This window comes from Chaetodon auriga, chromosome 12 (genome assembly GCF_051107435.1).
Source record: "Chaetodon auriga isolate fChaAug3 chromosome 12, fChaAug3.hap1, whole genome shotgun sequence".
NCBI lineage: Eukaryota > Metazoa > Chordata > Actinopteri > Chaetodontiformes > Chaetodontidae > Chaetodon > Chaetodon auriga.
Genome location: NC_135085.1, coordinates 17,361,694 through 17,422,641, shown reverse-complemented (window position 1 = coordinate 17,422,641; position 60,948 = coordinate 17,361,694). Strand labels below are relative to the sequence as shown.

Below are 60,948 nucleotides of genomic sequence, written 5' to 3'. Positions count from 1 at the left end.
GAATAAAACAGAATAGAATATTTGATTTTGGTCCAGACCCACATCCACATGACTATTATTCTTACTCAACAGAAAGGTATAGGGGATTTAATTATGATCCAGACACAAGAGCATCTCTAGCCCATATGAACAATTTATTAATTACAGTATAGAATAGAATAGAATAGAATAGAATAGGTTATTTGAATATATTCTAGAACCAGTGTATGTAACCATACCAATGTTACATCACAGAATAGAATAGAATAGAATAGAATAGAATAGAATAGCACATTTGATGTTGGTCCAGAGCCAAGAGCATAAGAACTCCACATGACTAATTCCCATTACTCACCAGAAGGGTAAAAAGGATTTAGTTATGATCCAGAAATAAGAGTATTTCCAGCACATTTGACAGTTTATTAATTACAGAATAGAACAGGCCAAAAATGTTCTAGAACCAATATGTCACATCACATAGCTACAACAGTTAGAATCGAATCGAAAAGAATAGAACATTGAAACTTTGGGAAACCTTAAGAATGAATATTGATGATTCTTTTTTAATGTTTTCCTCCCCCTCTGACTGAAGCTTTTCAAACTGAAAAACTTGTTCAGCAGCAACATGTTGCCGTCGCTGTGCGTGAACTCTTTGAATGCGTCTCGGCAAGGCGCATGCGCAGTACTTGACATTTTGAAGTTGCTTCTCCGGGGTGTTTGAACAGGAAGGCGGACATGTTGGTCAGGCTGTGGGAGAAAATCGGGCATCGTCTGCTGTTTTTTTTCCGAAAACGAACACACAGTAAAACCCCGTTTATATGTCTTCGAAGTGAGAGTTGAGGGCGTTTGGACGGGAAACGGTCGTCAGTCAGTGACAGTGCACGGGAAGCAGCGGAAGGACTGCCGTTAAACGTTGTATCGACTCGGCGTTTAAAGTGATCGAAATTTGGAAGAAGCAGAAGTTTTTTTTCCCACCACTTCTACTTTTGAGCTGTCATATTCTATTGTCGTTTTCTGCAAGGGCCTGGCACAGCGATGGGAACGGGCCTGGACTAACCTTCCCACAAAGTGCGCTTTTCAAATAGACATTACTTTCAAGTTTTAATTGCCTTTTGTTTGGATGCACCAACATTTTAAGCCCTTATCCTCAGTGGCATCCTGCGGAGGCTGACTAATCTGTCGCCGCATTTATCTTTTGCCACTGAAGTTGTTGGCCACTCGTACTGGGAAACATCTTACGACTCTGAAAATGTGGCTTTTGTACATTCAACGCAACCTTAAACGTTTCATTGTTTGTGAAGACTCGAGGAGAACGATGTATTTTCTTTGAAGTGCGGCGTAAAGTTCACACGAAGAAAGGAACATTTGGCTAGCTAGCTACAGCTGGCTGCTAAAGCTAGCTAGCCAGCACTCTGCCTCGCCAGTGAGCTGTTTTTGTTCATAACCCAACATCGGGACTGAGTTTAACAGCAAAAATGACTGCTCGGGAAAGTATGGAGGCTCGATTTGAAAAAATCGATGCCATGTTGAAGGACCCAAAGTCAGAAATAAACACGGATTGTCTTCTGGTAAGTTTGTAGCTTGCTAGCTGGCTAGGCAGCTAACGAGTCAACCGTTTGGGGTCAGGCTACTCCTTGGAGCAGAAATTCTTTCCGAGACCAACAAGTCGTCTTAATTGTCACTGAAGGAATGTGCTGATTTTGACGCCGACAGGCCTCTTTGTCTCATACACTTGATCAAGTTCAAACACCTGTGTGCCTGATAGTATATGTATTAACGATTTGCGAATAGCAAACAATAAGCTGTCTGAAAGTCTTGTATTCTGTAGTCAAACACTGTGTAAACCCGCAGCCAAAAACAACGAAACTGTCATTTCGAGCAGTTGCATTGATGTTTATCGGTAATGGTGCTGTCAGTGCTCGATAACCAAGCTTCAATAGAGGAGTTTAACTAATTAGAAAGCAGTGGTAACTGAAATAGGCTGACAGATGGCAAGCGTGATTCTGCTCTCCACAATGCAGACGCACGTTTTGAGATAATGTTTAATTAGGCCAGTGCAACCAGTACGTGCTGTTAAATCTGGATTGATTTCTGTCCACCCACCTCAAACTGATACTGGTCGTGATGTCACTAGTGTCCTCTTTTAGATCATTAGGAAGTGGGTGGTTAGGTGTGCTGTTCTGTTTAGATTTACTTATCTAGGCTTCATTTTGAAGTGATAGGCTGCCTGCAAGCCTGTTGAAACCTGCAGGCCTCCAGCTGCATCGGTACACCTGTTGGCTGCCTGCTTCCTGTCTATGGGGGGACAAGTCATGAAGTGACTCTCATATCTGAGGAAAGGAGGCGGCTGCTGCCACGTGCAAAACCCTAAAGCAACACCTTCACGGGTTTTTATTACATGCGGCAATCCCAGGAACTGACTCACCGTGGAGTGGATGCCAAGGGGATGTTGTGTCAAATGTTTGTTGATATCAGAAGCCTTTTCGGTTTGGGTGACAGTGGCACTCAGTGTTTTCACAAGGATTTGGCTGTTTTGTGACTCAGATGTATCGTACGATGAAACCTAAATTCATGTGGGTAATTGGATGGAACGTTTTGACCTGAATTTCCAGGGACTGACCTTGGAACCTACATTTGTGTCTGCTGGCTGGTACGCCTGAGCTTTCGCCTAGGGTTCGCTGCTTTAATTAGCAAGGAAGGACTGGTGGTTCTGGATTCTTATATGAAGTAGTTTCATTGTTAATCAGTTGGGTAGTAGTTTCAGTGTAACCCAACTGTGTGTTATGCACATACAAACATAGTCTTTGATTAATGATTATATGATATGGGATGTATTAGCAGGCAGACAGACTTGCCAAGCAAAAGAACATCAGGGTAGCTGTTTTGGGAAGGGGCCCTGTCCTTAAACCCTACCCACACACCCAGCGCGGAGTGTTTGTGCATAGCTGTCTTTTGAAAAGAAAACTTGCTTAGTCTCTATCACCTCCCATCCTGTTACAGAAAGAGGCAATTAAACTCACCTAAAAGTGCACACACTCTGCATTTTTAATGGCAAAAAGCTGTGGGGACTGTTCCTGCTGGCAGCCACACACACAGGGGTGTTGTTCCTTCTCTTTCCCCTTTCTGCAATCTCGCCTGATCAATGAATGGAGGCCTTTTGCTGAGGCTCTCTGCCACCATGCAACTCCACCCACAGCTTAATAAAATTCCATGCTAATCAAATAACCTCTTGTCTTTGACTGGCCTGGAGTTCCCTGTGTGTCCCAAAGCCATTCTGCACGTCTGGAGAGAGTTGAGAGCAGGCAGGCAGCTCTGAGGTAGCTGGGTGTGGGCTCTGCTCTCTACCCATAAACCAAAATTATGTGGACTGAAGACTCATGTTTCTGAATGCCGTGAATCAGGACATTTAACTCATAAAGCAGCCAACATGCTTGGCTATGAGTAATAGCTTCCATCAGAATGCACAATGCAGGCCTTTTACTGGCCATGTTTCTGTACCTGAGTCTTCAGCTGGCATTGCTTCCTGCCTGAGGCCATAGCCCTGTTGGGGTTATTCATTTTCTCCCATAGAAACCTGGTCTTGGTCTTTGTTGTGTGATGGTGACATTTGGCCTGCACCTTACCACTTAGCCCTGGGCTGGCCTATTGAGCACAGTATTCCAACCCTGTTACCCTTATCTTCACCCCCTAAATAAATCCTGCTAGGAGAGAAGAGCGCCTTATCTGGATGGGCCGCCCCCTCCCCAATCATTGTGCTCTAGACATGCCTCTAAGAGCCAATCTGAACAGACAGAATTCCTGACATTGACATGTGAAAGCTCACTGACACTAAGGGTGTGAACATTGCCCATATATGCTTTTTTGTCTGCAACAGTCAACATCTTGCATCAAATCCTTATATTGAATCATGTGTCTGGATTGAACATGCTCACCTTGGTTGAAGTCTGTGCGAGTTAGCATGGAGGAAATGGTGTGCTCGTCAGTTTACGAAAATACTGAATAGAAATTCCGAGTAGCTTTTTCACTTCAGTGGTAGTCTGTTCATCGTTTTTTGCTAAATTTGAACGACTGAGTAAGTTGATATGTTGGAACTTGTTTTGCAGGGACGTTGCCTCTGTTTGAGATATATAAAGGCCTCCTTGCACAGCCTTTGTTCTTACTTTAACACTTGGTGTGCATTAGCGTCTGTGTTTTGATCCCTCTTTCATCTGTTATTTGGACTCTAAATCTGTAATAAGAGTAATTACAGGAAACGGCAAGGCTAGTAAACCCTATTTGTAGACAGCGATTGACTGTGTGAATGCTGCATGTACATGTCAGGTTGGATGCTGTTATATCTACGTGAGTTAGGCTATTATTAAGACTTATTAGGTAGGTTGTAGCTATGAGCTAATTTACAGCTGAAGAAACAATTGCTTTATAAATGAATGGGTTAAAATCACATTTGCAGCTTAACACCTCTCAGTATTTGCCACTCAAATTAGATTTAGCCCTACAACAATATCTATATTGGCTAATTGAAAATTATGTCATCATAAGTAGTCAAGGATGCTGTGTCGGAAAGAAGCTATGGAATAACAATTGCTAGTCTAAAACTTTTTTACTTTTGTGAACATTGTTTTGCAAGCTAAATTCAGCCCAGTTCTCAGAGTTTAGGTATTTAAAGGAAGCTTATCATACAGCAACACCAGGGTCTACTGAAAGCTGGCTGTGAAGGACTTTTTTACAGGCAGAGAGACAGCTCTAACTTTCTAAATGAGAGTTATGAGAATTGTATTTTTTATTTTGCTGGGATGCTTCCTGTTTGCCTTGCATTGTCATTCTGCTAAGGCCCAGCTTCAGTAACAGCCAGCGTAAAGTCAGTGCAGAGTTCCTGCCCTTGTTCTAACAACCGTTGCCTTTAATGACTTGCAGTGTTTTGACCTGATAATGCAGCTGTAGTCTGTGTTTGGTTCAAAACGCAGAGACAGAAGGAAAGGATTGTCAGTCAAGAATACTGTATTTACACTACATGACATTTTTACTGGGTGACCCTGAAAGTTTTTTCTTGACTTATAACCCAAAGATTTAATAGAATCAAATCATATGACTTTTGAATCAAATCATTTGACCTCATGTTTGTAATTTTGTAATGGCCTGTTATCATTATTTGAAGGACCATTCTGAGGGTTTTCTTTGTTTGTTTCTGTGAAATTGCGTACTGCATATCATTTGATTAAATGTAACAATAGCTGTGAGCATTTATTAACGCATGCTTTAAGATTCCAGGCAGCCATTGTATTCAGGTTATGCCAGTGCAGTTCAGTCATGTGCCTCTGCCTTGTTTTGTCATTGACATATTAATTCAAAAGAGTGTGCAGAACATACCGTACCATACTTCATCACATCTGATTATTTTCTTCTTTTATTTGGAACTTTCATACAGACAAAAACAACTGCTTCACATGAGACTAGGACAAGGTCATGCCCGCCCTGAATATACCGCAGAGACACTAAAGCAATTTGCTCAGGAACCCCCGACAGTGTCCACAGAATCAGGACTGGACATTGTCCAGAGTTGCCCTTTCACACTTGTAGAACATTTGTCCATGTCAGATGCCTTCTCACTTGTCAGAAGTACTCTGTTTGGTTTAGGTGAGTGATGGCGCCTGGGGTAGAGCGTGCGGGAGAAGAACTCATCTGTAATGATGCCTGTTTTTGTGTTGATATCAATTCTACATGTATTTGGACATATCCACAATGTCAGTGAAAGAGTGGAAAGCAATAGACGTGTAGAAAAGAGTTCAAAGCAGCTGCAGTCCATGCAGTGGCATCAGCACTGAGCCAGATATGTAATATTAGTGTGACATGATTTTTCTTCTTTATGTTTTTCTAAAGTCTCGATGTGGTGGGTTACCTACTTCATTCGCTTATCAACAAAAGCACTTCAATAACCTTTTGTATGCTGTGGAAAATAGACAGCAGCTACATACTCTGCATGCAATTTGTAGTTAATAAGCTAGAATAAAACTACTAGTTTGGTCCTTTAATGATAAATCTGTATTTGTTGCGACGGTTATAGTCAGCATTTGATCCATCCCTATTGTCAGAAAGGTTTGGGGCTGTCAGTTGTAAACTGCTCTCCTCAGCTATTCAGCTATGGGAACAACAATTGGCTGAGCTATTTGTAGCGCTGCATTCCCTCAACTGACTGATGCAGGAATGCATACTCAAATGATCTAGTCTTTTAATAATGGAACGCTTTGGCGTTTGATTCACCCACTGAACTTAACATCCTCCTGCTTTTCTATCATGTTGTTTCTTCAGGGCTGCAGGCTCAGTTAGTTTGTCACACTTGCAAAGGAGACTGCGACCCCTGGCCAGTAAAGATGGTCAAAGTGAACTCAGTTGAGGCGTAACTGTAAGCAAGCGACTGCATATGTCTGGATATGTTTCCAAAACTATTAGAATTTCACGTTTGGATGTGAGTAAGAGTTTAAGTAGTTGCATGATATGTGTGTATTTACATTTCCATAGTCACACCTTAGTCTGAGAAAAACACGTTACAATTGTACCGGTTCTCCCATGAAACCACTGTCCCCGAGCGCTCCATAACAACTGCTTTCTGTATGAAGTTTGAGCAGCAACACGTGTAGGTTAATTCAGAGGATTACTGCTACCTCTGAATGTGGATTGTAATGTGGAGTCATTGTATTTCGGCAACTGGCCATGTTTTGTTGCTGTTGAACTCTCATCTGCTGGATTTTAAGGTGTATGGGATTTGTTCTGCTATGGCCAAATGTTGTGTCTCGCAATGTTAAGGAAAGTTAAAAATAGTTCATGTATTCACCTTGTGATTTGGATCCTCTCCAAAGTTTAATGTGTTCATCCTTGGCCCGTGCTACACCCTTCCTCTAAGTTTCATGAAAATTGGGTCAGTGTTTTTTCTGTAATCCATCTGACAATCAGACAAACGAACCAAAGAGAAAAGATAACCTCCTCTGCTGAGGTAATAAGGTAGTTATTTTTTGTGGGTGAGGTCACAAATCCTGGCCAGAGCAGGCAGGACAGCAGAGTTTTTCTTGAGAATCCAAAGCTCGGTCAGTGGAAACTCGTGAGTGCTCTCCACTGTTGGAATAACTCAATTATATTTTGACATGAAAGCATTTGTGACAGTGATTCTCGCTCACTGGGACCTCATAAGGAAATGGAATGCCCCTGTTTTGCCACCCCTGGGTTCACTGTCACTGCCATTTATCCAGTAGAGTTGTTAAGATATGCAGTCTTTCTAGGTAAGTGGGATTTCCTGTCAGTAGATATTATGTACAGTAGGAGTGTGCAGAAGGAGTTTGAACCAAGTGTTTCAAATGGGAAATCTCTCAGTGGTGGATTTCAAAGTATACCAAAAGCAGATGGATTAGATTTCCATTTCTATCTGACTGCCTGTACCTGAAAGGTAGCCCTGGGGAAGCAGTGTGGTATTTTGTGCTTTGAACAGCTCCTTTTGTTTTGTATGATCACATTTGTGTTTACTCTGCCACAGCTTGCAATGGAACTGCCTTTATTTGCATGGCAAACTGAATGGCTGCACAAACTCTCACATGTGGAAAGCATATTGTCTTGAAGAGGTGGCAGAAAAGGAAGTGAGAAGTAGGGCTCGACTCAGGCCAGTCCACATGCCTTGTGCTGGCATGCAGAAAGGGATGATGTGGCTGAGTCTCCCATGGAAATTTTAACTCAGACTTTAATGTCTGGAAAAGAGCTTGTGTGTGCGTGTGTGTGTGTGTGGATTTCACTCCCCTGAAGCTTAAAGAAATAATTGCCATATGTAATGTCAACCACCAGCTTGTACGTTTTGTAGAACTATACATTTTTTAACATAATTACCACGTTTCATTAATAGGGCGATGAGATGTTTTTTCACGTTATTATTTAGTAGTCCCGGGGATGTGTTGCCCTCTGACTGAAGCAGCATCAGCAGAAATAGGATAACATGGAGTCCTGCAAGCTCTTGGTTTGTTTTCCCAGCAATTTTTTTTTCTCTCTCTCTCTCTTTTTTTTTCCTCCCCCAAGAGTGCCACATAATGAAACATAGCCTGTTGACTGCTACCGCCCAGTGCTTGTAGTGAATAAAGGTATCTCAGAGGCTCAAGGGTAAATCCATATCCACTTAGAATTTGTTGTTGTATTACTATTTATCTGCATGACTGCAGAATTTCTTTTATTGTGAGCTATTTTTTGATCGATGACGTCTTTATCCTGCGGCAGACAGAAAGTACTGAGCCATTGGAAATTTCAGTGCTGTAAGAAGTGTGGTAGAAGTGCTTACCCAGGAACAGTTTCACCTCTTGAAATTAGTCTGAATTACTAGCTAAAAAAGAGCTTTGTCAGTGATCCCGGGCCATCAGCCTCATATTTGTTCGCGTCATCTGGAGCTGATTTTGGGCTGTGCCATGTTGATGCTACTGGCTGCTCCATCTGGCTCGGCGGCAGAGTGGTCTGATAGCTGAAGCCAGATAGTGACAAATGATGTTTGGTTGCTAACCCTCACCCTTGATGATTACAAGCTAGTTAGCAGAGGAGAGGTTATTTATTTTTCATATTTATATATTGAACCTGATGACCCTGCCTCTGTGTGTGTGTGTGTGTGTGTGTGTGTGTGTGTGTGTGTGTGTGTGTGTGTGTGCGTGTGTGTGTGTGTGTGCGCGCATGCGCATGCTCATGCACGCAGTGTTTTTACAAAATGCAGATATTATAGATGAAAATACCGATACACTGATGTGTGAGGCATTCAGGTACACCTCTGGGAGTTGGCCAGTATGACTATATACATCATATACTATGAGACTACACGTTTGTCTACAGGCACCATTTGTGTTGTGGTGATATCACTGAGGCAAATCACTGAGCGGGACTACACTGTGGCAGTAATGGATTTTTGTATGATTTTTCCATCAGCGGTATTAAATATGCTGGAATTGCCAAAAACAGACACTGTATTCATAAGTAGTTTCTCAGTTGGTTTTCCAGAAAATCTACAATAACAGTAGAGACGTCATTACAGACAGGATGGAGATAGAGGACGTAATCAGTATTACTCACTCCTAACATCTCTGTATCTCTGAATACAATTCTATGAAGACAGCTGACACCACTGCAGAGATGCAAATGCTGATATTCAAACCTTGAACAGTTGCGGCTCACACACCGGAGCAGAGCTACACACTCTTAGTGCTTCACCTTGCTACTTTAACATTAGACAGTTCCTTGCTTCTTTTTTTTTACCCTACAGTGTGATTTTTGTTTTTCCCTCCCCCTACTAAACCGGGTCCTTTTGTCACACTGGCGTTTCAGTAGAGCGCTCTTAGCATGGCTTGTGATGTCTTCCGATTTTTCTTTGTTTTTTCCTTCATTTGTTCTTCTGTTGGACTTGCCAGCCCCACATGCACCAGGCCGCCGCTCCCTCCTCCTTTCCGTCATACTGCAGTGTTAGGCAGTAGTGCTGATTGAAAATGAGGCTCACTCTGTGTCTATGTACTTGGGATGGAGTTTTTTTCCTCCCTTCCTTCACTTTTTGTTGAGAACTTGTTTGGCCACATACCTAAAATAGCTCTCTGACGTGTACAGTCCTGTTAAGGAATGTTACTGTGGCTGTCCAGAGTTCTCTGCGGCAGGAAGTTATGCAAACGTGCATTGCTGAGCACAGAGCCTTGTGATTAGGGTCCTGAAGGACTCGGTTCTTTAGCTCCCCCCCCCCCCAGTGCAAGCTGGCTGGATACTGTATGGCCAACAAGGCCCCTTTTCTCTCCCAGCCTATGGTCTGTCTTGTGTAAATTCTTCTTCCTGAAAGTTGACTGTAAGCTTTTTTTAAAAGCCGAGGAGATGATGGCTCTCAGCTCAGCCATGTGTGTTGATCACAACCTACCCTCTCATTAATTTCCCACATTCTGTCCCTGTGAATGTCTACGCTGCTTTTGTTCTTCCCACAGCCATTCTTCACCTCCCATTTTTCCTTCTCTCCTCCCATCTGCCTTTTTCCCTGCATCCACCCATCCCGTAGGGCGCTTGCTTTTATATGTCTCATGGGGGGGGGGCACGTCTCTGACCTCCACTGCGGAGTTACTTAAGAGGATTCCTCGCTTCGTCTGAGCTGCTGATTCACCATGTGTCATCATTGTTTTGCTCGGAGATGCGAAAAGAAATCTGTCACTATTTAACAGATCATTCATGATACAGGAAAGACAAGATTCTTGTGATGACAACGAGTTCAGAGATGATGTAGCTTATGTCAACAAGTGAAATAAAGTTGTTTACTTTAGATTAGATGAAATATTTATCTCTGACCTTTTGAAGAAAGAAAATGCAGGCTAGCTGACCTGTGGCAGAGTGTCTGAAGATGCTCAGTTTCAACATCTGGCTTGCACCCGCTAGAGGGAACGCATAACAGTATGTTGTGTTCAAGTGCTTGTGTGCCTGTCTTCTTTCAGCCATTGTGGATTATGGAAGATTAGATTAAATCCCGCCTGTAGTGCTTATGCTCCTGCCTATCCAGAGCCAATCTAGCCTGCACTGTATGTTTGCAGCGCTTGGAATTCCAATACTGTAGCTGTCACAGCATAATTAGAAATGGTTATTTATAATGGGTGTTTTATTTATTTTCACCGTCATTCCTAACCCCATTTACATAGCTAACAGTTGTCTTAAAAGAGATTCTCTCAAGGGTCAGGAACTGGTGTGGTGGGAGTAACTTCTGTCAGTTCAGTGGGTGTCGCAGACACAGTTTACCTCACTGTATTTTTACTGTTAGGCACCACCCTGTAGCCTCAGTCATCAAAAGGTGCTTTGTTTCCTCATTTGCTTTTATTAGAAACTTCGTGACCAGGGTTGGAAATTTTGGTCATCCAGCCAAACTCTACCCTGCCCTTGCGTTTTACATCATCCGTTTCTCATGTAAAGACATTGTAGCAAAGCATACTCCCTTTCACAACGTCCGTGTTTGCCTGCTGACCTCGAGGTTTTCCGGCAGAATGGCTCATAAACGTGTCTCTGGCCAGCAGCTGACTCGAGCCTCCAGATGTAACAACCTGTGTCAGAATGCGTATGCTCACATGAGCAGATGTGCGCTTTCATCTGTATGGCTATCACTAACATAACCTTGACAACAGTAAAACCAGACATGTAAAGCATGTGCATTTAAAGATGCACTGCATGAATTTTAAAGATTATTCTGCCAGCATTTAAAGGGGTTTACAATAATGATTTAGAACTGTCCATGGCGGGCAACATGCAAGACATGTTTTGAGGCTCCATTTAATACACAACTGCCCTTTGAGATCTTTCAGTGAATCTGTTCCTAATCGCTTTAAGAAACTGTGAATGTTTACAGTAGCACTGAAATCCGGATATTTGTAATAAGATAAAACCCTCGCAGACATTACTGTAATCCAGGCTGGAAGCTCATTTCTAGCTTTACTCAGAAGTCTGTTCAAAGGCGTTCTACAGACCAACAGCCTGACAGGACACTGTTTGCTTTTACATGTTGTCTGTAATGTGGTGGCAGTAGTAGACACTGCAGCTTTGTTTGCCTCCATGTTAACCCCTTGTCCTCTCCCCTCAGGATGGCTTGGACGCACTGGTGTATGACCTTGACTTTCCTGCCCTGAGGAAAAACAAGAGCATTGACAACTTCTTGAATAGATGTAAGTACGCTCACATCATGCTTTTTCCCCTCCTGTCCGCCTTTAACGTTGATCTGTCCATGTCTTTCACTTGGACCATTCGTGTTCGCAGACCCTGTTACATATGTGTATAAGCCTAGGCTCAGAAAAGAAGGCTGTTTTTGGGTCACCGCCTCTATGTAGGCTTGGACACAATAGGTGTCTGCTGCTTCGTGTCCCCAACAAAGGGGCTTTCATAAATGGCTGGTGACCCACATGATGCCTATCGTGATGGCTTCTCTTTTTCACAGTGCCCTCAGACTGGGGAACCCCCATAACTATATTTAGACAAAACATGACAAAATACCAATTGCAAGTTTGGTCGTGAGGCTCAATCTATCTTTCCTTAACAGATCTAATGTAACTACCCAATTTGTGGCATTTACATTTCCAGGAAATCATGTTACAGTGTTTACCCCAGAACCCAGCAATGTCAGAGGAGGGGGCAGGGCATCAGGGTTGTATTTTCATTTCCAGAATTACATATACATTACATGTAATTTAGCCAAAACACCTCTGACCAAACTTAACTAAATGGAAAATCCTTACTCTCACCACCTCCGTTATAACAGTGCATATTCTACCTCCCTTTGTGGCATCACTTTTCATTTTCCTTGGTTTCTCAAGGAATTTTTCTCTAGTAAATACACCTTGCAATGAAATCTATAGAGATCTGTAATTCATGTGCACTGTGCTCTCGTGATCGGGTAGTAACGTTTTTCATGGGGAAATGCTTGCCGCTCTGTATGCGCTGTGTACTGTATGCTGTGGAAGTGCACAGATTGTTGCATGTGGCCTTAAATCACTCGGTCTGCAACACAAATACAGTATACTGATGCATTTTCCAATAATCATGTTCAAAATCGATCCAGTTGTTGCTAAATTAGCAGGGACTGTCTGCCTTCATGAGACATGGCTTGGAGGAGATGTAAAAGGGTTAACGGTTCATTTCTCTCCATGTCGTGATTTCTCTTGAGTGCGGCTTTTAAACATTTTTATCAGTTTTAGGAAAACTAATACTCACTGTTTTATATTTGATAATCAATCCAAGCTACTGTAAACCCTTGGGCAAAAACTGCCATTAGACATCTCCTCAATTACTCTTGGTACAATACTTTTGTGTATAGCAGCCAAGTGTTGGAAATGCATTGATGGATATGGACTAATGGACTAGCTGTCTTGTGAAACACTGGTCCTCAGTAGCATGCATTGCCTGAAGGGCTCTTTACTCTGAATTCTCTCCTCCATGCATTGTGCTCTGCACCCCGATCACCTCAGCTGACTTCGTAACTCTGTGTATGCTGGGACCTACTGGGAATAATCCTCCTCCACCCCCACACACATGCAAATATAAACAGTATAGCTATGCAACAGCAACATAAAATCCTATTAGTACCTTTTTGTAAACATGGTTCATATGTCCCTTTGGTCCTCTGGGATTTTTCAAGCGAGGCTCATGCTCCCGGGAACCAGCGCGCAGAGTGGAAATGACTCACTCTTAAATGTTCTTATTCTAATAACTGTGGCCTTGCTTTTTATTTTTAGATCAATTGAACTCAGATGCCCCATGCACGCCTCTTTTCCATGCGTTCCCGTGCCAGTTGTGACCCATGTGAATTGAAAATTATCCCCCTAGTTCAACTATGACCAAATTTGGCTTAACAGTGAATACTATCTCCCCTAGGGGAGCTATTGTTGCTTACTGAGAGTTGGCCTCTTCCTGATGTAACAAACTTTCCCGAAACGGCATCCCCCAGCTGGACAGAGGCGCTGCCAGCTTTTTCTGCCCTGCTTGCCAACAGGCTGGATGTTCCTATGAAAGTCAGTCTCTGCTATATGTGGACATTACCGGACATCTAAGTGAAGTATATGAAAACTGGGTAGCAAAGAGCTGATCTTCTGTATAACATGCAACCACTAGAAACTGTATTTTCAAAACAAAAATCACAAAATAGAATCCACACTCTGCAAGTTCTCAGCCACCTTATGCTGTATTAATTTGAGGTCACTGATTTTTCCACCCATGCTGTGATGCTTCAATGCACAAGGTTAAGGATAAGACTCCTGTTAAAGCAATGCAGTAACTTTCTATTAACATCTGTCTTTGCTTGTTTTTTTTTTTTTCAGACAAGGAAACCATTAGTAAAATCCGTGATCTACGCATGAAAGCAGAGGACTATGAGGTGGTTAAAGTTATTGGGAGGGGAGCATTTGGAGAGGTGCAGTTGGTAAGAATGCTATTTTGTGTTCCTGTGGTATGAGTAACATAGTCAGTATTTTCTTTTTACTAGTCCAAAAATGCTACATTTCTAAGTTGGTGAGTACTCGAATTAGCTTAACTCAATTGTCACATCTTTGTCTTTTTTACAGGTAAGACACAGAGCCACAAGCAAGGTGTACGCCATGAAGCTGCTGAGCAAGTTTGAGATGATCAAGAGGTCGGACTCTGCTTTCTTTTGGGAGGAGAGGGACATCATGGCTTTTGCCAATAGCTCATGGGTGGTGCAGGTATGACGTGATCGAGAAAAAGCATCTAAAACCTTCTTAACCTAGTTACCATGTAGAGGTCACACACACAAACCCACCCTTATGTGTGTGAGGAATTAAGTTAGTAAGAGATTTGTTCACACTCGACTGCCTTTTTTCTTTTTTATTCATCGTTTGAACGAATCATTTCTTCTCTTTTTTTTCCCGCAGCTCTTTTTTGCATTCCAAGATGACCGCTACCTCTACATGGTGATGGAATACATGCCCGGTGGCGACTTGGTTAACTTGATGAGCAACTATGATGTCCCAGAGAAGTGGGCCCGCTTTTACACTGCTGAGGTGGTGCTGGCTCTGGACGGAATCCACGCCATGGGCTTCATTCACAGGTAAAACAAAGCTTCTGCCTTTTCTTACCTCTGCGAGGCCGTGCTCAAGGTTTTATACCCCGTTTGAAAGGTCCTCTGATACCTCGTCCAAAGCGAACGTGTAAAATCATTTATCTTTTATGGTTCATGACAACTGCAAGATACGCAGTAGGATCTAGAAGGTGTGGTGGCAACCTATGATCTCACGAGGCATTGTAATAAGAAGGAAGTAGCACAGGGTCAGAGGTACTGTTTTTAGCACAAATGCTTTTTACTTGTTGTGTTCTGGCTAGAGCTGCAACTAATGGTTATTTTCAGTCTCAATTAGCCAGTTACTTTCTCGACAAATCGTTGAGTTGTTTGTTCTAAACGAAAAATGTCCATCGGTGTTTTGCAAAGCCCAAAATGACATCCTGAAATGTTTTTTTTTCTGTTCACAAAGCGAAATATTCAGTTTATTTCATAGAGGACTGAAGAAACTAGAAAATATCCACATTTAAGAAGCTGGAATCAGAGAATTTAGCCATTGTTCCCTTAAAAAAATACTCAAACCAATTGATTGATTATCAAAATGGATTCACTGTTGCGGCTCTAGTTCTGAGGTGTCATGCTTTTAAATGAGTTATAGTTGCTGTCCTTGTCGTCTCATTTTGTGCTTTTTCAGCAATGATTTATGAGATTTACATTATCTGTTAGAGTTGTTTCTGCTCAGTTCCATGATGCAGGCTATATGTGTGTCATTTCTCCTGGAGTAGTCGGGTAATCAATCTCTGCGCTGGACAGCCCCACATTTGTATGATGTCAACGCCATGCGCAACAGTCCTGAAATAGTTTTTTTCCTTTTTAGAAAGTGGTTACTAATATTATTTTACACACTAAGCTCTGTGCACAGCTGAGATGGTGGAAAATTCTCACCATGACAGACAGTCGTGTTAAATAGTTCTCGCTGTGTTCCCATTAGCTTGCTGGAAGTTGCAGTGAAAGGAAATTTCAAGAAAACATAAATTCCGCTCTCTCAGCCTCCTTCATACCTCATTACATCTGACCTATCGCTGCAGAACAGTACAGCACCTTCAGACACTTCGTGATTTGGCGAGCTATTTTTTTCCAAATGGCACCTTCAAGCAGCTTTAACCTTTACCAGTTTTCTTGTTATGTGCTCGAGGAGGAAGTACTGTTTTGTGTGTTTGACATCACTTTATTTTTGCCTTCTCAGGGACGTGAAGCCTGATAACATGTTGCTAGACAAAGCAGGCCACTTAAAACTGGCAGACTTTGGAACCTGCATGAAAATGAACAAGGTATCCCATTCAGTTTCTGTCTGGTCTGTGAAAAACATTTCAGGCTTTTGACTCTTATTTTGAGGGATTCATTACTGCAATAAAACTGTTGCAGTTGTAATTTTTGAATGTTTTCGAATGTTTTCCTTCTTCAGGATGGTATGGTACGATGTGACACAGCAGTGGGAACTCCAGACTACATTTCGCCGGAGGTACTGAAATCTCAAGGAGGAGATGGCTATTATGGCAGAGAGTGCGACTGGTGGTCCGTGGGAGTGTTCCTGTACGAAATGCTAGTTGGTGAGTACTTATTGAAAACGTCAACTGGTTGAGTTTAACGTTACGCAACAAAAACCAGGGATCGTTTTTACCTTTCTCTCCAGTCTAAAACACCAAAATGAGTTTGTGAACCTTCCCTGTATAGATTTTTTCATGTTCAGTGTTTGTTTCACACATTAGAACATTTCAGTAACCCGAGGCTCTTGTTCTTGTCTTGTGTTGTGCACCAGGCGACACTCCTTTCTATGCAGACTCGCTGGTGGGGACCTACAGCAAAATTATGAACCACAAGAATGCCCTGACCTTCCCTGATGACAGCGACATCTCCAATGACGCCAAGAATCTCATCTGTGCTTTCCTGACTGACAGGTTAGATAGTGGCAGACTAAGCGCTGGATTTTTGAAGAGGGCTCTTATCGTAAGACCCCTTCCTTGTTTGGGCACAGATTGTTTTGCAGCTTCAAGGACCCTCAGTGGAAAGAATCTTGATTGAAATGTACACAGTGAAGATGTGCCTCTTAAGACCTTCTTCTGTTCTGAAAGCATTTTAAAAATCACGTGCATAATAGTTGACATTTCAAGGATCAAACTAAGCATGGCCTAACTGACCCCCACAGGGAAGTTCGACTCGGCCGCAACGGTGTCGACGAGATCAAGAGGCATCCTTTCTTCAAGAATGACCAGTGGACGTGGGAGAACATCAGAGAGAGTAAGAACATTTTCACCGTTGAGATTTCTGATTACGTGCACGCCTTTTCATTTGGCAGGCTGCACACTGTTACCGCAGTCATGCAGCCCAGCGAGCATGTTTTCCATTTGACCTACTGCAGACAGTTGCAGGAAATTCTTGTAGACGAGCCATTCATTCAGTATCCTCTCCAAGGCCGAACGTGATTCCTGCTCCTATAGGCGTAATTGGCAGCACATCGGTTTTTGAGGCCATCAGCGTGGAGGCAGCCCATCGCAAATGTTAATGCGCCGGGATTGACAATGGAGCAACGAGAGATTAGAAATGTACGGCTAAATCCAGGAGCTACAGTCAGTTCTTTAGTGGCTTTATATTTAATACTTGACTAGGCTGAAGTCAGCACTTTGCTGTTGACCACCCCTGTCGTTCCGCTGGCTGACCGGCTCTGCGAGCTGGCTGGGTTCCCTTGTTTTAAAGGGGATTTCAAAAGAGATCCGTGATCCAGAAAAACTGTGTGCAGAGAAAACTGGAACACTTTCTGTGTCACTTATCTATCTGGAAGGCAGCCTACCTCAAAATAGTGCTATGGCTGACGATAAAAAGAAAATATTTCTTGAAAATAATTTAGAAAGCAGAAGAGAAAAATAATGTGATTTTGGTTAACTTACCAGTTTCAAGGCCTAATATGAGCATATAGTTACAGATATATTCGCACATGTGATTCACGATAAAGCATGAACATGTTGATCAACAGATCTAAATCAAAGTTTGGGCTTATTTTGCGGCTGTGTTTACTTATGTAACACCATAAACACCCAATGTATGCTTTCTCTGGTGTCCGTCCATGTATTCAACGACGTTCCAATTATTTCGGCAGTGTGTTTCGAAACCTGTGTTTTGATTTTTGCTTGCACTACAGACTGTGCCTTTAACGCGTAGTCAACATCTGATACCCGATGAGCCCTGGTTGCCCACGTTATCATCACTGAATCTTCCATCTTTGTATGTGTCCTGTGCAGCGGCGGCCCCAGTAGTGCCTGAACTGAGCAGTGACGTTGACACCAGTAACTTTGACGACATCGAGGAGGATCGGGGGGAGGAGGAGACCTTCCCCATACCAAAGGCCTTTGTGGGCAACCAGCTCCCCTTTGTGGGCTTCACTTACTACAGCAATCAGCAGTAAGTGTGCCAGATTTCCACTCATAATCAATCTGCTCTCATTGTAACATTGAATTGTTCACATATTAACACATATATGAAAATGTATGAAGCAACAATGGTAGTTGTTAGCCTTCACTTTGATAAGAGGTTTTAATATAACCACTGTGCTTACATATCAATAATAAAACATGTGTTCTGTTTCCAGCCTTTTGCGCAGGTCCAGCGCCGCCACCAAGACCAGTGACAAACGTAGCAGCTCCACAAAAGAAGACAAGAGTCATGTGAGTAGGCGGCTGCAGTTTTGAAGAAGAGCACAGCTGAGATGCAGTATCTTATTTTTTTTCCTTTCTGACTTCACATTCCCTTAATGCAGGAATCTACAACCTCTGTCTGTGTCTCAGAAGATCTAAGAGTGTTAAATGTTTGTTTCTATTTAGCTGGAGAACCTGCAGAAAAGGATCTACCAGCTAGAGGAGCAACTCCACAGTGAGATGCAGCTGAAGGATGAGTTGGAGCAGAAGTGCAGGTATGAAATGGGACTTTAATTCTTACACAAAAAGATAACCCTTGATATGATCAAAGTACAGACATGATGCACGTTCTTTGGCTGCAAAACAGATACTAGCCTTATGTTTTATTCCCCAAAAAAAAAAAAGTCTTTTTATGGCTTCTAGTTTATTTGTGATCACTGTAAATATTAACAGGACCACAGACAAGTTATTATAAAGTGGCACCGGTGTGTTCTCTGCCCTGTGGTTGCATGTGCATCGTTGATAGTTTCTAAAGATTAAATTGGACTTTTGTACACAGAAATGTACATGAGATTTTTATTTAACTTCACCCGATTTTTGTAAGAGTCATTCAAAGAAGTTTCTCAAATTCTTCTCTCCTCAGGACATCAAACACCAAGATCGACAAGATCATGAAAGAACTGGATGAAGAGGTTAAATACTGACACTTTTCTTTCTCTCTACATTCCTCTAATGGACAAATGATAAATTCACAATGTTTGTTGCTTTGATTGCAAACATAGCCATAAACAGAAACATCATGTACAGGTTTGTTTTGATAATACCTTAAGAAAAAATAGTTCCATCCTGCCACATCACAGCTGCTCTGTTGTTCCTTGCCACAGGCAAACCTGAGAAAGACTGCAGAGGCCAGCGTGTCTCTGCTGGAGAAGGACAAGATCATGCTGCAGCACAGATTCACCGAGTACCAAAGAAAAGCCGACCAGGAGGCAGAGAAGAGACGCAATTTGGAGAATGAGGGTAAATATAATGAGGTGCTGCTGACTTATGATTCAGACACGTTGCAATCAAAGTGTAATTTCAGAGTGAAGAGGGGGTGCAGTCAGTATTTGAAGTATTTTTGTAGCATTTTAATGCACTTGTCCTCTCAGTATCATTGGGTCTGGGTCAGACACATGCCCCAGATGGATTATCTGGTATCCTGGTGTGACCTTCTTCTTGCTCACTGCTAACTACAGCTAGAGTTAAGTGTTAAACCATCCACATGTCTCTGTGACTTCCCATTGATGTGCAACAGAAGACGGCACTAAGTGGATTGATGAGCAATAAGCTCTTAGAATTGAACACTTTATATCCTCTACCTGTAATTTAACGTGATTTTAATCAGGAAATTGGGGTTGTGTTTGGGGTAGAAACAGGAGTGGAAATGAAGCCTCGTCTAATTCATTTCCCATCTGTTTTTTTTCTAGTGTCAACTTTAAAGGAGCAGGTTGAAGATATGAGGAAGATCAGCCAGAACTCTCAGGCCACAAATGACAAGATTGTCCAGCTGCAGAATCAGGTATACATGAGAGACACACACACACACACACACACACAGTCTGGACAGAAAAGAGGACAATCCGTTGTAATTTCTTTTTCACTGACAGCTGGAAGAGGCCAATGACCTCCTGCGCGCAGAGTCGGACACAGCAGCGAGGCTGCGGAAGAGCCACACGGAGATGGCCAAGTCAATGAGCCAGCTGGAGAGCTTGAACCGCGAGCTTCAGGAGAGGAGCCGCGCAGTGGACGGAGAGAAGGCCCAGCTGGAGAAGGAGCTCCTGCTTCTTCAGAGCACCCTGGACTCGGAGAGGAGGAACTACAGCCAGGGCTCTGAGGAGATCAGGGAGCTGCAAGGTGAGCCACAAACCATGACACTGACACAACACTACAATCCATAAGAGCATGAGCAAATCACAGTTTGCCATGTTTGTATATATTTTTTAATCTGGTTTGATGTTTATCACATCAAAAGAGAGGGCAGAATTTCAATATATTAAACTTCTCTGTGTGGTTCCAAATAACTCTTAAAGACTAGTAATCTCATTCTCATTCAGACATTTGAGACAGCTGCAGAAAATCCATGTAACAGAAGCCATCCCTCACTCTCCTGCCGGTGTCAGACATGCCCAAACACCGACAACACACCACAGCAGTCAAATGAGTCTCTGATTTATCTGTCAGCCAGTTATCTTTTAATACAAACGAGCTCATGAAAGTCAGAGAATGAGCGGGGAAGGAAGGGAGTGTGATGGAGCGACGCTGAAGTCATTTTCTGAAAGTCAAACAAGTGTTAGATGCTGAAAATTCTGAGTGGCAGTGAGGAATGAAAATACCAGCTTCAGATCATAAACACCGTGATGGTGACTGTTTGTCTTTATCGTCCGTTCTCAGCGAGGATGGCAGGGCTGCAAGAGGACAACAAAAGCTTGAAGCTCAGCGTCTCCAAGGTGGAGGGAGAACGCAAACAGGCCCAGGAGAGGAGCAATAACCTGGAGAAGGTATACACAACCAGTCCTAGTTCTAGCAGCAGCAGTAGTGCATATATGTAAGTGCTTCCACCCTGTTGAATTTTAGGACTTGCTTGCTTCATGTCTCGTTACTCCTCTTCAATAGGAAAAGAACAACCTGGAGATAGACCTGAACTACAAACTGAAGACGTTGCAGCAGCGTCTGGAGCAAGAACAAACTGAGCACAGGGTGACGCGGGCACAGCTCACTGACAAATATGAGTCTATTGAAGAAGCCAAATCAGCTGCCATGAATGGTATGCCAGTCCTATGTCAGAGCATGCCCTCCTTCACAGTTTTTCACTGCTTTTTCTATTTGCTTCTATTTTTCCTACATGAATGTCTGCCCCTTCATTTTTATTGCTTCTCCACCCTTATTTCATTCAACTCCTTTCGGACCCCATCCTCCTCTCCCTGTTTCATCTTTCTTGTCTCCCATCTGATCATACTCACCTTAAGGGGATGTTTTGGATGAGAGGAATTCAAGGAGTGCAAGCCAGTCAGCATGTCAGGACATTGTCTCATTGCATATTAAGGCTGGACTCTGAGGCGGTTTTTGCAATAGTATAAGCATCTGTCAAGGTGATTTTCTTGGCTTTCACCTAGTACATGCTGGAATAGACTCCAGCCTGTCTGCGGCAAGGCTCGTCATCGTCCATGTTTCATCAAGAAGTCCAGATTTTTGTTTTTAAAAGGATTGAAATCTTGTTTTTCATCTGAATTTTATGCCCCCTTTCATTCACATGTAGTTGTGTTTCCAGCTCCAAGAACACACTGTTCATAGTAGTATACAGAAAGAGATCCCCTCCAAACACATACAATGTCCCTGTACTGTAGGAAGAGACAGTGGAAGAATAATAATGGAAGGGAAGTGTCAGAATTAGTACGTATCGGACAGACAGATTGTTCGCTGTGAATTCAGGGTTAACAAGTGACCAGCACATTGAAATGATCAGGAGTTAAAAAGGAATTGACTGTTCTTTTGTCACCATCCTGCTCCAGCTGTTCAGCAGAAGATGTCTGAGGAGAATGGAGCGCGGATGCGAGCAGAGAGTCGGGTAGTGGAGGTTGAGAAGCAGTGCTCAATGTTAGAGTTTGACCTCAAGCAGTCTGTGCAGAAGATGGAGCAGCTGATGAAGCAGAAAGAAAGGCTGGAAGATGAGGTAAGTGGTCCCTCTCACTGTGGTCCCTCTTAAAATTCAGCTATGGCCTCGCATCTGTCACATCTCACCTGTCTCTCCAGGTGAAGAATCTGCGGATACAGGGAGACCAGGAGTCGAGCAAGCGCGTGCTGGCTCAGAGCGATCTGAAGAGCCGCACCCAGGAGGTGGACCGCCTTAGGTGTTCGGAGAAGCAGCTCAAACAGGAGATCAACACAGCACTAGAGAGTAAACGCTCGCTGGAGTTCCAGCTGGCACAGCTGACCAAGTGAGTGGCCCTCCTGCACGAGAAATTGTGCGAATTCAGAATAAATATATATTTACTAAAATCAATGAAGCTGATGAGGAAAAACATTAAATATGTTGTCTTTGCACTGTTTTCAATTGAGTGTATGTCAGAAAGGATTACAAAGATCACATTCTGTTATGTTTTACACAGCGTTCCAACTTCTTTTTTAATTTGGGTTGTAAAAAGAATAAACACTTGTATTATGTTAATTGGGAAAATAAGGAAAATTTGAGGTTACTTGTGCCGGTTAATATTACTGTGAAACTAACTGGCAGCAGCTCCAGCCAGGAGCGCTAATTTTCTGTTATTGCTGCAGTGGCCAGTAATGCTCTTTGGAAGTCAAAGCGTAAATTGCCCCACAATTGCCTGCTATTTTCAAATAAGTGCTATTATTCCAGATTAGAGGGTGACTACGCCAAAGCTGTTCTGCGACAGTGTTTACATCAAAGGATTAGGGTTTACTCTGAGTCCAGCTCCATCCACTCCGTTGCTAATCCTCTGGCTAGTGCTGCAGCCAGTGCTGCTGGATGTGTCGCTGGTTGCATTTTACTGCAGAGGCGGTCTTAGAGGCCGGCTCTGTTTGCCTGGCTGAGTGTTGCAAAGTGCTCAAACTTGTGAATGCAGTAAGCTAAATACCTGGATTTAATCAAGAAATAATGTGATGTGTTAACAGACAATACAGAGGCAATGAGGGACAGATGAGGGAACTTCAGGACCAGCTTGAGGCCGAACAGTATTTTTCTGTAAGTATAAGTCTCAGTTCCTCAGTGTGCTCTTTATTTAGTGTCAAAGTCACTGGTTGAACGATCTGTCTGTCTTCCCTCAGACGCTTTACAAAACTCAGGTCAAGGAACTAAAGGAGGAGATTGAGGAAAGGAACCGGCAGGTACAGGAGGCTCATAAAAAGGTGCAGGAGTTGTGCAGTGAAAGGTAAGAGACTACGTTCTATTCACAGGATTTAACCACCCAAATATATGTTATTTATCAGCTGACTAAACTTATTTTGGTCTGATGATAAAAACAGCTATAAAACTGAAAAGACATGATTATATAACTTGAACTGTGTTTCATCCTGGACAAAGGGACTCCCTGTCCGCCCAGCTGGATCTGACAGTGACCAAGGCCGAATCAGAACAGCTTGCCCGGGCACTTCAAGAGGAGCAGTACTTTGAGCTCAGCCAGGAGAACAAGAAGGCATTGACTAGACATAAGCAGGAGGTTGGGGAAAAGGAGGCTACTATTTCACGGGTGAGCAAAACCTAAATAATCTCCCTCCGCAATGTTTGTTATATTGTACATTTAATTAGACAGAAGTGATAATGTTGATATTGTTGAAACTTCTCTGCAGCTTGAGGAATCCAATAAAACTCTGACCAAAGATGTGGAGAACCTCAGCAAAGAGAAGGCTGAGCTAAATGAGAAGCTTCATACTCAGGACGAAGGTACTGTCCCTTCGTTGACCTCGGTGTCTTTTTGCTGTATTATAATTATGTTGTTACAAAGCTGAGTCTCTCTTTGTTGACAGAGTATGCAGCTCAGAAGGAAGAGATTGCAAATACAATCAAGGCCAACTATGAGAAGGTCCTCAACACAGAGCGCACATTAAAGACTCAGGTAAAGATGCACCTTTTACGTCAGAAGATGTTTGCAAACAGTGGTAAACCAAGTGATGACTGATGCTTTTCAACTGCTTTTCACGTACTTAAATTTATCAGGCGGTGAACAAGCTGGCAGAGATCATGAACCGCAAGGACATGAAGCTGGACCAGAAGAAGAAGGGCAGTACTGCCGACCTGCGGAAGAAAGAGAAGGAAAACCGCAAGCTTCAGCTGGAACTTAACCAGGAGAAGGAGAAGTTTAACCACATGGCCATCAAGTACCAGAAGGAGTTGAGTGAGATGCAGGCGGTAAGTTTCAGAAGTCTGAGGATACTAGAGTCCATTGAAATCAAAGAAGTGCCACTGTTTTTAACTCAAATCTCATGGTTTTTCCCCCACCAGCAACTGGCAGAGGAATGCACATATCGCAACGAGCTGCAAATGCAGCTGGACAGCAAGGAGAGCGACATCGAGCAGCTTCGAGAGAAACTGAACGACCTGCAACAGCGCATGGATAACTCCAGCGTCACCAGCCTGCAGACGGATGAGACGGACAGCAACATCGCAGGTAGGGTCACCACGGGGCCTAACCGGACGCCGCCGCTGCTTTTTCTATGCATAAGAGACGCAAATGCAGGACTCCTCTGCTTGGAAATCACATTCAAGAGTCTCCAAATAGTCTGGGATTTGCAGAAAAAGTGCCGTTTGTGTGCTACTTTTAAGTATGTTACACAACCTGCCGACTCTGTGAGCCATGCTGTTTGCATCTTGTGGCCTTTAGGAAGAAAGTAGAAGAGTTATGTATCAAGTAGGAAAGATGTAAGATTTCTGCAAACCTTGACTTCCCAGGTTTTGGTTAGAATAGCTTGTTTTTGGATAAGGTTCCAAAACAAAAGAAATCCTTTTTATGTCAAGTTTGTTGATCAAACTATGTTTTTAGGCTGGTCAAAGTAATGAGTCAGTGTTAGGAACTTCATGTGTATTTAAGATATAGTATCAGGTGTCTATTGAACAGACTGTGCCCTTGGTTTTAGGTTTACACTGCCGTAGTTAGTGATTGATTGACTAACAGTTGGTCAGAATTCATGACTCTTCTAACACATCTTAATTTAGAATTATGGTCTGTTGTCATGTATGCTGGTTTCTGTGGTTAAACCATTCTCTCTTTATTCCCCTCATGTCCAGCCGGTTCTCCTTGCTCTTCTTATCTTTGTAACTTCTATTCCTTTCCCCCTGTGAGTAACTGAGTGGACGAGCCTCTCTTGCCTGGCCTGTGCCGCAGCTGTCGTGTGTTTTTTTTTTTGTCTTTTTGCCTCTGATTTTCTTCAGTATTATTTTGCCAGGGGTGAGAAAGCCACCTCTGTTGAGGGAGGGGGAACACTTTTGAAAGACGCCTGATGGAGTGGAGAGAAAAATAGCTTTTCAAATTGTCAGAACGGTCTGACCAGCAAACTCTGTGAGACCAAGTTTAACGGGATGTTAAGCAAAGCTGCTGGTACTGTATCTGCTTAATGTCACGTAGTCAGCCCTAACGGTAAAATAACCACATCAGATCAAAGCTTCCAATCATACTAGACTACACCCTGTGTGAGGTTTGCCGCCTCACTCTCAGCACCTTTCAAAACGTGTCTTGAAACTGAAAAAGCTGCTTTTAGATTCATGGCACTGTGTGCTTCAAACACTTGACACTTAACACTCTTTTTGGCCTTTTTTTTTTGTTTCTTTTTTTGTTTTTTGCAGCATGTTCACCCAGAAGTACTGCTCGTTTGGGCACAAAGACCTCCCTCACAGTGTCACATGTAGTAGACAAGCCCCTCTTAGTTCACTGTTCCCATTTAACTTGTGTTGTTTCAGCTGCATGCACTTGAAATTAGAATTTTAAAAGCAAACAATGGTTGTTTCAATGAAAGGAGTGAGTGATCAAGCTAATTGAGAGAAATTAAATACTAATTCCTGCTGCAAAATTCTTATTAAAGAGCTTTTTAAACATAATTGTGAATGATGAAACTGTACATGTTCTATTAACATGCTGTGAGAAGGACTTACCCATATTTAATATTCTCCTCCTGCATGGGAGTGTGCAGCAGCAGCATGGGATATCCAAACTCATCTCTGATCACCAGTGCAGTTACCTTAACGCTGGCAGAACTCCTTGAGGGCTCCGCGTGGTGTTTTGAAACAATTATGATCTTTGTCACTTAACTTTTCATTTTTTTCCCCCCAGTTGAGTTTGGATTTAAACACTGCATGGCCTTTTTTTTCTGCAGTGCGTTTCACTGCGCGGGTTTGTAATTTGTGCTTTGCGTCTGGGCTGCTTTTCAGAATCCAGATTGGAGGGTTGGCTGTCCATTCCTAACCGTGCTAATATCAAGCGATACGGATGGAAGAAGCAGGTATGTCGTGTTTATTTGGCGCTTCCTCTGTACACTTGCATTGTTTTGAAGTCTGTTATGCTTCGCTGAGAATGCTGCCAACCCCTTGAGGGTAATAATCCGCCTTCCTCTCATTGTCCTTTCATTCTTTGCAGTATGTGGTGGTGAGCAGTAAGAAGATTCTGTTCTACAATGATGAGCAGGATAAGGAACAGTCCAGCCCCTCAATGGTACTAGATATCGAGTAAGTGTCATTCCCGTCTGTCCGCAGAGGTCGTGTTGTAAATGTAATCGTGATGTGTAATTGCTAATTTTCTGCCCTCTTGTATAGCAAATTGTTTCATGTGAGACCAGTCACACAAGGAGACGTGTACCGAGCTGAGACGGAAGAGATTCCAAGGATATTCCAGGTTGGAGGCTACTTCCTGTCATACAGATTTCTTGCATATTTGCATTCAGCCTGGACTTCTGATGTCAGAATGTCAAATCTGATCGTGTGAAGCTCTGCTCGGCCTCAGAAAAAGCTTATTTTAGCTCAGATTTGTTTTGACGTGGCCCTCCGTCTGTATTCAGATTCTGTATGCCAACGAGGGAGAGTGCAGGAAGGAGGCGGACATGGAGACGGTCCCTCAGGGCGACAAGACCAACTGTCTCCCACACAAAGGCCACGAGTTCATCCCCACGCTATATCACTTCCCTTCCAACTGTGAGGCCTGCGCCAAGCCTCTGTGGCACGTCTTCAAGCCGCCCCCGGCACTGGAGTGTCGCCGCTGCCACGTCAAGTGCCACAAAGACCACCTCGACAAAAAGGAGGATGTTATTGCTCCTTGCAAAGGTAAAGTGCTGTAATGATGAGCAAACATTGTATTTTTTTAAGGCATTTTTCTCCTTGTAACATTTACAAGCGGATTTGTATTTTATTTTAGTTTTAAACCCTGTGTTGTTTACATCCATGTTAACTAGCTAGCACGCTGAATATTGAAAATACTGGATATGTTTAGGTTTTGGACTGTTGGTTACGCAAGAAAATGTCTTTTTTTTTTTTTGTTTTAGCGGCCATCTTTGAGTCACGTTTGTCAGAATTGATTGTTAATCTGTAAACACCTCGTGCCTTCCTTTACAGTAAACTACGATGTGACCTCTGCCCGGGACATGCTCCTGCTGGCCCTGACCCAAGATGAGCAGAAGAAATGGATCGGCCACCTTGGAAAGAAGATCCCTAAGACCCCACCATCCACATTTTCACGAGCCTCACCTCGCTCCATGTCCACTCGCTCTGGACCAAACCAGTCCTTCCGCAAGAACCCTAAAAGCAATACAGGAAAACTGAGGTAACTCGACAATTTGTGACTGATGCTTTTTAGGCTTTTTAGACGTTTTCTGCTGAGATAATTGCATGACATACAATGAGGCACTCTAATGTTGTTTTGGGCAGTAAGTGTGGGTGTGCTGCAGTCAGAAGTCTCGTTTTTTCCCATCTGGTGGGCTGAAATGTGGTCAGTCGCGTGACCTGCTGTTTGTCTCCTGTGTTGTAGCAGAGCGCAGTCCAGCCTCCAAGCAGCAGACACAACATCCAGCACTTGTTGACAGGAACTTCTTCAGAAAGTGTTGATTTGTTTTTGTTTTTAGACTTCACAGCTTTAAACTTGTCTATTTATTAATTGTGTTTCTAACACGAGACACTTCTGGTTGGTTGGTTGGTTGACTCCTGGGCTCTTTCCAGTTGACACTTGGGTTTTTTTTTTCTAATTGGCACTAATGTGTTTTTGGGGTCAGACACTAACTTATAGACTTACTATGCACCTCCATGTGTAAAGGATTTCTACATTACTTGTCAAACATGATGCAGAGGTGTTAACGGTGTTGCAGTGTCTGTAAACCAGCCTTTCTGTTGTATGTCGACTTAGATTGGGTTACTAACCAAAGTAAGGATATTGTGTCTTTCTTTTACTGGACACCTGTCTCTGTTCTGTCTTTCAGCTAACCGTCTGAACCGTTTGGATTTTTTTCTGGACTCTAAACTTTCTCTCCTTCCTCATCCTCAAAAATGGAGAAACCTGTATTAAATGAAAAATTCATTCAACTGAAAAAATATATCGATGAATAGCCAGCGCTGGAAAATTGCAACACATGTAAGACACAAGGCATCACGGACATTAAGAGGCCTGATACCCCCCCTCCGCCACCTTTCCACGTTCAAGAGATAACCGTCATCCAGCTCGACAAACTTGCAGCTCTCCATCTCCACCAGAAGATGGCGCACTCGTCTTGAACTAAAGTTGGACAGTGGACCGACAGAGGGACTCGTGTCATGGAGACATTCTGTGTTTCATTTTATATGACAGTTACGATGGAAATGGGAAGGTAAAAGGGGGTTTTGCTGGGACTCCTGTAAGTGCGTGTTGAGTTTAAGGTACTGTCACACAGGGATTGCAGATCTGCAGTGAGTGGTTGTGTCTCAGGGGTGGAAAATGAATATCTATTTTGTAATTTCTTCCCCCACCTGACAGATACTCAAGCTAAATGCAAGCATACTTCTGTTTCCAGCTTAAAAAAAAAAAGAGACTGATGCCTTCATCTAATATCTCTGGCCTTTTTGCCTTTATTGTTATCACTCTGCAAGTCACTTATCAGGTTTGGGACAGAGTATCGGGACATGAGTATTAGATGTTTTGCGTATTAAGTGAGGAGCATGCAAGATCATCATTTAAATCTATGCATTATTTTTATTATTATAATTATTTTTATTGCTCCAAGCCATAAGGAAAATTCCACTATAATGGCATATAGGAGTCCTAAAACTTAATTGATTTTTTTTTTTTTTTTTCTGTTTATTTGGTACATTGTCTCTGTATTGTTGTATTGTTTATTTTTTGTAATGTATTGCCTTACATTGATTCATAGATAAATGGTTCAAAAGGAAAACATTAAGTTAACAAATGTAAAACTGCACTGTTTGAATTGTAAATTATTTGTAGAAGACTAAACAGGTGTAGCATTTGGCCCACCTAGTGCCTTAACGTTTGGACATTGATTTTACTGCCATATCTGTTTGTTTTTTTTTTCTTCTTCTCCAAAACAAGACAAATCTTAACTCTTCCATCATTTATTTTTTAAGAAATAGCCACACATTTGTGGTTTTATCAGAACTTCTTTTCTCTGGTTTGAGTATATAAAATATATATATTAGATTACCTCTTTATGGACACATTGCAATAGAGTTAGCGTGTCAAAACAAAGTCCCCAGACTCAGTTCATATCACATGACAAATTTCGGGATGGTGTACCTAAATCGAGCCTACCTGTGTCAACGATTGTCATTGTTAACAATTACAAGTTGTTTCTCTAACACGGTAATGTCCCGTTAATGCAAACCCCCCACAGTGTATATAATGAGAGAGACATAAGGATTATGGAATACCTCCGCAATCTCTTTATTTGTAACTTTTTGTTCAGTTAAAAAAAAAAAAAAGCACTGGAACTATGATCTACTCTTGTCTTGGATAATTTGCATGGTTAATTGCATTGGAGTCCGCACTGATGGATATGTCAATAAACATATCTTTATCATTCATTGTATACTAGTTGTCACTACAGATACTGTCACAGGTTTCATGTTTTTATTATCAGGCTGCACATGGGACCATCCCAAACCTGGATTACCAAAAGCCTCAGGCTTACTTTGCCAGCTGGTTTGTGTTAATTTAATTGAGAATTTGGAACTATGTAGTACAGAAGCACAATAACAGTTGACTTGTTAAGGGCCCTGTGGTATTATTTTCTAGTCTTGAAGCCCTGTCTTAAGAGGTTCCATGTGTCAAAATCTATTTTTAAGACCATTATTTCTTTATGCTTAGATGTTGCATATTCCAAATGAATTGATGTTTAATGAAATTACCGTGGTTATTGTTTATCAAGGTAGTATTTCAGTGTAGAAAAACTGTAAACATACTACACTGCCAATGGGAGGAATGGGGGCCTAGGAGTTGATTATTGCCCAGGGGTTCCTCAGCTGGTTCATCTATCCATCAGTAACAGGGATAGACAGGCTGACATGAGATGTGATGTGGTGGGGAAACTATTAACTCCTCGGAGAGAACAAACCTCAGTATCAACAAGCCTGAGTCACAAATACTGTAATTAATGTGGCAGAATAATTCGTGCAGAGACGCTGGGTGTGTGTAGTCTGCGTGCGTTGCATGCGGCAGGATGGCAAGCAGATGTCAGAGCGCATCGATAAGTTCCCAGCGTGTTGTTGCAGCGTCATTCTGTTTGAATGAAGTTCAGACTGAGAACTAGCCAAGTCTTCATTCGCGCCCCGGTGGATTGAAACAGGAAAAAATAAAGAGTTGAGGAAGTAAAAGGTTGCCAAATATGCCGGTGTTTACAGGTATGATGCTGTTTTAATTCAACACATTCACTGACATCGAGAAAGACAATAAAAACACGAACGCTTACACGTGTTTTTGTGCAATAACGTAAATTGCGTTTAGCATGCTAGTTTAGCTAGCTTTAGCATGATATGCAGTTTGCATGCTAACGGTAGTAGGCTGTCTGTTAGGCTTGTTAGGCCACTGGTGAAGTCATCACAAAAACAATATTTCGAGACAGGGGAACATACGAAAGTGTTACCAGCTTTAACTGTGTTACTGTCTGTTCGTGGAGTTTACAGAATGTGTTTGGTGAAACCGGCTATGCTAACAGTCATCTGACAAACCAGAAAGTAGCTACTGCAGCTAAGTGTTTGCTAGCTACGTTAGCTAAGTAACAGTTGACGTTTAGTGAGGTGGTTTCAGTAGTTCTTTGAAACCACTGTTTATCAGCACAACTTAGCCACTTTAATTGTATTCTTGTTAGTTTAAGCCACGTACTTCTCTAATTTTGCATCAGTGCAAAATTAACAGAATCATGCCTTTTATTAGCATAGGTAGCCTTGCTAACCAAGTTAGCCAAATCATGAGTGTACACTTAATAAGCTTTTGGCTGCAGTTGCGGCTTTTTGGAGACAAACAATGCTTATAGAACACGAGTTTGCCGTTTTAACATCAAAGTAATCTTACACCGGTATCTAAAATGTCTAATCAGTCGTTTTACCTGATTACATTGGAAGCTGTAGCATTATATTCGCTTTCACTTTGTGCATTTATCTCGACAGTTTGGTTGTGGCTGCGTGATACCATGGAGTATTTTATTGTTGCTAACTGGATGCTGTGTCATACATGGCAGCACTTCGACAAAGTTATGGTGCTTACCAACATTCACCCTGGAAAGTTAACGTGTGGGTATGTGCCATTCCTCTGTTTTGTTGTCCTTTTCTTCAGTAAATGTGAAATGGGGCAAAGAGAAGTTTGATGCAGTGGAGCTGAACACTGAGGAACCACCCATGGTTTTCAAGGCTCAGCTCTTTGCCCTGACAGGAGTCCAGCCAGACAGACAGAAGGTCATGGTGAAGGGAGGCACTCTGAAGGTATGAACAGCACTCAAGCATCTGGTTCAGAGATGCATGGGGAAGAGCTACTGTGCTGCAGGTTTTCTTTTGTTAAAGGATTGGGTTGTCAATGCTGTGAAATCCCAGAAAAAGACCTAAACCAGCAATCAGTTGATCATACTAACAAGTGTTGCCTGTCTAGCCAGGCAACAGTACAGCACAGTGCCTGGCGGTTTAAGGGGCCCTATCCTTCATGTGTTTTTAAGAGGCTAACCAATGTTTTATCTCTGTTGTAGGATGATGAGTGGGGCAACATTAAACTGAAAAATGTGAGTATTTAAGCTGTGTTTGGATGTGTATAACAAGCATTTCTTAGTTCACAGAGCTATACTACTCAGTGCATTTTACCAGACAAGTTAGTGAATGTTCTATTCTTCTTGTAGGGAATGACTCTGCTGATGATGGGCTCAGCAGATGCCCTGCCTGAGGAGCCTGCTGTCCGGCCCATGTTTGTGGAGGACATGACTGAGGAGCAGCTGGCCTCAGCGGTGAGTAAGACTGAAAATTACCAGTACGGCGAAAACAAATATGATAATTGCTGTTTTCTGCATTGACATGGTCAATTGATTGTGTTTTCCTCAATGTGTTTACGAAGTAGAGAACATAATAAAGTAGATATACTGTGTCCACCCCTTTTGAAACATCAGCTTCTTAAAATGAGAAGCTGCATCAGATCAGTGTTTGTCTGAAAGAAATGTACCTCAGCAAATTAAGTTACAGTCAGGAAGGTGTCTGTTGTTATCATGAATTTATGCCGAGACTTACAAAGCATTTCAATTGCGGAGGAATTGTGCTCGTGGACTTTAAACGCATATGAACTACAAACTGCTGTGTCACTCGATTCTGTTGATACTGGTTGGGCTGCAGTTTCATGTCAGTGAGGAAATTGTCAATTCTTCATGGCAAAGAGCCCTGTTTTAACAGGAAAGAGAGTGGCTGATTTGATTGACTCTGACAATGCCTGCTCTTCTTTGAAATCCTCCCAAATATAATTATTTCATGCGTTGGGAGGTTCTCACAGCTGGATGACACACTGTAACTGCTGAGCACTCAGGGAAACTCTGGGATGCCGTAATTAAAGATCTAAATTAAAACAAGCCTTTTCAATGGAAACATAATGTGGGGGATAACAGCATGTTTTGTGAACAGTTTCTACAAAGCTGTGGTTAAGAACCAACATCCATCTTATTGGGAGTGGATGAAATGACAGTTAACAATACTGAACACTCATCCCACTCTTGTCATTTTTAGTTGGAGCTGCCTTGTGGGTTGACCAACTTGGGCAACACCTGTTACATGAACGCCACAGTGCAGTGTCTGCGCTCTGTGCCAGAGCTCAAAACTGCCCTCAGAAGGTGGGTTTTCTGCTGTTCTGCTCAGAATAAATTCAGAAGTTTAAGATGCTGAATGTAAATAGATGCTGTGTTTATGTGTCTACGTTGTTGAAATGCATTGCTTGAAAACAGCTTTTTGACTTTCACTTAAAAAGTGTGTTTTTCTCCTCCCTGGTTTTTGCTGTTGTTTCTGTGACTTTGCTGAAATCATCCCCCTCCTTCAGGTATTCAGGTGCCCTGCGATCTTCAGGAGCAAATGCGCCATCACAGTACATCACAGCAGGTATTGGGCACATTCAGTTGTTGTGAGTTCACAGGCATGTGTTAATGACTTACTAATGCATATAAAATAAATATGCATTTATCTTTGTGTTCTCAGCTCTTCGTGACTTGTATGAGACCATGGAGAAGACCTCATCTAGCCTCCCACCCATCATTTTGCTGCAGTTCCTTCATATGGCCTTTCCACAGTTTGCTGAGAAGGGGGACCAGGGACAGTACCTCCAGCAGGTGAGAAGCTCTTCACCACACTGACTGTCTCTGAAATGGACACAGCTGTGCCATCTATGCTGTGTGTGTCATGGACCTACATTTTTTTGACATTGTGTGTTTTGGTTTTTCTCTCTCTCTCTCTCAGGATGCCAACGAATGCTGGCTGCAGATGATGAGGGTGCTTCAGCAAAAGCTGGAGCCACTAGAGCCAGAGACTCCCATGGAGGTAAATCGTTAAATGTTTCTTTTACTTTCATAAGTTAGTCGATGACGAATAACATGTTCCATTTCTGCATTTTGTATTTCAATCTACAGACCGACTCTGAGAGCGGCGCTGCCTCTGCCTCTACGAAGAAGAACTTCATCGACCAGTATTTCGGCGTAGAATTTGAAACTACGTATCCTTGCTGTCTTTGTTGATCACATCTTTCTCCTGTTTATTTCTTTGTTCAGTATGGTTTGACTCTGAAAGCTCAGGTCACAAACAGCGGTGTGTGGTGTCACCGTTGTGTTGAAGTCATACCCAGCTGAGTGACTCTGCTCGGCTTTTCCTCAACTCTCCTGTTCAGAATGAAATGCACAGAGTCCGAGGACGAGGAGCCAATCAAGGGCAAGGAAAGCCAGCTCCAGCTCAGTTGCTTCATCAACCAAGAAGTCAAGTACCTTGCAACAGGACTGAGGCTGGTATGTAAACGCAGCTGAGTAAATGCATTGAAAACTGTCACTGTCTGGATATTTAAAACTGTACATGGAGGTTTAATGTTTGTCCAGGTTTAGCCAGAGGTAAAGCAACGCATACAACATACCTACGTCAAATTCATGTTTCTGCCTGTTTTCTCTCTCCAGAGACTGCAGGAAGAAATCACAAAAATGTCTACATCCTTGGAAAGAAATGCCCTGTATATAAAATCTGTAAGTAAGAAGTCTGCTGCTGTTTTTGTAGACGTGAGATTAAAATGTATTTACCCTCTGAAATCATCCTCTTAACCCTCTAGTCAAAACTGAGCCGTCTGCCTGCCTACTTGACTGTTCAAATGGTCCGATTTTTCTACAAAGAGAAGGAGTCCGTCAATGCAAAAGTCCTTAAGGTTTGTCCTCAGTAATCTCTCATTTATAACAGGGCTCTCTCTAATTGCTTGTTTACTTCTAGGTCTAACATATTGTCTGTTGTTTTGAAGGATGTCAAGTTCCCGCTCATGCTGGACGTCTATGAGCTGTGCACCGCAGAGCTCCAGGAGAAAATGCTGCCAATCAGGTCAAAGTTTAAGGAGGTCGAGGACAAGAAGCTAGAGAAACAGCAGCAAAAGGTGAGGCTGATTTAGAGCCTTTTTATTTTTATTGCCTTCCTACCATTCAAGCCTACATTAGAAGCAGGAAAGCTCCCACTTTGACCATAAATAATCCTGCGCAGCGTCTCACAATGCTCTCCTTTTTTTGTCGCGTCAGTTGGTGAAGAAGCCAGAGGCAGCGAAAGAAGTGAAATATGAGCCTTTTTCATTCTCTGATGGTATGTTGGGACATGACACTGACACCCTCTGTACACTTTTTAATGCGGGAATCTACACGAAAAAAAAACACTGCAAAAAAACATGTCACTGTCACCATTTTTCATGTAATGTATTTCATCCAGCCGTGAATCTATTATTGAAAAGGCTGATAGTATTGCATGTTTCACTTACACTTAGCAAAGGTCACAATTGAATGTGAAGCAATCCCAAGCACTGCACTGCAGGGTAATGGCATATGAGAGTGGCTTTCCCCATTTCAGTCAGTTAGAAGCCAACATGAGGGAACTGTAACACACTGCTGTTTCTCTTGCAGACATTGGTTCCAACAACAGTGGCTACTACGACCTGCAGGCTGTGCTGACACACCAAGGCCGCTCCAGCTCATCAGGACACTACGTGGGATGGGTCAAGAGGAAAGAAGGTAAGCACAGTTTCACACCGCACTGTGTTCAGCACGTATGTGTCAGTCACGAATGATAAAAGCCGACAGGAGCTTCATGCTCGGTGTGCGCAGATGTTCAGGAACTGAATGTTTCCTCTTCCTGCTGTGGTCTCTGCCTCCGTTAGATGAGTGGGTCAAGTTTGATGATGACAAAGTGAGTGTGGTGTCTCCAGAGGATATCTTGCGACTGTCCGGTGGCGGAGACTGGCATATAGCATACGTTCTACTGTACGGTCCCCGGCGGCTGGAAATACTTGAAGAGGAACAGTAACTGTGGAAGATTGCCTAGAAGACAAAGACAACATCCAACATACATACAAATTGCCATTTCCAAGCACTGTCTGCATGGATGTGCAGTAAAACTGGTGTCTTTAAAGATTTGATGACCTTAATTTTTTTTTGTTTGTTTGTTTTTGTAACCGACTCGGATGCTTGTAAAACAAATTCTGTCAAACGGTGTTAAATATTCAACCATAGTGGGCTTTGAAAGTGGAGATATGACGAGCGGCAATCTCTGGACTGGATCCTTGAAAGAGGTTTTTAAGTCTAGCTCTGCAGTTTCATTAAATGTTTTATACACATTGTATATTTTTTAAAGCCTTTGATAAGGTGCTCATATCATAAAAGCAAAATATTTCTCTTTAGTCATTTAATCGACTTATACAAACATGCCTAGCCAAGCTGTTGTCCTCGACATTCTGGCTTGTATCTTCTCAGATGTATCATGGAGATTTTCACGCAACACTGTAAAGACTTGCCCTTGTTCACCTGTTGGCCCGCTGGGAAATTTGGGTTCAATCTCAGGTCTTTTCTTAAGTGCTTGGCTCGCATCATCTCCTGGAATTGTTCTCGAACGCATTGACAGATGAGGTTCTTACTGCCAAATCTTCACTAATGCTTTTTTGGGGGAAGCGTGTGGGGAACCAGTTCAGAACAGGTTGCCCTTGTGGTGAACTGTGTGCAGTTAAATAAAGACTTGAGATTCAACTGTGATGGTTTACTCGACAAGCCTTGAACATTGTTCTCGCCGACACTGATTTCAGACATCTGTACGGTTTAAAAATGCTACGCTTCACTTTGTTTCTCCTTGCAGGTTTCCTGATCACTCTGCCACAATGTGTAAGACCTAACCATCACCACTCTGTAATAAGTTATTGACGGATCGCTTTTCATAGGTGGTGAAAATAAACTGTTATACCAAAATGTGAGGTTCTTTTAATTGAATGGTCTTACAAGAGGTTTATTAGGAAAAAACATTTATTGGTTTTCTACAGTGAAAAAACTTGTGTCAACCTACACTACATACAAAAATTTTAGTCTCCATTTGTTTTTGGTATGAAAAAAGGATGCTGCAACAATGTAATGGCGGTACGGGTTATGTAAGTAAAGAGTAATCTACTTCACGCCTCATTGAGGCCGTCTGCAATCTGTGAGAATCCTGCAGCATTGAGAGCTGTGACCAGGTTGTCCACCGTCGCTTGTGTTCCCTCTCTGTCCTGCCAGGCGACGAGCAGCAGTTTGGCCTGCATGTCAACATCTTCACTGTCTGTTTCGATCTCCCGCAGCTCTGCCGCCTTCATCTCCAAATGTGTAGCCAGCGTCTTCCACTTTGCGCCCAGTTTGGCTGCTATGTCATCCATCTGCTGGTTCGTCACCATCTTGCTCTGTATGCTCGGACCTGGAAGGACAGACACAATAGGGAGGATAAAAATAGACTCTTGATCTAAAAAGGATGGACATGAGCGGATACGTGGAGGATGACGTGATATAATCTGCAAAACCAGCACGTAAAAAATACAGAGGTCAAGCTGAGGGAAGGATAAATCAGGATATGTTGAGAAGAGAGATAATTGATAAAAGTTGGGGTGAAAATAAATGCTCATATATTCATAGAGAAAAGTATGAATTCAAGATATCTCCTCAACATACGTACCTGTGTCAAAAACATGAATATGAAAGAAAACTAGTTAATACTGGTCTAAACGAGGTGTCGCGTTGAATACATGACCATTCAAACTCACTGTCGTTGCTGTCTTTGAGAAGATTGTCTCCGTTATCGTCGTCATCCTCTTCTCCTGTCTTGATCTCTTCAGAGGGAATGTCCTTCTGCATGTGTCGGATGAAAATTGAAGATGTCAGTGTTTGCAGAAAGCTTTTGTGACCATCATGCACAAGGAAAAAAAAAAAATCCTCACCGGCAGCTCTTTGGCTAGCTTGCTAACCATGCTGTCGAGGTAGTCTGCCAGGCTCTTGAACTTCTGGTTCGTTGGCTGAAAGAAGTGTGGACTTCTCCTGGACAGCAGCCTCAGAGCGCGCCAGCCGTAGTTTGGGTTCCGCACAACCCTGTGTTGGTTTGCAGGAAGAATCAAAGAAGTTACACAAACACACACACACACAGGAAACTGGGAATGAAGCCAGTGATGCTCTTTTGGGTAAAAGCTTTTTGGGACTTGCAAACTTACTTGTACTCGTCCTCCACCATGTTAGCAGGGTCGGCCTGCTCAATGGCCTCCGCAAAGAATTCGTCCAGTGATGGCATGAACTCCCTGGATGAAACACATCCGATATGAAAAAATTAAAAATCTGATGTATATGAACCAGACAAATCAGTATATAAAGTGTGTAGTTTTGTGACCCACTGACCTGCTGTCTGACTTGCAGGCCTCCATGTTGTCATGGTTCAGATTCCACAGTCGAGTCAACTCATCACTAACAAAAACACACACAAGAGCTTTATTTATGGAAGTAAACGCAACAGTAAGAGATTTCCACAGTATGATAACCGTCTCAGAAAACAATGGTAGACATATGATCACATTCAATACCGTAGACAAACAAATGCACACCGTTTTTTGCATTTTTCGCAGCCTGGTTCTCCGACATGCTTAGAAGAGGATGGTTGAGGGGTCTTGCAATCTGCAACCTCACCACTAGATGCCACTAAATCCTACGCACTGGTCCTTTAATATCAAAGAAAAAAAACACTCCCTAAGCTACCAAGCAGCTGGATTAGAGCACATACTTTCCCATGAAAATCTTGCGGTCTGGCCCTTTTCCAAGGAAGTCTTCTGGAGCTTGTCTCTTCCTGGTGGGTCTTTTGGGTTTGTCATCTACTGTCCTGTAAAAAGAGGAAACAAGCTGTCAATTAGTCATACTGGCTCACGCTCACACACCACATGGTTTTAATACAAAAACGGACAGATCAATCAAATAATTAACTTTTGTACCTTTCTTTCACGAAGCTCGGGCATCCCTCATTTTTCCAGCCATTCCAGTTCTCCTCTGTGTTGAGGATATGCTGTCAAACGTGAGAAACATTTCTAGCGTCACTAATGTTCGGGGACGCTTGATAGAAGGTGAGTGAGCGCAGATGGGCCTCATTTAATATTTAATAACAGTATTCCCAAAGCACGTCTTACCTCAACCATGGTGGCAAACTTGTCTCCATCAGGAGGGATCTCTCTCAGCAGCTAAGAGAACATTTCCAAATGAATACAGGTCAATAAAACGCCTAGAAAAATGAAGACTGTCCAAATGACATTTATCTTAGAACTCAAAACAAATCGTCATTGGCTTATCTTAACAGAAAACAGGTAAGATCATGGAAAGACAGTGAGGCACACTTCTTTATTATTATTTATCATTGTGACTTAGGACTGACCTGATAGACCAGTTTAGTCGTCTCTTCAATCCACGTAGTCTGATCATCATTCAGAACACAGTTGGAGCTGTACGGGGACAAAGAAATACAAAACATGAACCCACCAACAAATGATAACTCATCAACCCAAATAAAGTGTGTCCGCTGTCCTACGAGGTCCGAGCAGAGACGTGCGTCACCTTTTGAACTTGACCTGACCCTTCAGGTACTGGAAGAGGATGAGGTACTGCAGGAGAATGTGCCGCCGGAAGTTGCTGTCGCTGAGCTGCAAGTCCATGAGCTGGAGATGAAGATAAGAGAAGAGGAAATTAGGTCATGTGCCTCCCATATCTTTGGAGGGTTATCATTCTTTACTAGCATAAATACAAATAAACACATTCAACGTAGATTCCATTTATGAAATACATTTAAGAACATAAAAACTGTGTGGTACAGTCAAACTCTTATCTACATTATATTACTAAATGAGACTTCTATGCCAGCTCATCCAGCCTTTACAAAGTCTCAAAGCTGGATAAAGGTTTTCTCACCTTCTCACTTGTTAGAAACTTGGCAAAGTAAACATGCTCTCCTCCAGATGCTCTCAGCTCCTCTAGCTTCCTCTTAGAGGCCTGCATGTCATCCAACTTGTAGCTCTTGAACACTGCCAAGGTCTCATCTGAGAACTGTGCTCAACAAAAAGAAATTCACGTCAGCAGGGAGTCATTATGTAGCATCAGTCCCAATGCCAAAAAAAAAAAAAAGTTGGGATGCTGGTACTGGGTATGAAAGGGGCATCCTGGAAAGGCTCAGCCGTTCAGAAGCGAGGATGGAGCGAGGTTCACCACTTTGTGAACACATGATTGTATAACAGATATTACTACATGAGCTCAGGAACACTTCATAAAGCTGTTATCAGTAAACATAGTTTGTTTGCAAATGATTGAAATCTGTTTTTATTTAAGTTTTACATTGCGTCCAAACTGAATCAGGGTTGCCCTTTGGTGTTTGTGATGATGTGACAAATGGAGAGCAGTAGAGAAAAAAAATCCCCATGGTTTTGTGATCGGGTGCGTTACCTTCAGGAAAGTCATCCAAGAGAATTTATCGTAACACTGCACAGGGTTCCTGAAGTAGTCCTGCAGCGTCCAGAACTTTCTGTACAAGTTGTAGTCAATTGGGATGGAACTGAAAGTAAAGTTTGACTCAGTTTACACAATCTTAAAAACAGCTGTGTCACGTAAATCAAGAACACGTGGACAAACTTTACTGAGAACACCTTCACATACCATGGTGCAGGAGCCTCATCCTCTCCCATTTCCCCTTCCTCCACCTCCATACCATCCTCCTTCTCTTCTGTTTGCTATTAACATGAAACCATAAAATAACATTTAACTCAAGGTTTCAGATTAAATGTACAAATCTCACAGTCATCATCAGATGTGGACACTTCACCTTCTGGCCGAGAGTGCTTTCTTGTTCATTTCTGTTGAACACTGTAATATTGTCCAGGTTAAACTGGCTCTGTAGATTGAGACCTGGAATAAACGCACACAGCAGTACATAAAAAAATGAAATCGGACGGGGTCGGAATTGATTTCGTCTTATTCGTTCAAAGATAACACAAACGCTGCTCCTACCTGATTTTTCAGACAGAGGGAAGAGACGTGCCAGGAAAAGCTGGATTCGCCCACAGAATACGGTATTCTGAGATTTGGACAGCCTCCTTAAAAGATCTACACAGATTGAGGGGAGGGTTACAAACAGCTATCCCATTTAAACATAAAAGGTTTCGTTCTTCAACAACAAGGAAATATCATCTCACCATTACACATCCTCAACAAGTAGTTCTTCCCGGCAGTGTAAAAAGAGTTCTGAGAAAACAGACAGTGCAAACACAATGATCACATGATCGATATCATGGTGGAGAAACACTTCAACTGCTTTTACTGAGAGGCTCCAGCTTACTAACCGATTTCCAGGTGGAAACATTCTCCTCGACAAAAGAGAATATTTTGTCACACTGGTCGAGAGGGAGGCAGTCCAGCACATCTCCCAGCAGAATGAAAGGAGTCGTAGCAGAACAGATACCTACACGAAGAGCAAGACAAGACAGCAAAAGCTTGATCAGCTAAAGTGTCAAGCTTTGAGTGAGCTGAGCAAGATTTCTCCAAGCTTTCCTCCACATAAACAGTTAAGTAAACACTTTGCAAATACTTAATCAGAAATGTTTTTCCCTAAACCTGGGGCTGAGCTGAACACCCATTAGTACAGGGTGGTCTGTCTGATAGTGGTTTTAACTGACCTGTGAGCAGTTTATATACAGTCCACCTGGGCTTCAGGGGACATGGACTAGTAACAGAAGCCCTGGTCAGAACTGAATTTATGACACATAAAGGGCCTCATTGATAAATGTGAAGAGGATAAAATTTAAGCTTAACCTCATGTTGGTCATGTGGGTATAGCTTGTGTATATACAGCTTCTTATGTCTCAGTTCTGTTTTAGTGTAAAGCATATTTTATCTTTTCTATCATTTCAGAAGACCATCATACAGTTCAGATAATCATCATACAGCACGTGTGTGTCTTTCTTGTGTACAAGAAGGTAAACAGCTGGAAGTTTACTATAACCAGATTAATACAGATCATATGTAGTGTCACGTAATCCCATTTGAGATGGCCAATTTGAATGTACTCCATTCATTATTATGATTTCTGCAAATTGGTGTAACATACCTTCTGTAACGGCATCAATACTCAGATAGATAAGAGACAAGTAGTCATCACAGCTCGCCTTCTGTTCAACCTGGAGACCAAAACGCACCAATTTCAGGTTTTCACGTACAGCAAGGTTATTTTGAAGAGGTTTGATTTCCAGTTGATGAGCGCTAATTTACTTACTATCTGATCTCCAAGAACACCCCTCAGCGCCTGGTCAAGGGTGGTCTTCTTCTCTGACTCACTGAAACAGACGAAACACATACGTGAACAGATGTTTCATGATTGGCTAAACTAACGTTACTGATAGGCATATTACTTGTTCACAGGCTAAGCTAACATTAGCTTGTTACTTACTTCCCAGGCATCTGGTTGAAAACACTGACCAACTGCTTGCCGGTTTTACAAGCAAGGGCATGTTTGGCGGACGTCTGCGGGTGTGTGAGAGGGACGGAGAGAACATTTATGAGAGAAAATGCATCGTTAAGATAGCGTTTTTGTTAGCTTTGCTAGCATTTGCTACCTGCCATGGGAACACTAAAAGAACAAGAACGATCAGTAACTTGCAGTAACAAGCCCGTTACTTAGCTACGACTTTAATCACGACACACGGTGCACTAAAACACGCGCTTTGATAAAGAAAAGCAATTCTGCGAGTTCTCACCGCAAATTTGTCTTTAGCGTCGACAAAATTAAATAAGGACGGCGACATCTTTACGCTGTAGCAACCGGAAGTGCCGCTAAACTTCTTCCGGTTTCTTTGGCTGTGTGGAGGGGTGCGCGTGGAGGAGGTCTCTAATCCAGAATATTCTATTTATCGCACTAATACTGTATAAATAACAAGATAAAAGTATATCAATCTACTTTTATATTGTATATTTATACCTTTTATATTGTATAATATGCATGTTGTCAATTTTTTGCTTTATTTCTTTTATTCCATTTTGTTTAATATCACAGCTCAGGTGTAACTTTAAACAGTGCAAATATTAGACGAGACACGTGCATGAATTTGCTCAGAAACTAGATTATATTTAATTGTCATTTTTATATTCATATATATACATATAAGACAGACCAAATACAGATGGGTTGATGCCACCTATCTTTAATTTTTTTATATGAGGAGGAACATATTTCTCCATGTAAAATCTAAAATGTCTGAGACTATTATACCTCAGTGTGCAGGGAAGATACTGAGTGATATTGGGGACTCATTTCTCTCTGTCTGAAAGGTCTTTGGAAAGCTATGATTCATTCTCATATTAGGATGGGAGACGTTAGTCTGACTTTAATTTGTTAGTTATTGATGTAACTGCATTGTGACCTTTAGGGTGACAGTTGACATCCAATTTAGTCCACAGGGCGGCAGTGTTGCACGCTATTTTTGCCCCCTATAGCCGAAGCTGTCAGATCATACACAGCTCTGTTTGCACACATAACATCCTAAGTGGTGGCTGTGTGTGCGTGTGTGTACACACATATGAGCTGCCTGAGTCATCCGATCATCCAATCAGAGTCATGCTAGAGAGACTGGTTTGACTGTTGATCACCTTGAGTTTGAACACTGTTCAACAGTCTCACACTGCACATTAGAAGCAGCAGTGCATTACACTGCAGCGTCAGTCATTATTTAATAATCATTGTTTTAGATACATAGAGTCAAGGTCTGTAGACATACACTACTGATTTAATTATCATTGTATGGTTTGTAGCTGAAAATATAAGGCTGTTTTAATCACAATCAGACTTTATTTACAGGTAATGTTTTATGCTGTATTTCTGAATATCATTGATGTAAACATATCTTAAACAAAACCAAAAAACATTAAGAACCTGGTTTTTGTTGTTGCTAAGTGTTAGTCAGTGCTTTAAAACACCTGTAAATCAATATGAGAGTGATAGCAGGCTTAAATCCCTCGTTGTGAATTTTGTTGGTGGGGTGACCCCTTGGTTTATTTATGAATCGCACACGCTGCCTTTAACTTTGACACAACCAATGACCCATTTTGATCTGTGTTTACCAAGCACTTTCACGGGTCACAACCTCTGAAGTAGTTCGCAGTAGTGGAACCATTCACCTTCTGCACCGTCTCAAGTGTTTATAGGTCGGCAGTTACAATGACTGCGAACATCTTGTGCTGATGTTCGGAGAAAAACACTAAAGCTATAAAAATATAGGCCAGTAGTGTCACGTAGCAAAGGAGTCAAAGGATGATTTCCGCGTGGTTGAAGTGGTCATAAAAGGGGGAAGTGAGAACTATCTTACTCTGCAGTTTTGACTGGCACCTTGTTTCTCAAATCAGAATATAGGGCACAGTTCTGCACACAGTATGCAGCTGTGCACCACAACACCCCTTTTCTGACACAGTGCCACAAACTGACGTAAAGCAGAGGGGAGTGAACACGGTGAGTAACGCTTGGGTTACAGATAAGAGCCCAACATCAGTCAGTATGTGGAGATGGAGTGAAGAGGGCTGATGGGAGGGGTTAAGGTTAACGGCATGTGGGCCTCAAGTTGGAGGTGTCACTCTACAAGAGGGCTGTGAGGAAGCTGGCGTATGTCCCTTTGCATGCATACATTTACATTTTTCATTTTCACAATAAATCCCAAACATAGTGCAAAGCCCATAGTGTGCGGATCTGTTTTGTTTTTGGGTTTTTGTATCTAAACAGACTCAGTCATTTGCTGAACTGGCTGGACCCTTCAGCTTTCAGCAAATATTACTCAAAAAGAAGCAAGTAATGCATTTGTTTGGGACTATTTTCAGTCGTGGCTTAATACACATTTGCTGCGCTAATGGGTATTTACTGCAGCAGGACAGTGTATGTTAGGCTAAAAATAAACTGCAGTGCCCATGTTCATTGTCATGAAGGAATGTCATTGAGAGCAACAGTGTGGCTCATTGATGTTTTTCTAATAGGTTTTTGAGGTCTATGGCACAGAAGTATATCAGGCTTGGGCTACACAGACAATACAATTAAAATTTTGACAGTTTTCATGCTATTTCTTGACAAACAGCATGAAAATTTGTTTCTTAGAATATACAGAATATTGCCTGCTCCATCCTTTAATGTATTGTGATTAATTTGCGAAGTGAAAATGAAGGACACTGCTTTAGAGTATTCAGGATGTGTGTTTGACAGGCCATGCTGATGGGCTGAATATTACACTGATAACATGTCAAATCAGTTTAAATCAGGTTAAGCTTTCATTCAAACTTGTTTATTTTGTCTAGATAAAGATAATGAGAGGACCACTGAACACTCTCCCATGCCAAGTAATGGAATAATCAAGCTCAACATGAGGGCCAAACATTTGATGAAGGCCAGTCTCAGACGAAATGACTGAAGGGCAACAAAAAGAGCATTGTCCATGTTGTTGAGGACAAACTTCAAAACAAGAGGCCAAACACAATGCTCTGACCCCCGAGGTTAAGCACACAAAGGAGGGAGATTTTAGATTGGCCGCCGTCACATGACCGCCCTCTGAAATTCCACCATAAAAAAAAATCATGTGAAGAAGTGTCATGTCGTCAGCGCAGCTATCCTTCATTGATAAATTTAAAAGCACAGTGCACCTTAGAGCGCATGAAGAAGCGAACTGACAGAGCCGTAGTAACATAAACCAGAGCAGAGCATTACTCCTCCTCGTCGGGAGGAAAGCCATAAAGAATGATGCATATCCTGAATGCAGATAAATATTTTTATCCTGATTGCTCCAGCCATTGCAATTAAATATAATGAAACATGTTGATTTATTCAGACTTTGCAGATCCTTATAGCCTCTCCCTCATGCATGTCTATCCGCTGCATTCATGCTTAACGGTGCTTCAAAGTTTGTATTACATATCAGTGAATTTCCATCATGGATTTTACCTGCCAAGCTGTGTGGCAATAAGCGGAATTTATTACCACACAACGTGCCAATATAACAAAATGTACACCTTCACTCCCTCACAGGACATAGTAGAAATATTTGGGACATGTTGTTAATGATCATCTCACACAGAGCAGAATAATGGGAATGCTCAATAAGGGGATGTGCATCCAACCACAGCGGTCAGCCGGCCCCTGATTGGTGCTTTAGCTAACAATAACTTGCATCTACTTGAACGTCCTTGGCTGCGCTGCCCTCAGACGGCAGGGTTTCTATTGAGTAATGTTCGGCAGCGGAGTTTAAAGTCACTTGATGGTTATTCAATGATTAGCCCAGGGTGTGGGGATCATGAAATAAGTCATAAGCCATAAAACGGGATGTGAAAGGGGCCGTGTGCGTAGATGGAGAGGACATTCTTGTGACACAGCCAAACAGGAAATCTCCACGATAGCCACATCTTGTCTAATCATACCTTTTCTTGTGAAGAACGCAAAGTGCTTTCATGTGCAATTACCTGATCCACATCCTTGTGTTGTTTTACTACAGAGAGATTTTTGGGACTGTTGCCAAACACCTTGACTAGAATAATATTGTATATAATAAGTTATAGGTTATAAAGAAAGTCAAGGCGAAGCAGATATATACATTGTGTTATTCTGGTAGCTGCATAATGTAAATAAGGATATGTTGACCTTACTTTGAACTTATTTGAGATGAAAACACTGAAACTGGATGAAAAAACCTGTTTTTTTTATAATATCACATCATTAAAGTAACGACAAAAACACTCATTACAAACATCATGTATATATGAATATAATCAACAGCCTATTCAAAGCATATCTGTAAACCATATGTTGTTCAAAGCAGTGCTAAAATGTTGCATGTTCAATGGTTTGGCCACTGACTTTGCCCTGGGCTGCCGCTGCCTTCTCCAGTTATTTCAAATGCATCGTTTTTATCTTCTGGATCATTAAGCAGGGCGTTCCTGCACATGCAGAAGTTTTGTGTTCGTGGACACAGAAGGAAAACAAAGATAAGAGCTGCTGCACACGCGGTCCCCAGCCTGCATACCTGGAATCAAAGCAGAGATCGTCTGCATTTGTTATCAGAGGAAGAGCTTCGAACTGTCACCACTCAAAGCAAGGATTGGTACCACATCCAGTGAAATTTAAATGCAAAAGGACAAGTCAGCTGTTTTAAAACTTATATTCATGGAATGCATGACAATTGTTTGAGAATACACAGTCAACAGATGCATGTATGAATTAACTATGCAGGCTGCTCCTGCAATTCCTGCACAATAACCTTGAGGTACAATAAAATGCAGTAAATCTTTTGACACACACAATTTGCAGAGACTTTTTTAGATGTGTTGATTGACCAAAATAAACCAATTAACAGTATTATATATCTTCAAGCATTATTTTTTAAAAAGTTGTTCATTGTGACCACTGTTCCTCTTTGTCGTGCAGCTTTCTTGCGTTTAGCGAGTCCTAATGATTTTTTTGAACTTGGCAGTGGGCATTTACCCCTTTCTAACTCTGCAGCTGCCTTATTTTGTCAGAAAAATACACACAAAAATTTGACACAAGCTGCTGATTTCTATTGAACCTAACACGACATTTGTGTAGCTGTCGTTCCACTTGTGATTTGCTGCGCCTGCTTCCTCAACTGCTGGCACATCAGCCACACACGCTGCAAAGTTATGTAACAAGGCATGGAGGAAAAGTCTTGAATGGTGCCAATTCCTGCCAAACAGAGGAAATATATGTATTGCAACAAGGAGTTTCACACTGAACAGGATATTCTCCTCACAACACTGCAAATGGCCCCCAAAAACAAAGTCTTAACAAATCCAACATAAAAAAATTTAGCAAACTGCTGTTTGTTGCAGAACTTTTTTGTAAGTGCTTTTATTTTTGTCCACCCTCTGTCATTTCAATGAAATCCTCACAGTACTTAGCTGAAGTGGTAACCTTCACCATGAACAGTCTCCACTACATACATATCTCCTGAACTGTTTCAGTCTGCTGCTGGTCTTGTCAAAATTGCTCTAAAATCCAACCACAGGTTTAGCAAAATTATTGGATTGTGACTCACTTACGGGAGCAAAGTGCTTGAGCCCCACTGACAACCCAATAGCCAGCAGTGTAGAACCTTTAACATCACTCTGTCACTGCTGTTGCACACAAAAGGGTAGCAAAGCAGTCGATGACGAGGCCTTGCCCTGCAGTCTCCTTGTCTGGCTGCGAAAGACTAGATACTAGCGAACTAGATAAACGCAAAAAGTTACTTTTCTGAATGGCTGTCCTGTCAAATGAAAGTAAAAAAAAAAAACAAAAAAAGACAATAAGGCTTGCAGGATGTAGTAAACACTCAAATGTGTTTACTGAACTTGCAGCTCATCTTACTCAGTATCTATAGTGAAGAGCTGAAAAAGATAGAACGGGAAAAAAAGACTTCAGGTCACACATTTGAGCATCAGAGAGAAGAAATTCCTTACGTTGAAAAGGTATTTTTATTGGACACAAATAAGCAGCATGCAGTAGTATTTTCCACTCAGACCACTTCTTTTGAATTATCTTTAACATCCTCCAGCAGAGACTCATGAACTGCTGAGCCACAGCAGAACAGGACCCGTGTTTGCTGGCTGAAGGGCTCATCTCTGAATGCCAGGAGGTAATTGTACAGAAGAGCTGCCACTGCACCGGCAGTCATTGGTCCCGCCCAGTACACCTGAAAAAAAAAAAAAAAAAAAAAAAAAGTAAATGAAAATAAATAATAATCTATACATAAATATCTGATTTACAGCTCTACTATACCAACCCAATGATCAGCAAAAGACTCTTGTATAATCGCAGGCCCAAAGGATCGAGCTGGGTTGATTCCGCATCCTGTGTAGCTGATCTGTAAACCATATCAGAGGAAAACACCACTTGCCTCTCTGGCTGTGCATCAGCACATTACATGCTAGCCTGATTTACAGCCTGTTCATCCTATGCCAATCCATTGTATCAGGCTATAGCAAGCTGGAGAAACCATCTAAGGAATTCATGAGAGGGGAAATGTTTTGATATACTCACTCCAGCGAGGTGTCCCAGCCCAACAGACAACCCGATCGCCAGAGGTGCAAATCCACCGACGTCACGTCTTTTGTCAGTGACTGCGAGCACGCAAAGGACCAGCTGGAGTGTGAGCAGGAATTCAACGCTGAAACCTTGACGTGGGCTGATTCCATTTAGCTGCAATAGAGGAGAAAACAGTTTGCACTTAGCCTCTTTATTCGCCTGTTAATTATGATTAATGGTGCGGCTTTTGCATTACGAAAAAGACCTTAAAAACATGAAATTTAACTAAGCATGTTGCTACAAATCCGACAGTTGGAGCACGCTTGAAGTATTTTGCTCCCTGACTCATTCAGTCCTTAAATTACTGCAGAAGACAGCACAAACTTTCACCCTGCAAACACTGCCTGGTGACAGAAGGCCCTCCTTTGTTGCAGGACAGCTACAAACCTAAAATCTAAATTAAACAACTTCTTATCAGCAACAGCAGCAAATGTGGAAGTCTTCCAGATCGCAACACAAAACTTTAGACAATGAGTGTCTGGCTTTCAGCAAACTAGATCAGGCTGGAGACAATTCCCCAAATGCCACTCAACCCGAGAAGTACATGTCATTCATTAAGGGGAGCATTGCACAGGAGAATTAGAAGCACATGGATTCCTCCTTACCTTGTTAACACCAAGTGAATCTGTGGTTTCTGGCCTAATTCCATACACAATGGCACTGCCAGCAACTGCTCCCAAAATCTGTGCTATCATGTAAAAAAAGGCTCTGAGGAAGCTCATCTGGCAGCTGGCCAGGAGGCCCAGGGTGATGGCAGGATTCAGGTGGGCACCGCTAATGTGGCCTATACACTGAGCTAATGTGGCAACGGCCAAGCCAAAGGCAAACGCCACTTTTATCTCCTGGTCAGGGTAAGAATTATTTTTGTCCCCAATTGCGGCTGACAGGCCGACGAAGACAAAGATGATCATTCCCAGGAGCTCAGCCAGAACTGCCCTCCAAAATGCCCACATTTTGATTTCTGACATGGCTGCTCAGAGAATGTCAGCTTCATGCTAACAAACAGGTTTTGGACAGTATTTGAGTGGTGCACCACAGTCTGTGGCACAGGCTCAGATTTGGTTCCACCCGCAGCCCAATTGAAAACATCATGAGTTCACCAGCATTCATCAAGTGTGTGGCTTAAAAAAAAAAAGTCAGTCCTAATTAGAAACAGCTGAGAGATATGTGTTTGAACCAGTTAGAATGACCTCCACGTCTCCTGCTCCGTTCAGTACTTTTCCAGTTTAACAGAAGGCGGTACTGCCTTTACTTCTACTCACAGCTCATTGAAGACTCACACCAAACTTACTTTGTGTAACATGAGGTGTTAACCGAACAATAGAGAAAACCTGTTCAGATGGACAATATGTCCAATGATCTGAATGCAACATAAAAATAGACTATCCTTCCAAATGTTCCAGGAATTTAAAGAATGCAATGCATCTTAATATTATGCAAGAAGTTTTCAATATTTTGGCTTTATTCCAGTCACAGGAGCTATAATATGTGTGAAGGACATTCATCAGATGTGTGAAGGACGCTCACGGCCCTGTTTCTTTTTACATGTCTTTGTCAATGGTATCCTTATCGTTCAATCTACTTATTCTATTCTGAGCATGTGTCATGCAGGGCCGGCTGCATTGTGGTTAACATCAGTCATGTACCGCTGTGAAGGAAACGGGACCTTTTGAATTCACGACAAGGAAACCAGCCTCCCATTCTGCTTTTCTGTGAAAGGACTGACAGGTTAAAAGGTCACCCTGCTTCTTGTCTTCTGTCAGTAGAAAATCAAAGCTTCACCTTTGACTTGTTCAACAATACTCTACCCAAAAAGAGGAAGGCATCCTCATTTTTCCTTATCAGAGAAATGTAACTCCACTTCAACATTTTTTTTTTTTTTGCTAAATACTTCTTGAATTTGTTATTTCAGTTCATTTCTCTGAGTTGTCAAATCAAACAGTTGTTTCCGTCTTCTTTGTGAGATTTGTTAGGGATTGTTTTCAGGCATTGAAAAGCACACTACAGGCCTGTTGCAGTTTTGACTCTATAACATTTGCAGACAAGATACTTGAGATGAGAGACGATAACACAATTGGGAGAGTGTAGAATAATGAGCTGCACATGATAAGGTGTAGCCTCGATTCCTAAAAACTTGCAATATAAATAAAACACAATGTGACAATTTACTGATCTTTTCTGACATATACTCAACTGAAAACAGTACAGAGACAATATATTTAATGTTTGACCTCATCAGCTTCATTGATTTTTGTAAATATCGACTTATTCTAAACGTGATGCAGCAACATGTTTCAGACAAGTTGGGACAGGAGCAACTAAAGACTGGGAAAGTTGTGAAATGCTCCAAAAACACCTGTTTGGAGCATTTCACAGGCAAACAGGTTCATTAATAACAGATGATAGTATCATGATTGAGTATGAAAGGGGCATCTTGGAAAGGCTCAGTTAACCCCCACTCCAAATAAATGAAGTTGGCAAATTAATTAAATAAATAATTAATAAATGAATGGCAATTGAGTCAAGTAAAAATAGCAAATTAAATTGTATTATATTATGTTGTTGGCATATGACAATGCACTTTACAGTTGGGCTTTTGGCCAATTTGTCAATGACAAAAGTATATAGAATAAAAAACAGATAAATATCATTAACAGCTCCTGAAACAGCTGTAGCATGAATTTATGAAGAGGAGACAACTTCTTTCTGACCAGCTGACTGTTCAGACAGAAGGATGGCTTTCAATTGACCAACTTTTCCCTGTTTTTAGAGCCCACCGCAACCCGTTTTAATCCTGCTCCAGTGGGACCACCTCATCACGTGTGCCCTCCACTCACCCGTGATGTTCTCGCCCCTGGCTTTCAGATGTAAATAAGACACAAATGTGACTCATCCCCCAGTTCTGGTCCTCCAGAGGCAGAAATAACATCAAAATGCAGGTGTTCAGAGAAAACCCCAAGAGGATTTATTACTGTGGTCTGTCATGAGAGCTGAACCTCAGCCTGACTCAGAGATTAAAGAATTCAACCATGCAGAAATGGAAGCAAGTCAAGGATATAATCAATATGTAATCTGGTCTGTTAGGCAGAGTAAAATGATACTTACAACCTCAAAAGGGTTTCCCTCCCAGTTGTGTAAAGTCAGTGAAAACATAAAATCCTGTATAGACACAAAAAGACAACGTTTAAAAAAGTATTGAAGTCAAAATGATGACGGAGGAGCTTCTATTGCTCAGTGAGTCCAGACTGGATTTGTTGAATATTCTGGCACTTCTTTTTCTCCTATTGAATCAAACTCCTTGTCTCTAATAATGATCCTCCACTGATTCACACTTTGGAACTTCATATACTGTGCTGCTCTTTCGTAACTGGGAGCAACCAGTCACTCCAGTCCAGCCTTATTCTTACCAGAAAGAAGGAGGATTTGGTTTGGTAATGCATGGGCTTGACTTCTTTTTACTTGATGATGTAGAGCACAGTTTGGTTGTCAATCTGTGTTGAGAGATATTGAGCACTGCTCAAGTACGTTGAAGTGACGAGTCTTTGTTTGGACCACATTTCACACCTGCTTGTTAGAGGACATTCAGACTGAAAAAAAAAACAGCCCTGTGGCTGATCAGAGGGGGCATGCAGCTTCAGGTACAGGCGAACTTCCTGGTTGACATACAGTCCAGTTTGAGTAACAGATAGATGAGTTTGAATGCTTATCAGATAGCACAACACGTTATACTCCCCTCAGGGTCTGACAAGTCTGGAAAGTTATCATGCGGGAAACTATTTGAACTTTCTCTACAACGTTTGCGAGATAAATGGTAGAAATACAGCATTCATGCTATAAATTAATCCAACAGGAATGCACGCTTGCATGTATTTCATTGGCCACCGCTCATTGCTGGATGAAGTCATGTTTCAGTCCTGCAAAAGCTGAACCAGGTTCAGCTGTTTTTTTGGCGCTGTCCTCATTGGCTGCATTTCTTTCATGCATGCAACCAGTAACTCACCTGAACTGACTCCAATAGCTATGGCAGAAATACCAAGAGGTGTTGCAAGGTGCTTATTTGCCAGCTGCCTCTGGCCTTTTTGCTCTAAACCTACGTCCAAACCCTTTATTCAGACAAGATATGTTTGTGTCCAAATAGGACATGGTTCATTCATGTTCCTGTACAGAGGAGAACAGTAGCAGCCTAAGCACAACTCCAAAAAACCACAACAAAGCCTACTGTCTCTCTCTTTAGCTCTAGCAGTCCAATCTAAAATGAACCTCAATCCTGTACCCTGCCCATACCGTGCATGCCCCTGACCCTTTGAAAACCTCCACTGTGCAGTGATTCCTTGAAATGGAAGCTTAATATGAGCCTACTCTGTCAGAGGATGAACCAAAAGCTGCAGGGTCAAAGTTAAAAAGCTATTCTGTCTTCCTCAGTACTTCCCCACTGGCAAACGGCCATAAGATGACCAACTGACCTATGGGGGGGGGGGGGGGGGGGTCCTAGAGAAAGAGGTGAGTCAGTAAAATTCCCAGTATGTGCTGCTTCTTGGCTGCTGGGGAGAAACTCCCACTATGCTGGCAACCTGCCATTGGACGCTTCACCTGCTGAAAACATCAGCGAGAGAGAAGATGAAAACACAAGAAGATGGAGGCATAGCTGGGAACCCAACATTCCTCTCAAGCCAAGGATTCATACTGTTGTGACGTCACAGGCTTGATGATGCTTTTGCTCTTCTCTCAGCTTAAATTGTCACCACTTTAAATATTCAGTTATAAGGAGGTTTATTCACAAATATTACCAAAGAGCTTGACCTAATAATGAAAACTAACTGATCATACTTGAAAATGGAGGCCTGTGGTGTACTATAGGGCTCTATTCCTGTGTTCACATACACACTGATTTAATCAACCTTTGACATCAGCTAACACCTCAGACTTAGCGCCTGTCTAATCTCTGTGTGGTGTATTTAAAGACCTATCAGTCAGATTTGGTCTGATAGTAGGTTCCGATCCTTTTGACCGTATGTTTACACTTGAATTATACCATTATATCTAACTTTTGCCTTCAGGTCACCTGTTCTTGGTTTTTTTGATCAGCATGTAGCTTCCGTAGCATCCATAATGTATAAGACTTCACTGATTAGAGCTTTGCTTATTATTTTGTTGAATAATTCTGTCACAGAGAACTGTTGGCTGATACATAATACATAAATAATAAGAAATAATAAATTTGAAGATTTGGCTCAAATCAGGAATGCAGACCTTTGAACAGTTATTTCAGATAAATCCAAGACTGGATTACCAACAGGACGAACCTCCAAAAATCCCAGGTTCACTGCATGTAAATGTGTTTTGATAATTTGATCACTTGCAAATTGTTTAGAAAATTTGCACCTAACTGCACTGAAGACCTACAAATGAGTGTTCAGCATCATTCTGCAAACTTGTCTTCATCATGCCAAAATCCAGGTTGGATGCCTGAAGGGCTTTAGTTTAAATTGTGCTTACATGGTGCTTTTTCATAAATAAAGTTGTGCTTAATCAAATTACACACAGTAAACCTGGGGCCATGTATTGCTTGCTGTGTGTGCTGTATTTTGAAAGGAACCTGCAGATGAGAAGAGGCCCAACAGCAAAGTTTTGTCCCTGGGCCCCCTAAAAGATCAATCTGGCCACGGATGAATCTGTATATTTATAAGGGGAAATATTCTGGAAAATGCAGTAAGTATTTAAATTTCAATATACTGTACTGTCGTTTCATTTCACAGTGTAACAGGATATTTTCTCTTCTGTCAAGCTAATATTTATCAGGTATGTAAGTGAGATCATACCACTTTTGAAAGATCAGATCAGAACCACTTTTGAAAGATCTGTATGCCTAATTGTTTAGTGCTGAGTGCACAGAGAAATCAGATACCAAACATTTATTTATATTTGGTATCTATATAAGAAGAAAGCACGTAGAGTAACAGCTGTTAACAACAAGTGTTTTATTTACTTAAAAAAGTGAGAGACATTTTAAGAGTGTACACACAATACATTATCCATCAGAAATAAAAAGTGATACAGGCACATGAAGTATACAAAAAATGGCTCATCATAGAATACTGATATGGGACAAAAATTTCAACAAACTGCTCCGCCAAGATGCTCAAAACCTCGACTTGTATGCTGTAGTTTTGATAAAATGCGTGTGTGTGGGGTCAAACACAGGAGTGAATTAGAAGGAGACACTAACTGACCCGTTACAACAACCCTCATTGGTATTTCACAATAGCTCCAAAACACTCACATCCTACGAGTATTTATTTATTTATTTTACAAGATTATAGACAATGAAACTAAGTGGCTGTGACTGCGCGGGACTATTTTGACGTCATCTCCACAGTTGTGGTGTCATTGCCTCCGTTCACATCATAGTCGCCCACTGAGCCGCTGACCAGGACCTTCATGCGCTTGGGGAAGTCGTCAGTTTTGGGGTACAGCAGGAAATCGTACATGAGAGCTGCTGCTACGCCACCACACATTGGCCCCACCCAGTACACCTGCAATGGATAACTCTGATCAATCTCTGCATTGGGCATTAGTTAACACCTGCCGTGTGTAAACCATCGTTATCACAGACAGAAATAACAAAAAGATTCCAGTTGAGATCAAAAGGTTCGCTTTTGTCAATATCTCAGCCGGGCTAACTGTAAAACAATAGGGATGCTATGACTGATTAACTCGTGAAGGAGGATTCACGCGTGATGGAGTCGTCTGTCTGCTACAGAGTTATTGAATTATTTAGGGTTGACATGTAACATGCATGCAGAAATATGTGAGGCATGTGTAAAAGAGCTTGTGTGCTTCCCTCCATGACTTACCCAGTGGTCCTTGAACTGGTTCAGGATCAAAGCTGGACCAAAGGAGCGAGCAGGATTGATGCCGCAGCCTGTGTAGCTGATCTGTGATCAGCAACAAAGACAGAACATATGAGAGGTTATCATCAGCAGCATGGTCTGTTGGTATAATAGAATCTACCAGAGGGTTGGAGCTTTAGCTACAACCATAAAAATGTTTACAGCGCTCACATGTGCTATGCCTAATCCCAGATAAACATTACACTGCTGTGCGGATGGTTGTGAAGTACAACTTACCACTGCCAAGTGTCCCAGGCAGACTGAGAGGCCAATGGCCAAGGGTGCTGAGCCGGTGACATCACGTCTCCTTTTATCAGTGACTGCAATGACACACAGCACAAGCTGGAAGGTTGCCAGCAGCTCTATGCCCACGCCTTGGCTGGTTGTGACACCGCTGAGCTGCGAGAGTCAGGGGGGAATCCAAAACAACAACAGTTTGTCAGTCTGTGTCAGTTAGACAAACAGTGTCCCATCACGGCTACTTCCTGTTTAGAATCGCCCTCGAAGTCTGACAGCAATTTGGCAGGGACTCCAGAGTGCCACACTGCTTATTCATTTTCATTTGTGGAAAACCTGATCATTGTTATTCAGTGTAATTCAGCTGTGTGTAGGACTGGCAAGTTCGCCCGCAGTGAGCAGATGCCTCGACACTCACGAGATTTTTGTTAAGAAAACAGCTGATGTTACACATTATAGATAATTAAAGAAAAGTGCATTTTAGCATTTATAGCAGGCAAAACCTCAAATTCACCAGCTGAACAGCTGAGGAGAAATGTCAAAAAGTTGACACTGCATATTTTTATTTGCAGATTCTCTCAGCTGTTGCAGTGCAGTGCGCTTTAAATCATGTGTCATCACTCTTCAATAACAAGCAATGACAGAATGTCCAAAGAACAACACAAACAGTGAAAACTGAAGCACCTACATCTTCACAAAAGTCACTGGGAGGTCAGCTTTAGACTGCAGAGGCACTTTACATACTGTTGCATCACATATCTTAGTAGCACGGCATGTTTTTGAGCTCCCAGTTTGAAATCACATATAATCAAATGTTCTGTCAACAACAGTAATATGAAATGTTTCACTTACAGAGTTGACCCCCAGCGCAGAAATGGTACTTGGACGTGCTCCATACAAAATGCCACTGGCCAGGGCTGAACCCAGCATCTGAGCCACAATGTACATGACTGCCTTCAACACGCTGATCTGGCAGCTGGCAAGCATCCCAAGGGTCACTGCAGGATTCAGGTGGGCTCCGCTGATGTGGCCTAAACTCTGGGCTAGCGTGGCGATGGCCAGTCCGAAGGCCAGTGACACCTTCACCTCCTGGTCTGGGGCGGTGTTGTTCGTGTTCCCAATAGCCGCGGAGAGGCTGAGGAAAATGAAAAGGGTCATGCCAACCAGTTCGGCCAGAACGGCCCTCCAGAAGTCCTTGCTCTTGAACTCTCTCATGGTGGTGGCAGTGTGGCTGTCGGGCTGTGGGTTTGAGCTCTGTAAAGTGTGTGTACTCACAAACAGCGACGGGCTGCATATATAAGGCCTGGGCTGATAATGGTCAGTGGGCGGGCTTTGAAAAAACTGAAAGAGAGGGCCACGCTGAATTAATGAGAAATCCAAAAGACTGGTCTGTTACTTCCCTCCCTTTGCTCCCTCACCCTCCCTCCTCCTCTGCCTGTCCTCCAGCCCCCCTCCCAGTACCTCCCTGTACACCACTTTGTGGTCTTTGGACTTTTGTGAGTAAGAGAACTGGGTCCTGAAATAGCTGTATCCAAAGGTACGTTTTCCACTCACACAAGCATTTACAGTTTTACTGCAGAGCTTCTGATTGTGAGTTTTCAGAAAATATTTCTGCTTCAAATAAGCATTTTACGTTTCATTTGCTGCATTTATGTTTGTGCTACAGCTGCAAAAAAACAACAGCAACAAGAAAAATTACAACTTAGCTCAGTCGTGTTTGTGCTCCCGTGGACTGAATCACACCGTGGATGACTGACAGCACATAAGGGAGAGCCAGAGAGAAGCCAGACAACTCCCAAATTGTCTTTTCGGGTCTCACCCCTCCTTCCACAGATAAGGTTTTCAAGCTTTTACAAGACCACCCAAATGACATCTGAAATGCCAGCTCCTCGGCACACTTTGAGACCAAGAGAGGGAACAAAAAACAAAGTTGAAAGAAAAAAAAAAAAAAATCAAGAATTTATTGTCAGTGTTGGAAACAGACAAAAACAGCCCTGCTTTGCTTAAACTGGATGAAACTGGCATCTGTAAGTTTCAAAACAAGAAAGACAATGAAAAGAGACTGATTTTTTTTAGCAACCCCAACAAGCAAATTAAAGTATGTAGCAACTCATTAACTGGAAAGGTTTGCTAAATAATTATTAGATTAGCTTTGCTGAGCAAAAGGTTGGAGCAGAGTAAAACATCAACTTTGAGAAACGAGCTGCCTGTTGCACCTGGACCCCAACTCAGGGGGCTGTGACAGCAAACAGCAGCCAGGCCACTGCAAAATATGTCACGGTATTTACTTTCCGTGGGAGTTTGGATGTCGCCGTGTGTTCTGGTTCTCAGGTTAATGAGTTTATTTTCTTTTTAATTTATGAAGATATCAAGTGTCTGATTAAATTCAAATGAAACAAATTTAGCTGTGTCACCAAAACACATCACTTCACACTGGCGTAAGGGTCATTATGAAGCTGACTCTTGTAGGATTGACAGAATGCATGTACATTTAGTTATGACTAATTCTGCCATTGCAACACAGGAATTCTTATTAACTCCTTTTAAGCAGCATCAAAGATAGATGAGGGAAAGTGTTGTGTCCTTAAACAAATTCATGACTGTTTAATTATTAACTGTGCCAGTTTGTACTCTCACATGCTCGACGGGCTCGTATTTGGCACGTTGCTGGCAGTGGCAGCGGACAGGATATCTGGCAGTGCCATAAAACATGCTCTGAAAACGTAATGACGAAAGCTCGGAGGACTACGTCACTTTGCTCAGTGCTGTGTCATCACGTCGTGGAGTAAAGCGTGCGTCAATCAGTTGGTGGCGCTGACAAAGCGTCTGGACTCTTTTATCTTGAATTCCAATTAACTGAATCATCAGATGTTTTTAGCTGACCTCTTACAAGTGCTATCATTCCTTTGAAATATGGTAGAAAGTTCTTCGACTGAAGTATATTACTTAAGTACAGTTTTGACTTCAATTTTTCATTTCCATTTTCTGCTAGTTTATGTTTTCACTGCTCTACAATTCAGTGGCAAAGATTGTACTTTTTACTCCACTATAATTATTTATTACTTTAAAGTTACTAGTTACATTAACAGTAGAAAATATGAATCAACAAACAAATGTGTGTGTGTGTGTGTGTGTGTGTGTGTGTGTGTGTTTATATTTACTAGCTGCAATATTAAAGTGATTCTTATTAATGCTTAAATAATCATAACCCAGTTACATAACATACATTACTCTGAAATGGGCCATTCTGCATAGGGAGTACTTTTAATTTAGATGTATTTTCATGCTGATATACTTTTGTACTTTTAAGTAACATTTTAAATGCATTTTTTAAAGAAAATCTATTTATTAAGAGCAAAAGCGCAATGGTTTGTACGTGCAAAAGTACCTGTTTTGACTTTAATATCATACCCCATTAAATCTTTGACCGGGACACACCTATAGTGCAGCTTTTTTTCTTTTTTTAGTGTTCCTGCACTGTGCTTTGCTGGCCAGGAACAGGATGCAGATAAGCAACATTTGACAGCAATGAATTATGAAATGTCCTCCTTTAGTCCTACACAAAATACAGTTTGGTTTGAATATATGCAAGATAAACAACAGCACTTAGCAGCCATACAAAAGTCTCTGGTTTTTCACGAGAGACGCATTTTCTCCACCTCACATTTCAAGCTCAGTGTGTCAGCTTTGCTGGAATCACTGTAAGCCAGTGGTAGAAGGAGTATTCAGATCCAATACAACAATGTAAAAATACTCAACTTCAAGTAAAAGTCCCACATTCAAACTCTCACTCTCACAAAAGCACAGAATTAAAAACTCATATTTTTGGGATGTTATATTTGCTACATAATCCTCCAACAAACATTGCAATGTTGTTTCGAGCTGATTATCATATGTTTTGTATTTGAAATCTCAGCAAAGTATTGAGTAACAATAGCTGTCAAACAAATATGGTGGATTAGAAAAGTACAATATTTCCCTCTAGAATGAGTTGAAGTGTAATGAAGCAGAATATGAACTGCAGAATAGCATGTGAGTAGTACAGTAGTTAAGTACTGCACTGCTGTTCTCAGCTGCTCTGTAGTTTGTCAGGCTGCACTCTGAGATGATATCAATGCAATGTTCGAAAAGTTAGCTAACGTGTTTATATCTCTGCAGCGCTAACAGTAGCATGGTAACAATAGGATTGAGCCAAAAGCACAGCTGAGCCCGATGGACAGCAGCTGAAGCTAACAATGCACAGCTGAGGCCGTTGATGAAGAATCAGTGCACGAGATTCCTGTGAAAACTGTTTAAGCTATTAGTCCCACTAAACTGCATGCACAGTTGCAGAGTTTACCTGATCTGCCCGATAATTGAGTTTGTGTCTGGAGGGATGTGTTGCCGCCAACAGGAAGCATTTTATTAGCACAACAAAATAGGAAAGTGGAAAATGCTACTTTATTTTTGGCACTCATGACTTTAATTGTCCTCCACAGTTAGCCTGGCAAGACATTATGCAAAATGTAAAAAAAAACAAAAAAAAAAACAGCACTCCATATTATTGTCTGCGCTTACTGGAGCATGTCCAGAATCAAGAGAGTGTGAGAAATCAGATTAAGTGTAGAAATTCCACATGATTTGAATGCTTGATCATGGCTACCCTAATTTTGACCTTAATTTAATAACTCAGTTAAGCTATTAGCATGAAAATAATTACTAGTACTGCTTGATAACTAATGATGAGTGAGGACTGACGCATTGAGGATCGACTTCCTCTTATCTGTTCCTTGCAGCAACAAACTGGAGGCATGAATGTTTATTTTAAGACTAAATCCTGATCTGAGGAGACTGATGTGAAACATTTATCAGGCCGGTTCGCAGCCTACTGTAGATTTGTTCTGGGCACATTTTATTCCAGGTGTGCTCTTGCATACCTGATGCAATTGAGTGCGACACATTTTCATGACTACTTCATGTGGTCTGGTGTGCAAGAGTCACACTGGAGCAAAAAATTCCAGGACAGGTGTGGCCTCAGGTTGAGAAGAAGGGCTA

The 60,948-nt window shown here is 42.0% G+C and overlaps 5 protein-coding genes across 6 annotated transcripts; 2 read left to right on the top strand and 3 right to left on the bottom strand.

Annotated features, from left to right (window-relative positions):
* Window positions 1-681: 681 nt before the first annotated feature.
* Window positions 682-29,733, top strand: rock1 (Rho-associated, coiled-coil containing protein kinase 1). Of its 2 annotated transcripts, none has more exons than XM_076744896.1 (33): window positions 682-1,547; window positions 11,576-11,657; window positions 13,803-13,903; window positions 14,046-14,183; window positions 14,373-14,548; window positions 15,744-15,828; window positions 15,963-16,107; window positions 16,317-16,455; window positions 16,704-16,795; window positions 17,794-17,953; window positions 18,141-18,216; window positions 18,373-18,461; window positions 18,830-18,878; window positions 19,071-19,206; window positions 19,656-19,747; window positions 19,836-20,082; window positions 20,620-20,726; window positions 20,842-20,992; window positions 21,738-21,898; window positions 21,979-22,163; window positions 22,858-22,927; window positions 23,011-23,114; window positions 23,267-23,432; window positions 23,533-23,626; window positions 23,710-23,798; window positions 23,900-24,091; window positions 24,185-24,350; window positions 26,105-26,175; window positions 26,310-26,398; window positions 26,486-26,564; window positions 26,728-26,989; window positions 27,278-27,485; window positions 28,135-29,733. In XM_076744896.1, exons 1-33 carry the CDS (start codon window positions 1,455-1,457, stop codon window positions 28,136-28,138), a joined length of 4,098 nt encoding a protein of 1,365 aa, XP_076601011.1. In that variant the 5' UTR covers window positions 682-1,454; the 3' UTR covers window positions 28,139-29,733. The 2 variants fall into 2 exon arrangements, with proteins under 2 accessions (XP_076601011.1, XP_076601010.1); XM_076744895.1 differs by lacking the exon at window positions 28,135-29,733 and adding an exon at window positions 27,690-27,862.
* A 600-nt stretch (window positions 29,734-30,333) lies between these two features.
* usp14 (ubiquitin specific peptidase 14 (tRNA-guanine transglycosylase)) lies at window positions 30,334-36,621 on the top strand. Its single transcript, XM_076745144.1, has 16 exons — window positions 30,334-30,544; window positions 31,476-31,621; window positions 31,879-31,911; window positions 32,026-32,130; window positions 32,894-32,997; window positions 33,201-33,259; window positions 33,356-33,486; window positions 33,614-33,694; window positions 33,784-33,866; window positions 34,038-34,152; window positions 34,315-34,380; window positions 34,464-34,556; window positions 34,647-34,775; window positions 34,915-34,975; window positions 35,290-35,397; window positions 35,544-36,621. The coding sequence occupies exons 1-16, from the start codon at window positions 30,529-30,531 to the stop codon at window positions 35,687-35,689; spliced, it is 1,476 nt and encodes a 491-aa protein (XP_076601259.1). The 5' UTR covers window positions 30,334-30,528; the 3' UTR covers window positions 35,690-36,621.
* Window positions 36,622-36,659: 38 nt separating this feature from the next.
* Window positions 36,660-42,527, bottom strand: thoc1 (THO complex 1). Its single transcript, XM_076745143.1, has 21 exons — window positions 42,441-42,527; window positions 42,134-42,207; window positions 41,960-42,020; window positions 41,795-41,864; window positions 41,031-41,149; window positions 40,884-40,932; window positions 40,699-40,794; window positions 40,514-40,596; window positions 40,348-40,421; window positions 40,138-40,246; window positions 39,610-39,744; window positions 39,259-39,359; window positions 39,080-39,146; window positions 38,838-38,888; window positions 38,646-38,716; window positions 38,441-38,536; window positions 38,062-38,127; window positions 37,881-37,964; window positions 37,614-37,761; window positions 37,440-37,524; window positions 36,660-37,096 (listed from the first exon to the last, which is right to left on the bottom strand). Exons 1-21 carry the CDS (start codon window positions 42,486-42,488, stop codon window positions 36,819-36,821), a joined length of 1,965 nt encoding a protein of 654 aa, XP_076601258.1. The 5' UTR covers window positions 42,489-42,527; the 3' UTR covers window positions 36,660-36,818.
* A 4,017-nt stretch (window positions 42,528-46,544) lies between these two features.
* On the bottom strand, window positions 46,545-49,755 carry LOC143329248 (aquaporin-1-like). Its single transcript, XM_076745058.1, has 5 exons — window positions 49,393-49,755; window positions 48,743-48,901; window positions 48,486-48,566; window positions 48,343-48,395; window positions 46,545-46,686 (listed from the first exon to the last, which is right to left on the bottom strand). The coding sequence occupies exons 1-5, from the start codon at window positions 49,753-49,755 to the stop codon at window positions 46,545-46,547; spliced, it is 798 nt and encodes a 265-aa protein (XP_076601173.1).
* Window positions 49,756-54,748: 4,993 nt separating this feature from the next.
* Window positions 54,749-57,198, bottom strand: LOC143329626 (aquaporin-1-like). Its single transcript, XM_076745613.1, has 4 exons — window positions 56,767-57,198; window positions 55,915-56,076; window positions 55,642-55,722; window positions 54,749-55,320 (listed from the first exon to the last, which is right to left on the bottom strand). Exons 1-4 carry the CDS (start codon window positions 57,127-57,129, stop codon window positions 55,141-55,143), a joined length of 786 nt encoding a protein of 261 aa, XP_076601728.1. The 5' UTR covers window positions 57,130-57,198; the 3' UTR covers window positions 54,749-55,140.
* Window positions 57,199-60,948: the final 3,750 nt, after the last annotated feature.

Excerpts from the sequence above, each read along its gene's own strand:
- rock1 (XM_076744895.1), top strand. The coding sequence starts at position 1,455 with ATGACTGCTCGGGAAAGTATGGAGGCTCGATTTGAAAAAATCGATGCC. Across the intron at positions 16,456-16,703 it reads TGTGCTTTCCTGACTGACAG|GGAAGTTCGACTCGGCCGCA; the intron begins GTTAGATAGTGG and ends TGACCCCCACAG. Across the intron at positions 20,993-21,737 it reads CAAATCAGCTGCCATGAATG|CTGTTCAGCAGAAGATGTCT; the intron begins GTATGCCAGTCC and ends ATCCTGCTCCAG.
- usp14 (XM_076745144.1), top strand. Across the intron at positions 32,131-32,893 it reads AGGAGCAGCTGGCCTCAGCG|TTGGAGCTGCCTTGTGGGTT; the intron begins GTGAGTAAGACT and ends TGTCATTTTTAG. Across the intron at positions 33,487-33,613 it reads AGGGACAGTACCTCCAGCAG|GATGCCAACGAATGCTGGCT; the intron begins GTGAGAAGCTCT and ends TCTCTCTCTCAG.
- LOC143329248 (XM_076745058.1), bottom strand. The coding sequence starts at position 49,755 with ATGTCAGAAATCAAAATGTGGGCATTTTGGAGGGCAGTTCTGGCTGAG. Across the intron at positions 48,902-49,392 it reads ATTCACTTGGTGTTAACAAG|CTAAATGGAATCAGCCCACG; the intron begins GTAAGGAGGAAT and ends CCTCTATTGCAG. Across the intron at positions 48,396-48,485 it reads AGTCTTTTGCTGATCATTGG|GTGTACTGGGCGGGACCAAT; the intron begins GTTGGTATAGTA and ends TTTTTTTTTCAG.
- LOC143329626 (XM_076745613.1), bottom strand. The coding sequence starts at position 57,129 with ATGAGAGAGTTCAAGAGCAAGGACTTCTGGAGGGCCGTTCTGGCCGAA. Across the intron at positions 55,723-55,914 it reads GCCTGGGACACTTGGCAGTG|ATCAGCTACACAGGCTGCGG; the intron begins GTAAGTTGTACT and ends TGCTGATCACAG. Across the intron at positions 55,321-55,641 it reads ACCAGTTCAAGGACCACTGG|GTGTACTGGGTGGGGCCAAT; the intron begins GTAAGTCATGGA and ends TATCCATTGCAG.
- thoc1 (XM_076745143.1), bottom strand. The coding sequence starts at position 42,488 with ATGTCGCCGTCCTTATTTAATTTTGTCGACGCTAAAGACAAATTTGCG. Across the intron at positions 40,933-41,030 it reads ATGTTTCCACCTGGAAATCG|AACTCTTTTTACACTGCCGG; the intron begins GTTAGTAAGCTG and ends CTGTTTTCTCAG. Across the intron at positions 39,360-39,609 it reads AGTTTCTAACAAGTGAGAAG|CTCATGGACTTGCAGCTCAG; the intron begins GTGAGAAAACCT and ends CTTCATCTCCAG.